The following is a 71,752-nucleotide window of genomic DNA, read 5'->3' as shown; positions in this document are numbered from 1 at the left end:
GAGACTCTCAAAGGAGAAATCTGGCAAAATGTGGGGTAGACAAGGGACGTATCAGGGTAGAAATATTAGCAGCAGACCCAGGAAACACCAGGAACCCTGAACCACTAGGGGCTGGTTACCTTCCCACAGGGAAATTCTGCTCTGGGGTCCTCAAAAGCACCCCATTCACAGCCGGCCCTCTCCTAAATGCCCGTCAGTGGTCCCAGGGGACCTGTGTGAAAGAGTGGCTAGTCCGTGTGAACTTCCAGTCTTGGGAGACAGAATAGAATTTTCTCTGTCCAGCAGCGTTAGAATGGGGGAATATATTCTGCACATCTCCTTTACTTCTGAAGGACTGCCAGATTTGCCTCTGTACTGTTTGGGGCAATTGAAGCACAGTCCGTGCACTGGAAAACTGGGACCACCAAGGGGCTTATCCCCCAGAGTGCCCTCTACAGCCATCCCACTTAGAAGCCAGGGAAGCGTGTGAAGCTTTGAATGCAGCTGATTGTCATCTCTGAGGAAGGAAGCCACCAATAAAGACCAGGCCCTAGCTGATGACATCATAATCGTACCTTCCCTGTGTATCATGCCTGGCAGTGTGCAAAGCTTTTATGTATACTGTCTCATCAGATGCTGATGACACCCCTGTGAAGTAAACACAACTGATACTATCACCCCTGTTTTAAAAATTAAAGCAGAAAACTTAAGCTCAAAGTGACCTAATGACACACTCAAGCTCCCACAGGTAGGGAGTGGCGGGCATGGACTTTGGTGTCTACATTAATGAAAGGTAGCACTTCAAAAGCGAACTAAAGGCGGCAGAACCAATCCTCTTTGCTTTACAGAATGTGCTTTCATTCACGCCACTGTCATGGAAGCTCTAGGGAGAGAACCTCGCATCATTCTTTTGTAAGCACCTGAATCCCTGGCAAATCATTAGGCTTTCTAGAGCCCGCTCCCCATGTGTACCATGCGCAGCTCCCCAGAATCATATTGAGTGGAAAAGTTAATAATAATCTCAGCTTTCCTGTGGCACCAATTAGTACTTAATAAATTGAACACCCACACAGGCCTCACCAAGCCCTGCAGGGCTTTACTGCCACAGAGAAAATGTTATCTTTTTGCTCAAGAAACTGACAATCGTAAGAGGAAATAGAAGATGATGCATATCAAGTTAACCAGGACATAAAATGCTTCACCAAATACCAGCATGTGAAGTCTAAATATAGGTGGGCTATGTCTCAAGGAAAACTCATTAGGATTTGGTCATACTCTATGTCTGAAGCCAATCACTGGAACAAGCATATTCACCTTGCCTACTGTCATTAGTAAATCAAAACACACTTGCATAGATTCAGACGCAAGCTTTAATTTCACAAGCCTTGCATATTCTACTACTACTACAACTAATATACTGCATAATTCCCTTTCACTTTTTAATTCCTTTATATGAACATACAAACTACAAACACTAATAATAATCATTTCCATTAATTAAATGTTTACTCTGTGTGTATGTAACGGCTTTATAACTGTGATCTCATTAAATTCCCTCTAAGACTCTATGAAGTAGCTTTTATTAACTCCACTCTTTGCATAGAGAAACTGAGGACTAGAGAGATTTTGAATAAATTTGCCCAAAGTCATATAGCATATAAATGGAAAAGGCAGAATTTAAACCAAGATCCTTCTAAATCCAAAGCTCTTAAGAAGTTTATTATTTCCTTAGTTTAACCTTATGATGTCTTCATGAAGTAAGTAGGGAAGGTTGTATCAATTCACTTTTTAAAGGGGCAACACCCAAAGGTGCCACTAACTCTGCAACTCAGTTCTACTTACAATCCATCCCATCATCTTTCTAAGGTAACAGCAACTACTTGCATTTAGAGGAAAATCAAGAGTGTCGTAATTAGCCTTGAGACTGAGTATAAACAGGAGTGCAATTTGTGCATTTTTAAATTGTTCTTTGCTTCATGGATAGCATCACATCCAAATGTTAAAAACTCTACCTTTTACCCAATGGAGAATGCAGATGGTTTGGAAGCTTCAAAGCCACACTGGAAATGACCTACATTTGAGAAAAGTCCTGCCCTAGCCTCTCCTCAAAGCTGCATAAAGCCAAAGGTGGAAGAATAATCAAGCAGACTCCCCTGAGCAATCATCCAATTTAAAATAGCAGTTAAGTCTGGATCCCTGATGACTCAGCAGAGTCCAAACTCCCCTGGAAATTCTCCCCATACATCCTGCCCACTCTCAGTTTGCCTCCACAGAGATTCACCTTCTCTGAAACTCTGCCATATTTGCTAATCACCATAGCAAGTTGGACAAAATGTGTATCTTGGCCATAGTACTCCCACTTGCATGAATCCCTATAAAAACTGTGGCCCTGCTATAATTCATCAGAAAGTCACATGTCACCATCAATAAAGTCACATCCTCAGGCTCCTCTTCAGTAAAATAATACTAATAGGACCTACCTTATTGCATTATGGAGATTGAGACAATGAGCAAAAAAGTGTATAGCATAGTACCTGGTACATTTTAAGCAGTTCATAAATATTAGCCAGTCAACATTATATTGTTATTATTATGGATGAGAAGGTTAAGTCTGCTAAATTTCACTAAGGAGAATATGACTAATCAGAATATATGATGGGATTTTTTTTTTTAAGTCTGAGTTGGATCCTTTCTCAGCCTGACAATGCTTCAACAAAGAAAAGACAAGATGTAGAATTATTCATATGGTCACTTTGGCTCATGTTATGGTTCATAATATTGCAATGGATCAAGGAAAGAATAAAAGGATGGGAACCACTTGCCTTTATTAGAGGGAGGGGAGCCTTGCATGAAGAAGTTGTATTTTTCATACTTTTGCTCCTTTGTGCACTATATCTTTACATGTTCAATTTTTCTATGTCATAAATTAAAAGCAATAAGGCTCAGAGAGAACATGCCTTCCTGAAAGTATGTGTATGAGTTACTAGTAGAAATGGAATTGAAGTAATTTCCATTTTACCACTGTATTACTTTTCTAAATCTGCTGTGATGAATTACCACTGACCTTCGTGGCTTAAAACAGAAACTTATTCTCTCAGAATTCTGGAGGCAAAAAGTCTAAAATCTGTTTCACTGGGCAGAAATTGAGGTATCAGTGGGACTCCACTTCCTCTGGAGGCTCAGGAGCAAATCCTTCCGTGCCTCTTCTGACTTCTGGCGGCTGCCAGCACTCCTTGGCTTGGGGCTGCATCCTCTGCCTCCACAGTTCTGTTGCCTGCTCCTCTTCTGTATGTGTCAAATCTCCCTCTGCCTTCCTCTCGTAAGGATACATGTGATCATATTTAAGGCCCACCCTGATGATCCAGGATAATCTCCATCTCAAAATGCTTAAGTTAATCATATCTGCAAAGTCCATTTTTGGCATATAAGACCACAGTCACAGGATATGGATATCTCTGGGGTCGGGTTGTAGGGGGTAGCATTTTCAGCCTACCACAACCACTTTTTCTGCTAACCTCTTTATTCAGCTTTGCTTATACCACTTTCACCAGATGAAAAAAAAAAAAAAGGATCTTAGAGATACTGCTGATTAGACTATACTCCTTAATTTTGAAGGGGTTTTTTCCCCAGACCTCCGCACGAAACTTCATCTACTAGAACAATCTGGATTCATTCAATCCATTTCAGGTCAGCAAATGTTAACTGAGCATGCATCTGTGTTTCAGGCACTGTGGGGATTTCAGAGATGAGTAAGATATATTCTCTGTCCCCCCACCCCCAGGAATGAACCAGGTGGAACTAGAAAAAACAGCAGTTTCACTTCCCTATATGAAAAATAACAGAGTAAACAAGAAATCAACAGCAATAAACACCTGGAAATCACAGTGGGACCTGGGCCTATAGTCTCAAAAGGATCTAGTGTCAGATGTTCTGGATGTATTCACAACTACCCCTAGAAAATAGTTGAGAACTGTAAAGGGGGTCCCCAGATGCTTTTAATATTGTCTTGACATTGACATTTTTGAAGAATACAAATCCAACTTTTAAAGATGAAATATAACTCATTTTGAATGTGTATGATGATTTCTTGCATTTACACTCAGGTTACACAGTTGCTGCCTGAATACTTCATAAGTGACATTGTGCCCTTCTCAGGAGACACACAATGGCCATCTGCCCCTTCAAGCTGAAGTCAATTTTAATTACCTGGTCAAGCTGTTATTCAATTTCTTGACTGTGTAAAGTGTTATCTGAGTTCCCTATTGTAGGGCTACTTTTTCCTTTACAATTAATAAGCAATCTGAGACAGATTAAGACCATGCAACTGGCCTGTTCCTCATTAAAATGTTCCTCTGTATTTAGCATCTATTGATGATCATGTCTAAATTCACGTTTACTATAATAGCTGCAAAATGATGATCTTTCAACTTCAGCACATCCTCCATATTCACCAGTCAGCTTCTTGCTTTGTAAAGTAAGCAAGAGTCTTCTCTTCTCATTCATTTACGTACAAATTTATCTGCCTATCTGTTTATCATCCATATGGACTCACAGAGTCCTGTTTTTTCCAGTGGCTTACAATTCAATACTGTGCTTAATTATTTTGGTGCTTAGATTATACCATATTTAGCCAGGAGGAAACTCAGGGGGCTCGTTTGTCCCTGTGAACGTCCCCATCACTTTTTTGTAGATATTTCTTTACTTTCTGGCATATCAAGATGTTCCAGGTTCATCTTGCACCTACCCTATCCCAGCTCTGGAATTGGACACTTATTTGAGGAGCTCTCCTTCCTCTTAGTATTAGAGACCAAGATTTGAGTGCTAGTTTTTCATTGCTATGGGGGAGTCTTTCTTTCTAAGTCCTTTTAAAATATACTCTTTTTTTTTTTTATGGAGACAGGGTTTCACCATGTTGACCAGGGTGGTCTCGATCTCCTGACCTTGTGATCTGCCCACCTCAGCCTCCCAAAGTGCTGGGATTACAGGCGTGAGCCACTGCACCTGGCCAAAATGTACTCATTTATTTACACATACATATACAAATATACATACACACATAGACAAATATATATATATATATATATGCATACGTGTTTATGCGTATATGCATGTATGTATATATGTATTTCATATATAAATATAAGAAATCATGACTTTATACTGATGCCTCTAATTCCTATTGAACCCATAGGTTCCTTCTTGCCTTCCTCCATTCCATGTGTTGATGTCCCTTTCCCATAATTAAAACTCGGCTTTCAACAGCATTTACTCATTTGCCCAATCTCATGATACATCCAAAATAGTTCCACAATTGTTTCACAGTCTACCACAAGATGAATAAGGTACATACACTAAAAATAGTTCAGCTGGCCAAGAATGAGTAATTAAATACAATCAATAATTTAAAAAGCCTAGCAATCACAAAAAGGACTGAATCACATCGATTCACAGCCAAATTTTACCAGACATACAAAGAAGAGCTGGTACCAATCCTACTGAGACCATTCCAAAATATCGAGGAGAGGGGAACTCCCCACTAGCTCATTCTACAAAATCAGTATCATCCTCATACCAATATCTAACAAAGACACACACACAAAAACTACAGACCAATATCCCTGATTAACACGGACATAAAAATCCTCAAAAAAAATATTAGCAAACTGAATCCAGCAGTACATCAAACAGTTAATTCATCACAACAAGTGGGCTTTATTCCTGGGATGCAAGGATGGCTCAATATATGCAAATCAACAATGTGATACACCACATAAACATACTTAAAAATAAAAAACATGATATGATCATGTAAATAGATGCAGAAAAAGCATTTGAAAAAATCCAACATCCCTTCATGATGAAAACCCTCAACAAACTAGGCATCAAAGGAATACACCTCAAAATGATAACAGCCATTTAAAACAAACCCACAGCCAACATAATATTGAATGAGAAACCACTAAGAATTGGAACAAGACAAGGATGTACACTCTTACCATTCGTATTCAGCATAATACTGGAAGTCCCAGCCAGAGCAATCAGGCAAGAGAAAGAAATAAAAAACATCCAACTAGGAAAATAAGTCATCAAACTATCTCTTTGCTGATAATATGAAATTATACCCAGAAAACCTTAAAGATTCCACCAAAAAACTCCTTTTTCTGGTAAATTTCTGCAAAGTCTTATGATATAAAATCAACACACAGGCCAGTCATGGTGGCTCACGCCTGTAATCCCAATACTTTGGGAGGCTGAGGTGGGTGGATCACTTGAGTTCAGAAGTTGAAGACCAGCTTTGCCAACACAGTGAAACCCTGTCTCTACTAACAATACAAAAATTAGCCAGGCATGGTGGTACATGCTTGTAATCCCAGCTACACATGGGAGGCAGAGGCAAGAAAATCATTTGAAACCAGGAGGCAGAGGTTGCAGTGAACCAAGATCATGCCACGGCAGTTCAACCTGGGCAACAGAGCAAGATTCTATCTCAAAAAAAAAAAAAAAAAAAAAAATCAACACACAAAAATTAGTATCATTTCCATACACCAATAACATTCAAGTTGAGAACTAAATCAAGAACATAATCCTATTTACAATAGCCATACATGGAAAAAAGACAAAAAAAAAAAAAACAGGAATACATACATCCAACAAAGGAAGTGAAAGATCCCTACAAGAATTATAGAACACTGCTAAAAGAAATTATAGACAACACAAACAAATGGGAAAGCATGCAGTGCTCATAGCTTGGAAGAATCAATATCATTAAAATGGTCATACTGCCTAAAGCAGTCTACAAATTCAACTCCCTATCAAACTACAACATTATTTTTTTCAGAATTAGAAAAAAACTGTTTTAAACTCCATATATAACCAAAAAGGGCCTAAACAGCCAAGACAATCCTAAGCAAAAGAATAAAGCCAGAGGCATCGTATTACCCAAATTCTAACTATACTATAAGGCTACAGTAACCAAAACAGCATGGTACCTGGTACAAAAAATAGACACATACGAATGGAACAGAATAGAGATGCTTGAAATAAAGCTGCATACCTACAACCAACTGATCTTCAGCAAAGTCAACAAAATTAAACAACAGGGAAAGGATAACCTATTTAATAAGTGGTGCTGGGAAAACTAGCTAGCTATATGCAGAATAAAACCAGACCCCTTTTTCTCACTATATACAAAAATTAACTCAAGATGTATTAAAGATTTAAACATAAGACTTCAAGCTATAAAAATCCTAGAAAACCTAGGAAGTACTCTTCTAGACATTGGTGTAGGTAAATAATTTATGGCTAAGTCCTCCAAAGCAAATGCCACAAAAACAAAAATTGACAATTGGGACCTAACTAATCTAAAGAGCTTCTGCACAGCAAAAGAAACTATCAATAGACTAAACAGACAACCTACAGAATGGGAGAAAATATTTTCAAACCATGCATCTGACAAACACCTAATATCCAGAATCTATAAGGAACTTAAACAAATCAACACCAAAAAAATAATAATAATCCCATTAAAAAATAGGCAAAAGGTATGAACAGACACTTCTCAAAAGAAGACACACAAGCCACCTACCAACATATCAAAAAATGCTCAAAATCACTAACAGAGAAATGCAAATCAAAACCACAGTGAGATACCGTCTCACACCAGTCAGAATGGCTATTATTAAAAAGTCAAAAAATAACAGTTGTTGACAAGGTTGTAGAGAATAGAGAACACGTATACACTTTTGGTAGGAATGCAAATTAGTTCAGCCCCTGTGGGAAGCAGTTTGGAAATTTCTCAAAGAACTGAAAATAAAGATACTATTCAACCTAGCAATCCCATTACTGGATATATACTCAAAGGAAAATAAATCATTCTATCAAAAAGACACCTGCACTCATATGTTTCTTGGGGTTTTGTTTTGTTTCGTTTTGTTTTTTTAAGAGAGTCTTGTTCTGACATCCAGGCTGGAATGTAGTGGCACGATCTTAGCTCACTGCAGCCTCGAACTCTTGGGCTCAAGCAATCCTCCCTCAGCCTCGCACATAGCTGGGATTACAGGCACGAGCCACCGCGCCCAGTTGATTTGAGGTGTTTGTTTATTCTTTTGCAGAGAGAGGGTCTCGCTTTTCTGCTCAGGCTGGTTTTGAACTCTTGTCTTCAAGCAATCCTCCTGCCTCAGCCTCCCAAAGTGCTAGAATTACAGGTGTAAGCCACCTCACCCAGCCTGTACTTGTATGTTTATCACAGCACTATTCACAATAGCAAACACATAGAATCAACCCAGGTGCCCATCAATGGTGGGTTAGATTTTTTAAATGTGGTGCATATACACCATGGAACACTCTTAATACACAGCCAGAAACAAGAAGGAAATTGTGTGCTTTGCAGCAACATGAATGCAGCTGGAGGCCAGTATTCTAAGCAAATTAATGCAGAAACAGAAAACCAAATACAACATATTCTCATTTATAACTAAGAACTAAACATTGGGTACACATGGACACAAAAATGGGTACAATAAACACTGGGGATTCTAAAGGCGGATAGGGAGGGACGGGAGCAAGTATTGAAAAACTATCAGAAGCCTTGTTCACTTACGTTCACTACTTGGGTGATGAGATCATTAGAAGCCCAAACTTCAGCATCGCACAATATACCCATGTAACAAACCTGCACATGTACCCAGTGTATCTAAAATAAAATAAAATTTTTAAAGTGATAAATAAATAAAAAGAGCTCAGGAGTTGTTTGCAATTCTCCCCCACTCAACTTCACCTAAGACTGACCAGTAGATAGTCAAGCATTGTATTCATGAGTGCCTTAGATTCGTTCTTTCTTTCGTTTTTTCCCCTTTCTGCGTGGTTATAGTAGCCGTTTGAAATACAACTGAGGTCACTTGTTTCCATTTACTTTCGGTTTTAGGCTTTTCTTTCCCTTCTCATCTTGCTATAGTTTTATTTTCAAACACGTAGATTAACATGCTTCCAAAAGTCAAAACTATACCAAAAAAATTTCTTAAAGAAGTGTCACTCTCTCCAGAATCATTTCCATTCCCCACCTCCAGTAAATAATCAGCTTCATTGTTTTCTGATCCTTCCTGAATTTCTTGTGGTAACAATAAGCAGATATATGTACATTTTGTATCACCCGTTTTCTTTCTTACACTAAAGATAGCATTCTATATACCTAATGTACTTAGCATTCCATGTAAGTTTATAGAAATCTCCCTTGTTTTGCTTTGTATTTCATAGCTGCACCATACCTCATTGTGTGTATGAACCATATTTAATTCCACCAATTTCCTATGCTTGGACATTTAGGTAGTTTCTATATTTTACAATTACAAATCTGTTGTAATGAGTATATTGTTGGAGGTGTATCTTCAGGGTAAATTCCTAGAAGTAGGATTTCTGGGTGAAGATATTGCCAAATTCACCAAAGGGGTACACCATTTGGGATTCCCCCAGCAATGAGTGACAGCATCTGTTCCCCACAACATCATCAACAGATTGCATTGTCAAACTTCATAATTTTGTCAGTCTAATGAATAAGAAGTGAAATTTCATTCTAGTTTTAATTTGCATTATGTTTATTATATGTAAAGTTGGACAACTTTTCATATATTTAGGGTCATTCGTATGTGTCTCTTTTTTTTTTTGTCCCTTGAGGCACTCTTGCTCTGTCAGTGTTGCCCAGGCTGGAGTTCAGTGGCAGGATCATGGCTCACTGCAGCTTCCTCTTCCCAGGTTTAAGCAATCCTCCCACCTCAGCTTCCCAAGTAGCTGAGACTACAAGCATGCACAACTATGCCCAGTTAATTTTTGTACTTTTTGTAGGGATAAGGTTTTACCATGTTGCCCAGGCTGGTCTCGAGCTCCTGGGCTCAAGTTATCCTCCTGCCTCGGCCTCCCAATGTTCTAGGATTATAGGTGTGAGTCACTACAACCGGTGCATTCATATGTCTCTTTTTGCGAATTGTCGTCCTTTCCTGAATTTTGCTCATTTTGCTACAGAGCTTTGGTCTTTTTTTTCCCTCCTTTTAATTAAAAAAAAAGTTTGTTTATTAGAGATGTTAGCCTTTTATCTTTGGTATATGTTACAAATATTTTCTCCCTGTTGTGACTTGTTTTTAGTTTTGTTTATGATGGAGATTTTTGCCATGCAGAAGTTTGGGGGTTTTTTAATGTAGTCAAATTTTTTAATCTTTCCTTATCAAGCATCTGGATTTTTAGTCGTAGGTAGAAAGCCTTTATTTACATCCAAGTTGTACAGAAATTTACCCATGCTTTCTTTTAGTACTTATGTAATTTCATTTCTAAAATTCAGATCTCTAGTCCATTTGGAGTTTATTCTTGTATATGATTTTTAAACAAATATAATTTACAGTTCTCTAAATGGCTATCTAGTTTATTCCAACAACATTTCTTAAAAAGATCATCTGTGCCCCAGTGATTATAAGCATCATCTTTGTCCTATTCTGGAAATCTATACATAGTTGTGTTTAACTCTATGGTCTGTTTACCTAGTCATGGGCCAATACCACATTGTTTTAATCACAGAGGCTTTGTAGTATGTTTTATTATCTATTAGGGCTGGCATCACCTCAGAGCTCTTCCTTTACAGGGTTTTCCTAGGTAGTCTTGTGCATTTTTTTCCCATATGAACTTTAATATCAACTTGTATTGGTCTTTAAAAATACTCATGGTTATTTGTATTAAACGTATAAGTTAACTTAGAACGGACATCTTAATCAAGTTAAGACGTGCCAAAAATAAGGCATGTTGTTCCATTTGGTCAAGCTATTGGGACGTTTGAGATTTGATATTCTCTCTTAGACATTTCCTTAGGTAGTTTTGGTCATTAAGTAAAATAATAAGTATTTCTTAAGCAGCTACTGTGCTCTTGGCACTATATTAGGCACGATAGAAGTAAAAAAGCAGATTCTGTCCTCAAGCAGCTTAGCATTTCACGAGATAAACAGACTAACACACCGAAAGCAAAGCAGCCATGCTGTGTGACTGCAGAGAAAAGCGGGAGTAAGGAGGGCTAGAGTCACGAGGTATTGAGACTGGAATCACGTGCCCTGGGGTTGTGAAGATTTAGGCGGGCAGCAGGGAGCAGGAAGGGATTCCAGTGAGGGGAACCCTGGCAAAAGCTCAGAGGAGGACTGAGTGTGTCATGTTTCACAGAGCAGAGGGCCCCATCCAGACTGTTAGCTGGAACTCTGGGTGAGGCCAACATTACACTCCCTTCCAGCCTCTGAGAGTTATGCCTCCATGTTAATAGTCCCCAAACACTAATTATGTATTCATTAAAATGATGTTAGTGAATGTTTACTGGGTTTCCAGATACCAGTCCTTTAGAAGGGTCATTTCTGTACATTGTTACCTGTTCAGGAAATGGCCACCTGTTCAGGAAATGGCCTTGAGTTGTGCCATCCAATACGGTAGCTACCGTGGCTGTGGAGGTCTTATGATATGGATAGTGCGACTGAGCAACTGAATTTCTAATTTTATGTAATTTGAATTCATTAAATTTTATTTATAAAATGAACGCAGTATAAAATATTTTTTATTAAACCCAACTTTATTGTTTGGGAAGGGCTACATTTTAAACATAGTGTTGTATAACATGATTGCTATATCACAGTATGTGTGTCCAATTTACTTTTTTCTTTTAATTAATAATTATTCCCAGTTTGTAAGTGGACAATTTACTTTTCTTTAATGTAGCTACTAGAAAATTTTAAATGACATATGCGGTCCACATTGCATTTTGCTTTGACAGCACTGGTCTAGAGTCTCAGAACTCAATGTGGTCTGGCTGTACTCATGTGAGAGCCCACTCAGACCTTCAAGACCTGCGCTTGACTAAGTTCCCCTGGTGAATCCTACACACAATAAGAGAGGCACTGATCTGGATGACTTCAGAAGACATCCAGCCATTGGCAGGTACCCAGCGTGACACCCCCTCAAATCCTTCTGGGGCCAGGGGAAGGAGGAAGCTGAGGGAGCACAAGGAGACCCCTGCCTGCCATTGTGACATCACAGAGTAAACCCCATGGGTCACCCGGCCCCGCCCTGGCTGGCATTCTGCCCTCAGGACATCCTCTTCAATCCACCACATACCACCTTACCCCTCTGCTGGCAAGAGGGGCCTGATTCATCCTCACGCGAAACATTCTTTCCAGCTGATTGAGACGGTACAGAAGAGAAACTGAAACTTCTCTGCCTTTGCACTGCCAAAGTGAATGAGCGATCCCTCTCAACTGACTCAAAATGTTTACCTCACCCAGGAGGTAGGTACATTGATTGTGAGATCTCATGTACATCTCATACACATACCTTTAATGCTGGATTTGTAATACAGGCTACACTAACTTAGCAATTTCATAGATATCTCATGGTCACAGAAAGGAGCTTGGAAGTGCACTATAGGGTTCTACAAAATGGAATGAAAATGTGTTACTCAGCCTAGTGTTCATAGATAAACCTGGTATGTCCATACCTTGGCCTGTTACCTTCTCATCTTCCTTCATTAAAACTTCCATTTCTTCTTCCCTTGCCTCATCGTCTTCCTTTTCCTCTCTGTTCCCCGGGCCCCCTATGCCTCTCCTTTTTTCTTTTCATCCGTATTATTCCTGTTGCCAAAATCTGGACTCTAGTAAAGGCCCAGTAGTGGTGGCAACGATAGAGCTGTGGGTCACCCTGGTGAGCTGAAAGAGCAGACATTAAGTTCTATGCCAGAGAACAGTGAGCCATCCCCAAGGTCCCGCTGGAAGCCAGCTCTAATCTGGAACTGGGAAGAACACAAGATCGAGCTCTTCCTAGTCTCAGAGAATCCAGGAGAGTCTTCAGGGGTCCTTCCAGACCAGGAAGACTCTCACACACTGCAGAGAAGTTGTGGCTTGTTTAGGATTGGACCTACATCCTGAAACGACCAGCCGCCCAACTTTCAACTCTAAGGGTTACTTAAAAAAACAAATGCTGTGCATTCTCAAATATTTTGCCTTTCTCAGGAGAGAAATATGAAGCTTGCAATTAGGCAGCAAACTAGCACATACACACACACACACACACACACACACACACACACACACTCCAACACAGGGAGCAATGTGGTATGTTGTTGACCAGCTGGAAGTTAGGATCTCAAAGGAAAGAACAGGATAATTTAAGGGGCACTTCTGTGACTGCAGAGCTGAGCTGGTGGTTCTGAAGAGCCATCAAAGTGTGGGCTCAGGCAGCCTCCCTAAATCGGAAGCAGCCCAAAGTGAATAGATGATAAAGAAGTGGATGTGAACATGACAGAAAAAGCCAGTCATGGCTCAGAATATATTTTATTATTGTTCTTTATCAGTGGTTTTCTAGGAGAGACACAGAGGGAATATGGGAGAGTCTGGTTGCCAATATGTACCTGAGGAGTATAAAGTACACTTAATCCATTGTCTCATTCTGCAGGAGGTCCCATAATCTGGCCTGAAATCTGTACATTTTGTTAAAGGTGACTGTGCCCTGGCTTGTACTGAGTGGCAGCCCTGTGATGAGTCAGGCAGCAGTCCTAGAAGGTTACCATTGTTGACTCTACTATTTACTTGTTTTGCGGCCTTGAGCAAGTCAAACCCTCCCAATCGGAACCCTCACTTGTAAACTGGAGATGCCACGTCTCTTTCAGGCTAGTTGCGAGGTTAAGGAAGAAGTCTGTGAAGAGTCTCGCAAAGTGTCTGCTAGTAGCACAGGTTCGCTTCCCCTTCGTTTCTGCTTAGAGGCACTCTTCCTCTACCTCTTTTATTTTCACAGAACTGAAGACAACTCACTGCCCTCATTTGCCCCTGAGGGTAAATTTAACCCTGTGGGAGTTTAAGTAACTTGGCCAAAATCCTCAGTGCAGTCGTTCCTAGAGTCGTAAACAGAACTCGGATCTGCTAAGGGGTCCGGGAGGCGGAGTCCCGCCCCTCGGGTCCTCCAAAAGAGGCGGACATCCCCTTCCCTTAGAACGGGAGCCTGGGACCCGCAGCTTTGGGAAGCAAGGGCAGGGATATGCCTGACTTTGGACTCCCAGCTGCCCGGCACATCCCGAGCTCTGGCCCACCGGCCTGGGTGTGAGGAATCCTTCCCACCGACGACCCTGTCTCTCCCGCCCTCCCAGCCTCACCAGGCCGGAGAGGGGCCGCGCCACCGCCTCGGGTGACCTAGCGCCCCGGCCCAGCTCCCGGGCACACATAGCCGCGTCCTCCGCTGTTCGCCGGGTCCCCCGGGCTGCCCTGGCCGTCCCTGCTCTCTGGGAGGGCCCCGGGGACACGGTTCTCAGCCGACGCAGGAAGACCCAGAGGAAGAAACAGCCCCGCTCCCCAGCCCCACCCGGTCAGGAAACCTGAGGTGTTAGCGGCCGCGGGGCGGGGCCTCGAAAACAATGCCAAACACGCCCCGCCCGTTGCCGTGGCAACGCGACCCGTTGCTAGGCGACCAGGCGCCGTAGTAAACGGGAGGGGATGCGTTACTCATCGGGGTTGGAGACGAGGGGGGAGCGCTCGGAAGTGGAGATGACGCGGCCCAGGCATCCCCTAGAGGCCCCACCCGTTACGTCCCGCCTCGCCCCGCGGTCCCCAAGAGCCCCCGGCCCCAGCCGACCCGCGGGCGCCGTCACCCGCGCGTGAGCGATTGCCCCACAGGATATGCAGATGTGGCTGCCCCTCTGATTCACCCCAGCTGCTTGGGGCCTGGAAGAAAGGCGGCTTCCTCTCCTGGAAATGACTGCATTAGCAAAAGTCCTCAAACAATTCCATTAAAAAGCGGAAAGGGAAAGACGAGAACTAGGCCCCGAGATGCTTTTCTAGGGTCCTTCCTACTGAATGGAAGTGGAAGTATTCCCAGAACTCGGGACCTATGTTAGGAAGAGTGGAGCCATTTGATTGTGCGAGCATTTGAGATGATGTGGCCCCTTACACGTGGTTACAATTGAGGATAAATACCGGAGCTAAGTGTCCTGCAGTGCTGTAGTCATTTTGGACACTAAGTACGGGCATTTTGGTGGCATTACTCTTCCCTTCCCGGCTAGGAAACAAATGTGAAAATGTCCTGTGTGAAGACCTTTGCCTTCATCAGTGAAGGAGTCGAAGGTCAAGCACTGATGTAAAACATTGCAGTTAGAGCAGCAAAAGCTCAAAAGGTTAGAGATACATCATCCAAAATGGCATCTAATCTGTAGGGGACCACCCAGCTTGGAAAAGGACATAACATTTCCAATCTGTCACTGGTTTTTGAGCAATGTGTTTGTCCCCTGATCTCTGTGCACTAAAGATAATACTCTTTCATGAGATCATCACCGTTTTCTGGGTTTTGCTCATTGAAAAGCAGGAGTGTTTCCACAGGTGAGAGGAAATGGATTGGCAGAGAATCTGTTTGATGAAACTCTGGGTGTATCTGTGTAGAAAGGCTTAGGGTGTGTCTGTGGACCCATGGGCTTCCTTTGTAGCTTCTCACTGCTCTTACATATGTGAATCGGGAAGCATCCTCTTTCCTTTAGCAACAGAAGGCTGTTTGGACACACTTCTTTATTCACATCTTCACTGAGGATTCCTAATTGTATCCATGAGCCTTGCTTGCATTACACACTTCATTCATTCATTCATTCATAGACGTTAAAACACTGCGAGGTTCTGAGGATCAACAATGAATAAAACATAGCTGCGACTACATCAAGCAACTTAAAGTCAAGTGAACATAACAGACAAGTAAGCCATGTGATGAGTTACACGAGAGAGGCACATGCTAGACAGGCAGGAGCAGAGAACAGGGGCATGGTCATCAGACCCGTGACAGCCGAGGCATTTACACCCCACTCCAGCCCTTTCTCTACTGAGTAACAGAAAGAAGCTAATCATGCGTGGGTTGGAAATCTGGCTCCTGGGAGGACAGAGATACTCCTACCAGTCAGGACAAACAAACCTTTCCTGGAAGATGCCAGGATGGATGACGTGAAGAAAAAATAAAACACTGGATCCCTTAGCCCCAGGCCTTGGCATTAGGGAAGTGGTGTGGTATATAACCTGCTCTCCAGCTGAGCATTCACACCTATCATTTTAATCACCTCTGACCTGCAGTGTACTCGCAAAACAATAAACTGCATTCCCATTTACAGAGTATGTGTGGGTGCCCCAAAACCACTGTTTTCCCTTGATGCACACCCTAATAAATGTGGTTTTGTCCAGTACAAGGAACAGTGACTGAGGACTTTAGCAAATATAGGTTAGTCCCCACCATTGGCCCTGTGGTGTCATAATGGTGAGGTGCATCCATATTCCTGCGGAGGTCATCTTGGAATGGTCACAGCCCAACATACCAGAGCTAAATACTGTTTTTAGATGTGGAAACTTCTTGTCTGTGCTGAGTCATGAGCTTCTGAGCCGAACCTAATTATATTTATGTCACATTGACTAGCAATTACTTCTTCTGTTCTAAGAGAGGAAAGGGAAGAAAAAAATATTAACATGCCCAAATTACAATGAAAGGAAGTGAGTGGGATGCTGGGCTCTGATGTTTGTGGCCAGGCAGAGAAACTCATGTTTTGTCAAAAAGAGGAAATTAGACGTTGTGGCCCAGGGTCCTTGGGGAAGGGGTGATCAAGACTGGTCACATCCAGCAGCCAGGCAGCAAAGCACACACACACAAAATGCACAGCTTCCTAAGGGGTGGATCCAGGTTTTGTGGAGGGCTAAAATAATATAATTTTGGAGGCCCTCTTTAAGAAAAAGAGTACACAGTTGCAAGTACAAATTAGGTAACAAGGTTTGAGAAGGGGTGGAGTGAGTAGGAGACATGGAAGCTGAAGTTTCATTAGCTTCGCTCTAAATCCATCCCTGGGCCTCCTCATATAACGCACTTAAGACTCTACCACTCCCATCCCCTTTTCCCTGGAGAAGAGAACTTGAGGCTATTAAGGCACAGGGGGTGCAGTTTATGAGCAGAGGCAATAAAAACTGAAGACATCAGGCAGTGCCAAACAGTGACTCAAGCGGGACATGAGAAGTGTCTGCAAGTATTTGAAGGGTGTAAGCACAGAGAAGGGAAAATAATTGTTCACTGTTCTGGGGTGGAAAGAGAATGAAGATACAATTCAGTAAAGAAAAATGTGCACAAAACTCATCAAGAAACATTGGCTGTGTTTTCTGATACCGTGGAGTTGTATTTCCCATGGGAAGTATTTGAGGATCTACTGAGTCACTGAAAGCTGGAACTGGCCACACCAAAAAAAAAAAAAAGTGCTACAGGAAACAATCCTACGAGACTCTTCTAGGGAGTGGCTAGATGTCCCCAAAGTTGAGCCAGAGCCCTGAATTCCATAAAGATGACATACGGCATTCTGTAGATTAGCAGGCAGGGAGGATGCCAAATGAATAAAAAGAGAAGGATCCTACAGGGAGGAGCTGCCACCTCCACCCACATTTTGCTGACTGGTAGGGGAAGCACGTGACGGAAGCGGAAATGATGAGGTTATAGCGCCACCCAGCGTTGTGATGAAACTACTAGCCAGGAAACCAACAGCCAAGGCAAAAGTAAAAAAAAAAAAAAAAAAAAGAACACAAAATTCCTGCTTCTCCTCCCAAAGGAGAGCGAGTTTTGTCACAATGAATAAAGGGTTGTTTGGGCAATGCAGAAAATATACCCGAACGTGGCACATGTTTATCAAATTTGCTTGTTAACATCAGTCCAAGGAGAGCAGACATTACGGGTGATAAAGAGCAGGATCCAAAGCAACTCGTTCAGCTTAAATGTGGTCTGATTCAAACACTGAAGTTCAGGAGAACCTGCCTTTGATTCCCTAAATGAACTGCACAAATACAGAACGGGAAAGACATGACCTCATGGTTAATCTGGAAGAGGGGGAGGAAGGGCTGGGCAGGATATAGAGGGTTTTATTAAATGTAAGCCCAAAATGAGTCGAACAGGTGCCATTTTTCATTAATTCCTTGGGTATATATTAAGAACTTTCTAAAATTACCAATTCCTGGGCCTCACCCAGAACTACTATGAAATCTCAGGGTGGGTCCAGGAATCTGCATATTTTCCAAACTTCCAAAGATTGTTCTGATACTCCATCAGAACTGAGAACGACTGCTCTAAAATGAAAGAGAGGTCTTTGAGGAAGTTACATTTAAGACAAATGCAGTAGTTATAATGGAATATAGAAAGTGTTGTGAGAAGGCTGGGTGCAGTGGCTCACACCTGTAATCCTAGCACTTTGGGAGGCCAAGATGGGAGGATTGCTTGAGCCCAGGGGTTCAAAACCAGCCTGGACAACATAGTAAGACCCTGTCTCTACTAAAATTGTTTTTAAATATTTTTTAAGTGTTGTGAGAGAGGTACAGTGTAACAAGGACCATGAGGAGGGAACTGTCTGTCTAGGGAGAAAACAAACATTTTCAAACAATGGATGACTTTTTAGACTAATTTCATTGAGAGGCAGACAATTCACCAGGTAAAAAGAGACTGAAGGCATTCCAGGAGAAGGAAGAGCATCAGCAAAGGCTCAGAGGATGAAAATCCATGCCAGGTTTAGGGAATCACAAGCAGCAGCAGAATCTCTCTCAACCTTGGCATCCCAATTAATTTGCACAATTTTTTTTTCTTTTTTTTTTTTGAGACAGAGTCTCGTTCCGTGGCCCAGGCCGGAGTGCAGTGGTGCGATCGTGGCTCACTGCAACCTCTGCCTCCTGGCTTCAAGTGTTTCTCCTGCCTCAGCCTCACAAGTAGATGGGATTACAGGCACCTGCCACAATGCCCGGCTAATTTTTTTGTATTTTTAAGTAGAGACAGGGTGTCACTATGTTGACCAGGCTTGTCTCAAACTCCTGACCTCAAGTGATCCAACTGCCTCGGCCTCCCAAAGTGCTGGGATTACAGGCATGAGCCACCACGTCCAGCTATTTGTACAATTTTGAGGAAAGAAAGAACAACTTGTATTTCTGGTTGACTAGTGGCAAGAAGATAGGTAAACAACCCCTTACAGATTTATCAGATTACTTTTTCAATGTTTTAGAAATTCTTTTTTGAAATATAAAATATTTTCATTTCTTTGCCTGAAGGGTGGTAGAGGAATGGTAAATAGTCATGGCATTCCTGATCCTGGATTTCATTTCTCTCCAATCCTATTTTATCTGCATCCTCAGCCCATCCCCAACCAACACTCTCCCTCACTCAGCGTTCCATGTGTAGAGGGAGGTACTTAATAGTCCTTATTCGAATGTTCTAGCTGAAAGGTTGAGACCATCCATGGAACAAGGAAGCTAGTTCCTGTTCAGGTTCCATGAGGGCCTGACATTGCAAAGAACAGAGTTTCTTCAAAGAGATGGAAACCCGCCATAAAGGGAATGTAAACTTCTGCAGTAATGGTGACCCACCATATCTTCATGTCTGCCATATATTCAAGCCCAGTCCATTCACACCAGTTACCAAAGGAATAGCAGGCAGTGGAAACTAAACCATCATTTACTTTTTAAATTTTCCTCTGCAAATTGCAGATCCTTGCTTCTTTGTGCTTAATCCTAGATCCCCATTGGCAAGCTCTCTGGTGTAATCCCCCAGAACAGCTGGGCTCTGATTGCCTTGTCAATTATTAAATGCCCATGTTCCCTGTAAGGCAGCATTTAATCATGAGGCACTCCAAAGAATATGAGATAGAAGGGGAGGGTGGGAGGAGAGGGAGGAGGGTGGGAAGACAGTTTGCATTCTTGCAACAGTAAACCAAAGGGACTTGGAGTGCAGATGGCATCCTTAGGTTCTTCCAGACAAGCTGCAAGACGCTGACCATGGCCAAGGTAACCGGCTTCCCCTCTTATTGCTCAAGAGATGCAGTCTACAGCTATTTTGTACCTGGTTCTTTTAAGAAATGTGAGTGCCTCATCAATCTGTTGTCCTTCCTAGCCTATGCTAATTCTGGGTTACTCTGTGTTAATATATGTTGATGGAAGTGTTACTGATGATACATTGGTGCCTATGCACTTCCTAATGATCTAAGGCCCGTTAGAGAAACCACTCTGTCTCTTTTCTAGAGAGTAAAGAGTTACCTTGGCATGGGATCTGTCGCATACACAAAGATAGAGTTGTTGTTATGGCCATTACTTCTTCAGGATCACTTTATGGAAACCATTGCAAAATTAGATTTGTTCTTCCAATTCAAGAAGTATCTGGATCATAGCAGGAAAAGGCATGTTTGGGGAAAGGAGTAAAGTATGTGACAAAGGGCAAGGTACTGTAGGTGTTGCAGATAATTCTTGAAAGTCTCAAGTGAGATTATCATTCAATATCAAGAAGATGATTATTGAATGAGGTTCTTGTGTCTCTCCCTGGGGACACTCCTTCTGGAAGGAACCTCTTTAAGCTTCAGTCTAAGCTCTTTTTTATTCTCCAAATTGCCTCTTCCATAAATTGGTTGTCACCTTGGTGCCACAAAGTGGGTGTACCTTGGTATGGGGTTCATTATTCTTTCTTATTTCTGAATAACCCAGAGAATAACTTGCAAATATATATGACTTGAAGTGGATTGAATGTGGAGTTAAAATCTTGCAAGCATAACTTGAAATGGATTGAGTATGAAGTTAAAATCTGATGTGACAGTAGGCAAATTTCCAAATCAGACTGAAAATAGTTGTTGAAAAATGAACGCTGAGGTTACAAAAGTTAGAATGGCCTAAGTCTTTCAGTCGGTTTTTACACAGAATGATTAGTGAAGATGTTTTACCTGGAAATCCATTTCTCATTCAAGCAATGTAAGAATTATTAGAAAGGATGACTCACAGTAAGAGAACGATGACTGAAACCAACAGGATTTTCATAACTAAAACCAAGAAGAAAACATTTTAGGTAAGGGGAACTGGGCAATATAGGACTTCAGTATCTGGCCATAGAAAATCTTTCCTCCTTCCAGATGCTGCAGAATTTTTGTCCTTAGTCAAGGTCACCCAGAGTCTTGCAAGAACTGACAATTCTTGACAGTTAATTTGTTGAGTGCTTTTAAAAGTAAAATCACATTAGCAGATTGCTTTCCAGAAGTTGTCTTTATCATGTTTTGTATATTGGTGGTTATATATATATATGATCTTTGTGTATTTCTTATTACCATAAATAATATACACTTTGTCTGAAATATGTACTGTCATAGTCCTTGGAAACTCTGAAGAACTGTTATATTTCTAAGGTAAAGTTCTCTGTTAAACATAGAAACATTAAGCTGGGGGTGATAAGGGAGGGAAATTTATGGGTCTGTCCATTTAGCTATGGTTTTATTTCTGGCTCTTAAGCTAAGCAGATTTAAGTCTGATTAATTCTGATATGAAGGATCCCCTGGAAAGCTCAAGAAGGTTTACTTTAAGAAGCGTCTGTCAGCAACTAAGTATGGGCTTCGTTTCTGTTCAGTATGTGTTAATGTAACTGTATAAACTGCCCTAACACACAGTGAGAGACTTGCCAAATTAGTTTTCTAAGTCAAATTAAATCTGGCTCCAAGCCACCACTCAGCAAAGTTGGCAGTCTAATACTGGTCATATTTTAGCTTGCCCTCCTCTTCTCTTAGGAGGCTGAAAATGACACAGAGAGTAGGGGGTCCAGCCAGAGCCACCCGGGGCCTCAGTTCTTTCGGCAGCCTCCCCAATCCATGTCCCCACTGTGAGGCAGGCACTTATACACCAGGCTGGAAGACACGGCCCTCCAGGTTCCTCTCCACCAACCAAGGGCTTGGCTGCCAACGCCCTACCCATGGCTGTGTGGACACCATACCTGGTGTCCAGCCTACACGGGCACCACACAGCCACCTCACATTTGAAATCCTATTACCTCTGTGGCAGTGGTTGGAAGCTGGGCCGGATTGCTACCTCTCCCAGAACCATAAGCCCCATCTCCTCTCCAAGAGGTTCAATAGTCTCACATCCCAGTAGATTCACTGCCCTCTTTAATCCTCCAGGCCCCAAAGCATCCATCTGCTTCCCTCAGAGGTTTCCAGTTTAATATTCATTGCTATGACTCCTTTCAGAGGAATCTAGGAATGCAGGGATGAGAGGACACCAATAACTCACTTTGCTACAAAAGCAAATGCCTCAGCAAGTCAGTGCTGCCACCTGTCAGTGGAGACAAAGCCAAAAATCCAATTCTTTTTCTACACTTTTACAAAGTTTAGACTTCATGCAAAACTTTTCCAGAAGTTATCAACTGCCTTGTCAATTAATTAATTGTATTTATATATTTATATTTCTATATTAATTATATATTTTTATATAAAGTTAAAAGTTTATATAAACTACTGAGTTTATATAACCTCTGAGATTATTGCTATCTGATGCTTATTCAGAACATCCTCAATTTACCAAGCAATTTAGTACTGAGTGTCTAATGTGTAAAATACTGTGCTAGTTGCTATGGGAAAGATAAAAATCACAAAGACACATTTGCTACCTAATGGCGGCTTGAAATCTTGGAATGAAAGTAAGACATGACCAGAAATAAATGTGAAAAGGGTACCGTTAAGAAGGTATACACCAGAGTACTTGAAGCCCGTCCAAGCCTCCCTTCCCACAGAAGGTTCTGGTTAGGGGGCCTCCCTGAAGCAGCTGGGACTTGGGGTGAGCCTCAGAGGCACAGGCCTTCAGTAGACAGAGCCTGGCTGGCAGTAGTGTCAATATTTGCAGCAATCCGCCTTCACTGTCTCTTGCTCAATCCGCTGGTCCAAGAACTACAGGTAGTGGCTGCTGGCAGATCCATCACTGCTACCCAGAATGATCCTCCTGCACTTCTTTGTTGGTGGGGTCATTATGGTACTCACCATAAAGGTACACACACGCACATATATCCTCCCTAGGATTTGTCAGCTGGCGTCTATGTTGATTCCATTCTCACAATTTGAGGCAGAAATGAAAGATTTTAACATGTTCACATCCAATTCACTCTGACTTTTGCATCCCTCATTCTAATTTGTCCTCTCTGGTGGATCACCTTTATCCTACTTTGTGTATTGCTGCATATTCTTCCCAGCATCGAGCCCTGTCAATCTATGCAAATCACTACTTTTCTGTAACTATATCTGTGTAAGGTTCAACTTGAAGAAGTATCATCCCTGTGGTTGTAGAGACCAGGGGAAATCTTTCCCTTTGCCTCTGAAGTTTCACTGAAAATCACAATAGGCCGATTAATAGGAGAAAAAACATATAAGTTTATTTGATTGTAGTTTCACGTGACATGAGAGCCTTCAGGATGAAGACCCAAAGATGCAGGGGAATTGTCTGTTTTTATGCTTAGGTCCAACAAAGTATGGACAGTCACATAGAAATATGATTGGACATAAAGGGTATGATCCACTGTTTTTTTTAATTTATTTTTATTTATTTATTAGAGACAAGTAGGTCTGTTGCCCAGGCTGGAGTGCGGTGGCATGATCATGGTTCACTACAGCCTTAACCTCCTGGGCTCAGGTGATTCTTCCACCTGAGCCTCTAAAGTAGCTAGGACTACAGGCATGTACCACCATGCCTGGCTATTTTTTTTATTTTTCGTGGAGACAGGGTAGTCTCACTATGATACCCAGGCTAGTCATGAGCTCCTGAACTCAAGTGATCCTCCCACCTCCAGGAGGGATTACGGCGCTAGGATTACAGGTGTGAGCCACTGCATCTAATAACAGATCTAATTATTATTAGATCTAATAATGTTAACAGACTGAGTGAGGAAACCCAGCAAGGCCTGTCTGTCTAGATTCTTCTTGGCCTCTCTGAGCATGCAGGACCCTTTCTAGGATGGGAGTCTTTTGACCTACAGTTAAACAAGCGAGGTCAGATAACTTCTTTAGGGCCAGTTTATACTCAGAAAGGCAGGGGAAAGTTCAAGTAATATATTTAGGTTTTATGGCTGGCTCTGGGGAAAGGGGGTCTGGGTTCTATGACCCACCTTGAGGAAGAGAGATTCTTGTTTCTGTAGCTAGCCTCGAAAGAGTGGGACTGAGACAGGAGGACAGGAGAAGGTCAGAGACACCTGCTTCTGAGGCCCCCATTTTGGGGTTTGGTTTCCTGAGACTCTCCAGGTGTTTGCTCCAGACCACTCCTGAAGCCAGGCTTCCATGCAGCTCCTGGAGAAAACTGTCAGAGGCGGGTTGTGTCTATCTGCCTTGGAGGAGTATGGCTTCAGCCGAGGGAGTGCAGGGAAGCATGGCCACATCTCCGAGGTGGCTCTGAGTCAAGCTCCCTGCTCCTTTCCTTTCCTTTCCACTTGTGCTTATCTATTACAGATGGAGCTCGCGAAGGCCTTCTCTAGCCAGCGGACACGCCTATCTGCCATCCTCAGCATGCTATCACTCAGCTTCTCGACAATATCCCTGTTCAGCAACTACTGGTTTGTGGGAACACAGAAGGTGCCCAAGCCCCTGTGCGAGAAAGATCTGGCAGCCAAGTGCTTTGACATGCCAGTGTCCCTGGATGGAGACGTCGCCAACACATCCACCCAGGAGGTGGTACAATACAACTGGGAGACCGGGGATGACCGCTTCTCCTTCCGGAGCTTCCGGAGTGGCATGTGGCTATCCTGTGAGGAAATTGTGGAAGAACCAGGTAGCTTACATTCTGGGATGGAAGAGCAACGGGATCAGGGCAGGCAAGGGATCTAATGCAGGCATGGAAACCACATAGGCCCACTTGGAGCTGGGGCTGCCCTGGGAAGCGCAGCACTGCCATACCCTAGTGGGCCTCACCCTCCTCCCAGCACAGAACCTTCCACCTCTGTCTAGTGCCCTTTCATGAGGTTGAAAGTCCTCTGGCTTTTCACTTTCTCCCCCTCTAGTAGACTTGTTGGTTCAAAACAGCATGTTAAAAATAGAATTAACCGGCCAGGCGTGGTGGCTCACACCTGTAATCCCAGCACTTTGGGAGGCCGAGGTGGGCAGATCATGAGGTCAGGAGGTCGAGACCATCCTGGCTAACAGGGTGAAACCCCATCTCTACTAAAAATACAAAAAATTAGCCGGGTGTGGTGGCATGCACCTGTAATCCCAGCTACTCGGGAGGCTGAGGCAGGAGAATCGCTTGAACCCGAGAGGTGGAAGTTACAGTGAGCCGAGATTGCACCACTGCATTCCAGCCTGGGTGACAAAGCGAGACTCCATCTCAAAAAAAATAAAAATAGAATTAACCTATTTAGACTTCATTTAGACCTTTCCCATTATGAGACTTTCCAGTCTAGTAAGCTAGAATTGCTGTTTAAAAACAAAACAAAGGGACAGGAATATTGTGGGAAAGCCCTAGCTCTGCTCAACTGTGACCTCATACAAAGAGCTTCGTTTCCATAGGCCTTGATTTGCTCATTTATGCGATGAAAGCGTCGCAGTAGATCATCTTTACAGCCTCTTCCTGGCCCGAAAGTGTTACTGCTATCATTTAAAAGAAGGGGAAACGAAGCCAGTCAGGGTAGTAACTAGATCATTTAAGGGAGCCCTCGAGGAGCTGAAGGCAGATCTGCCAGGTCCCCTGCCCCTCAGGGCTCACTAGCAAAGCAGACAGGTGCTAGTCCAGGTGTGTTCCTCAGATTTGCAGGAATGAGCTGAAGATACTTCTTCCCTGCCCAGAATACTGAAAGGTGACTCTGTGGCCTGGGAAGAAAGCACCTGGTAGTGAAGTTTTTCCAATTCCCAGAATTATGAACAATTTGTTATCTGCCACTTCTCCCTATTTGAGCTAAAAGGGAGATGGAAGAGGAATTTTTAAAAAGTGTGTATTTACATTTGTATTTGTTATTGTACCACTTAGCACTGCTCCATCCCCAGTCCTGGAAATACTTTAGAGCCCTTCGGTCCAGTGGTACAGCAGCAGCAGAAGGTATTAAGCAGAAGTTACACTAAGATCATTAACTCTTCTGGACATGGGAAATGGGAACATTAACCTATGTAGATGCTCTCAGGGAAACATCTTCTGCATTATCAGAGATTGAAGAGAGAGAAATTAATCTCTCTGGGCTGACTCTTGGCTGTGCCATTCATTCACCCAGGCATTCTTTCCTGCTTTCCTGCTCTATGCGGGGCAGGTGCTGTCAGAGCAGAGGGAGCAGCGCCTGGTATGGGGTGGGGAAGACTTTTATCCCAACCATCCCAGGGAGCAGCTCCATGATGTTGTACCTCGTATGTTTCAGGGGAGAGGTGCCGAAGTTTCATTGAACTCACACCACCAACCGAGAGAGGTGAGAAAGGACTACTGGAATTTGCCACGTTGCAAGGCCCATGTCACCCCACTCTCCGATTTGGAGGGAAGCGGTTGATGGAGAAGGCTTCCCTCCCCTACCCTCCCTTGGGGCTTTGTGGCAAGTATGTGTCTGATAAGGAATTTACAGTAGTTACCGTAGACTTGGGCCTCTCTGGATCTAAACTGCACTGTGATCTTCCGCTTTTCTCTTCTGAGCCCCACAGGGTGACACAAATTCCTCTTTGAGCTGACTTTCATTCATATGCAGGGAGGCAAAAACGGAACAGCGGGGATAAATAAGATTCACAAATAGAAAGCCACCAACAGCGCTAACCTACTCTTGCTTCCAAGTAACCATGTAGGAAGGCTTAGGTTTTTCCTCCTTTTCCTCCGATGATGATGATGATTGTAAAATGAAAGGAAAGGAGTGAAGAAGGGAGGGAGGGAGGGAACCATCCCAAATTAAATGAGGAAAAAGAGAGACAAAATAACTAGAGTAATATTATATCCCTGCAGGATTTATGAAAATTTGATGATTTCTTCTCAAATCTCCCTAACAGTATTTACAGTCAGTCAAGCTTACTTGAGTATATATTGGTTATGGAGTACGAGCTGTGAGTGATGTCAAAGAACTGAAATGAAGTAATGTTCCTCACTGGTTTCCGCTGTGCCTCATTTTCCCCTTCTCAGATGCTGCTAGGATCTTAACTCCTACTAGACATCCTATGCTCATGACTTGTTCAGTTTTTTAACCGTCAGGATGAGCATTCCTCTTCCTCTGGTTTCTGGCAGAAATCCTTTGGTTATCCCTGGGAACGCAGATCACCTACATCGGACTTCAATTCATCAGCTTCCTCCTGCTACTAACGGACTTGCTACTCACTGGGAACCCTGCCTGTGGGCTCAAACTGAGCGCCTTTGCTGCTGTTTCCTCTGTCCTGTCAGGTGAGTTGCTCCTGGAGTGGGAGAAGGTGATTGGCCCTGGCCACCTCTGAAACCCTGGCTGGAGGGCATGAGTCTTTGCCCAGAAGGAGCCCAAAGGCAGTATAAAGAATGGAGATAGTAGGCATCTTCAATTTTTTTTTTTTTTTTTTTTTTTTTGAGATGGAGTTTCGCTCTTGTTGCCCAGGCTAGAGTACAATGGTGCAATCTCGGTTCACCACAACCTCCGCCTCCTGGGTTCAAGCGATTCTCCTGCCTCAGCCTCCCAAGTAGCTGGGATTACAGGCATGTGCCACCACACCCGGCTAATTTTTGTATTTTTAATAGAGATGGGGTTTCACCATGTTGGTCAGGCTGGTCGCAAACTTCTGACCTCGTGATCCGCCCGCCTCAGCCTCCCAAAGTGCTGGAATTACAGGCGGGAGCCACCAGGCCCAGCCCTGGCACCTTTAATTTTAAAGTGAAGTGACACATGAAATTGTATATTGGATCACCACGTGCTTTACAAAATGATTTACCTCTAGATTCCTTTATTTGCAAGCTTTCTCAATATGTACAATCTATTGTTTGGGTTACTTTTCAGTTGTGACATACACACAGCTTTTCAAGACCAGTCTTCATTGGATAAAGTGAAAGATTCATATATAAGATGAAGAATTAAGCCAACATTGGGGTTTGGGTAGGAAGGAGTAGGGGTGGGGTGCAGTGGCCTTGGGTGCAGCATTGACTCAAAGCCTTTTTCCACAGCTCTCAGCCTCCTATTACAAATATGTGCATTTAAGGAGAAGCCCCCATTGTGGATTAGTCTTCGGGAAATGTGGTGGCATAGGGTAATGGGCTACTGCAACCGAGGCTGCACCTGACCGCAAAAGGAGAAGGATGCTCCAAAATCATACTCCTGACAGATGGCATGAAAGCCTTTCTCTAAGGCCTCTACCTTCCTGTTTCCTCCTTAGGTCTCTTGGGAATGGTGGCCCACATGATGTATTCACAAGTCTTCCAGGCAACTGCCAACTTGGGTCCAGAAGACTGGAGACCACATGTTTGGAATTATGGCTGGGCCTTCTAGTAAGTGCTGTCATCTCCTGTAGCCCTTGGCCAGCCAGCCTTCAAGAGATTTTCTACCCTCAGTTAGATGCTTATTGGGTGTCGCCCTGCCTTCTCCTCATCCCGCATCCCAGGAGTCTGTCAGCCACACACAGGGCTGCATCATCAGGACACATCCATTCTTCCCTGCCTTCTGAGAGGGTACAGGGAGGATTCCTCGGGTTTGTCTTGGGAGGATGTTGTTTTGTCCAGTGTTCCTGCTCATCAGTTATGGCAGTTGCCTCTTCATCTGGTATATACATCACCCTGGGGAAGCAAGACTGATTTTGTAGGCCTTATGGAAATGTGCTGTATTTTTAAAATATAATTCAAGGTATTGGAGGACATTTGGAATTGGAGGAAATTGAAATTTGGATTGAACTGCATTCTCTGTCAATGGCTTACTCCTCTCCTCTTCACTTCCTCCTATATCTGTTATTCTACCGAACTGTGTTGGAAAGAAAACCTCACTACCACAGTCATTCTCCAACCCTTAAAGAACTAAGGGATCATTTTAGATTTCTCTTAAAAAGAGTGGCAGCAACCATCACGAAGCAACACATTCAAATTAAATATTATCTTTGAGAGCTCTTTACTTTCTCCCTTAAGGAGCACTCTTTATTCACGGCAAGTTGCCAACCTGTACTGATATTTACTGCCTGAGATAAGTGCTGAGTACTTTGAGCGCACTGAAGAGACAGTGATGGGCTCAAGTTTCCATTCAGAGAAGGAAGCCTGCACATCTGTTGTGAGGTCCTATCCACTTTCCTGTGGTACAATCTTGTGCTATTGATTTGGGAGTCTTGAGTCTACTCCACCAGCCAGGGCATCAGCTCAGCGCAGTTCCCAGATCCAGCATTTCTCACCTTTTGACTGTCTTCAGGCCGTTCTTGGCATTACAGCTGTAGAGCTCAGGCTAGGCAACACCCATCAATCAACTCCCAGAAGCATCCCAGACTGAACCTACTGCATTTGTCAGAGGCAGCAGTTATGAACACAGGGTGCTTGCATGCAGCCTGGCTTCAACCATCACTTGTCCTCATGAAAGCCCTCCCTAACCTCTCAAAAATTCCTGTTTCCTGAGCTTCCCAGAACCACAGGGAGATTTAGGGATCTGACTTTCCAAGTTTTCTGGAATGTGTTTAATATAGTTCTCTAGTGGCTGCTTTTACTTCCTTGAATCCATCCAGATTCTCTTAATCTCCAGCTCCTGTCCCATCCATTACGAACTCCCTTAAGCCAAAACCACAGTTTTCATATGAAGCAAATTCCACTAGTAAAACCTATAATACCTCCTAATTTGTAGTAAATGTTTTCCTGAATGACTCTCAGAGGCTCAACTTTGTGGACGCTGACCCTAAGACTGCCATGTTCAAAACAAAGGAATATGGAAGAGGGATGATTCCTCCCAGCATCCGAGGGGGGGGACAGCTTTGGCAGGGTGCGCGCGCACGTGTGTGTGTGTGTGTGTGTGTGTGTGTGTGTGCGCGCGTGTGTTTATGTGTTGGGATGGGAGAGGGAGGGCATACAGTAGGTTATATCCACTGCATACAGCATAGCTACAGGCCTGGGGAATCTTAGAGATTTTACAAGGGTCAGTGCAGCTTGGGAAATAGGAGTCCAAATACACACAGACACACACACACACAATAGGCACATCAGACAGAAAAGGGCGTGGCACCAACAACTCATCAATTCAATGAAAACAAATCATTAAGCTTCTTGTCTGATATTAGGACTACATGAGTCATCCTCTTTTTAGAAAGCAATAAGTTCTCTCCTCATAGTTCTTTATCTGAAACATGGTGGAAAGTCCCTAAATCCCTACAAGGCATTAGGCTAGTCCACTAGTAGGAAGAGGTCATGACATTTTTCTCTCAAGAGAGTCCTATTCTTACTTTGTGCTGTTTGTCCCTAGCATGGCCTGGCTTTCCTTCACCTGCTGCATGGCGTCGGCTGTCACCACCTTCAACACGTACACCAGGATGGTGCTGGAGTTCAAGAGCAAGCATAGTAAGAGCTTCAAGGAAAACCCGAACTGCCTACCGCATCACCACCAGTGTTTCCCTCAGCGGCTGTCATGTGCAGCCCCCACCATGGGTCCTTTGACCGGCTACCACCAATATCATAATCAGCCCATCCACTCTGTCTCTGAAGGAGTCGACTTCTACTCGGAGCTGCGGAACAAGGGATTTCCACGAGGGGCCAGCCAGGAGCTGAAAGAAGCGGTTAGGTCATCTGTAGAGGAAGAGCAGTGTTAGGAGTTAAGTGGGTTTGCGAAGTAGGCTTGAGCCCCAGCTTACATGTCTACTGATTATCAACATGTGCTTAAGCCAATGTCCGTCTCTTGAGCATGGTTTTTAGAGGCTAGAAATAAGGGCTATCTTTAAGTCCTAAGGGATGCCTGGGTGCCACTGCTGTCTTTTCCTCTGCAGCTCGTTTCACCCACCCCACATCTCATGCATCCAGGAATTCTCTCCTCTCCTTTATTGATAGCTTTTGCACCAGGTTCTGGGCTAAACCATGGAGATAAAAAGAGGGGTAGAATATACTTCCTGACCTTAAAGGTTTGATAAATCTAGTTATCCCCCTGGAAATTGAAGAAATGGAGGTGACCAAGTTAACAGTAGCGTGACTGTGGCTCAGCTTTCCATGGTACACATGAATTGTTCTGGAAGTCACAGACAGGAAGACAGAAGCACCCCTGAGTGCTTTCCCATGTCGCACAGAGGTTTTCCACACTGCCTGGGGCAGTGTCCTGCATCCACACAGTAGGTACCCAGTAAAAGTGTTATTAAATATTGTCCCAGGACCCCTGAGGAGAGTGGTTTAACACAAGAAAGCACCAACAGCACACAGGGTCAAGGTCACTTCTAGAAACAGCCTACCAAGGCTATTCAGATGCGACTGTGGTTCCCTAGTGGACAGTCATACCAGGGACTTCCCAGTGAACAAGGGGGCACAGGCTCCTCTCTGGATCCCACCTTTTCATCCCTTCTGAGAAATGTACGTTATTATTTCCTCCATGAAGAACGCCACCCATCTACTTGCCCGTTCTCTTTTCCATACGGGGAAACAAATCATCCTTGATGGCTAAGAATGAGAATGGCACACAAGCATATTCCCGTAGAGTATGTATTTATTTACTCTGTAACAGTTCACATTTTAAATAGTGCTTCGTGACAATATACCAGCTGGCTCTTCCTTAATAAGGGCAATAAGGATAGCAATTCACATTCAGGGGGATTAGTTTCACCATACCACACATTTGGGGGAATGGCAAAAACGGGGTCTAAGGAAAAGGGAGGGTTTTTAAGGGAAGGAAGAGGGGAAGACCCTGGCATTTGCAGAAGTCATTACTATTTCTCAGTAGTGGTCATATTGGCTTTGCCGGCCACCGCATGGTAAGATTAGAGAAAAAAGGAGCATTTCCTATTTTAGACACCTGGGTAGGTGGCTGCCTGCAAGGAGAAGAAGGTTTAGGGACACATTTCACAAGAAACCAGCACCCACATTGGTCAGATGCAGCTTCCTCAATTTTCAGCCACCACTTATACCTTTCTTTACCAGCTGCAAGAGGAAGAAGAAAACTAAGCTTATAATGTTGTTTGGCAAGGAGAGATTCAAACTTATTGTAGTCAAAAGAATCTATGTCAAGTTAGTTTGCAAATACACCATGAAGAATTCAGGGACATTATGTTTTTCTAGCTTCCTCTCATCTCTTTCTGGTATTTACTCTGTAAAAACACAGTCCTCTGCCCACACAATCCCACCAGAACAGGTCCTCAGTAAACAACTTCATGTTTCACTCCTGCATAGAGTGGCTGGCTTCCCAGAAAGCCTTAACATGACAGAGAACCAGATTATGCCTGGGCAGCCCAGCCAGACCACAGGACCACCATCCAAGTTTTGGGTGTTCAGCTGCCTATAAATTAATCCTTAAAATTCTATACTAAACCACACTAGGTCCCAGGCCCTTACACTCAAGTGTATTCAAATCCTCGAAATTATCTGGAATCATTCCCATACTCTAGGGTATCTTCTTCATCCCCCAAAGTCAAGCCGGACCGACAGGATGACTTCCAAACTGTTAAAACCAAATTTGCCTTCAGGATCTTAAGGCAGAGGCACCCAGAAACCTATTAAGGCCAATCTGCAGCCCAGGCAACACGCCTGTTGGATCTATTGCTACCAACCTCCTGTTATGTCATAATGCCTGTCAGTGGGTAATTAACAGATATCCCTTTAAATCTGAACTTCATAATTTTCTAGAATCCCTTTTCTAACACAAGGTAAAAGATACAAGCCCGCCCAGGTGCAATGGCTCACGTCTGTAATACCAACATTTTGGGAGACCCAGGCCAGATAATCTGAGGTCAAGAGTTCGTGACCAGCCTGGCCAACATAATGAAACCCTGTCTCTACTAACAATACAAAAAAAAAATTAGCCGACCACAGTGGCAGATGCCTATAGTCCCAGCTACTCAGGAGGTTGAAGCTGGAGAATCACCTGAACCCAGAGGCGGAGGTTGCACTGGGCCGAGAACGCGCCATCGCACTCCAGTCTGGCAGACGGGAGCAAAACTCTGTGTCAAAAAAAAAAAAAAAAAAGATACAAGCCCAGGTAAAGAGAGAACCTGAGTTGCACTCAGGGATGACCTATCAGTTTATCTAAGAAGCAGTTTTCTGTCCATTAACATTGAATTTTCTGCTATATAAACATGACCTAAAAGTTTAGAGGAGAACTTAATTGAAGTAACAGATTTGTACAGAAGAAGGGAGAAGTAAGCACTGGAGATAATTCTAAATAACCATTTATAAAAGTTATAGTATTTACAGAAGAATTTTCCCAAAATACAATGCTTCAAAGGCTCTACAGGAAAGGAGAGATGCAGGACAAAACGGCTGTATCCTGGACTCAAGTGGCAGAAGCAAAAGTCCAGAAACATATCCCTGAATAGAAGAGAAAGCAGAGTGAGAGGAGCTATGGAGGATGCCCTATAGAAAAAGATGCAGAGAAGAGATACAGCAGGATAGGGACATCAGAGGCTCCTGACTTCCAGTTCTCCTCTAAGTTGAAGACAGCATGCACACATAAACTTCTGATGTAGCCACGGAAAAAAGATCGTGACTGGCAGAACCATCAGAACCACATATAACACAACATATGGACTTGGTCAGAGGTGGGTCACTGAGACTACATCCTCTTGCTCCCCTTGTGATAGGAATATGGTTATTCTTGTGGCCACTTAGTAGACACTGGATGGAAAAATCTAAGGAAACAGGATATTAAAAGAGAAGAAAATGCTGTGATGGATAACTCAGTCTTCCACTACAAATCTTTCTCACTCTGCCTACAGTGTGGAAGTAGCTAAGGTACAGGTGGGAAAGAATAAGGAGAGAAGTAAGTGGCCCTCAAAACAGAGGTAGGGCATCTAGAAGTCTCAAAGTGACCAAACAAACCAGATATATTTCAGAAGGACAAGAAACTGGATCCCTGAAGCTTAGGACATATCTGGAAAAGAACTTCACCGTAACACTAAAAAATATACACACACACGGCGTAACATACAACAAAATGTTTCCTAGTCATAGACTTCACTGGCTTTCCCAGCAAGAGTTCATAAATTAGACATACCAAAAAAATAAAAAGATTCACATTTCCAAATGGTCCACGCAGAGTTCCTAGAGGGGGTTAATGCAGGAACTGAAAAGGTAGGTAAGACGCCCCAGCCAAATAGATCATGCTGTTGTCAAAGTACTCCATCATGCCTTCCCAAGTGCTTTATGACCATCAGGGAGGTGATAAAATGAGGAAGAAGAAGTCCTCTCTCCACAGAACAGATTTTACAGTGACAGGAGAGTAGAAAGGATATCCACTCTGTTCACTTCTTCTGCAACTGAAGATTCCATCGAATTAGATCTACGGAAAAAGAGTTAGCAGTGACTTTATTGTTTTTCATGGTAGAGATGTTAAAAGAAAAGGAGGAAAACTAAAGGTCAGAATATTCCTCTATTTTCCTGCCCTTTTCTTTAGCCCCAATAGCCTGTAAACATCTCTTCCTTCCAGAAAGGCCCAGAAACATTGTCCTTTTCCATGATAAGCTTTGGAACTTTGAACTAGACTATAGTATTTCTTGGGAGTAAGGGTGGGGAGAGAACATTAGCATTTGAGCAAGATGATTCTTTGGAGCATGTAACTGCTGCAAGCCCTGCATGATGTCAGCATCACTAGCCCCAACCCAGAAAATACCAGTCTTATCCACCCCTGTCAGTCATTGGGACAATAAAAACCATGACCCCACATTGTTAAATGTCCCCTAAGGAAGATGCTATTATTTCCAGCTGAAAACAACTGAGAACCATTTCTTCATGGTCAGAAGGCATCCACAGGAAACAAGTGTTGGTCCAAAACAACTGTCTTGATACCCGTCTATTCAAGAAAGCTCCCCATTCTCCCTCCTTTGTAAAGGACAAAGCTGGAATTGGTAGTATTTGTCCTAAACTCTCAAGAGTAACAACATTTCAGCAGCCACTCACCTCGTAGGGAGCTTCAACAAACTTGATCCTAGAGAGAAATCTTCGCAGTTCCCCACGGCCAATTTTGGGGGTGGACTCCTGTAGCTGGGCCATCTGGCCCTCCATCAGTGCCCACCGTAGACTAAGCTTGCTGACCACCAGGGCTGCTGGATGGCCTTCGGAGCTTGGCCCTGTTGTCCTGGTAACATAAAAGGCATCTTTCCAGAGGTCGTTAATTCCAACTGAGGAAGGACAAAAACAAGAGCAGTTAACAAGGACACATACCGTCTACTAACAGGAGACGGGTTTGGCTCAACAATACATTTATTTACTCATTAGTTCACACAGGAAATGTACTGAGCACTGAATAAACAGAAGGCAGTGAGCCGGCCCACAGGTACAAAGAGGGGAAGAACTGGATGCCGGTAAAGCAGCATGCTCTTCCTGGTCTTTGCACCTTTACTCCTCTGAAGCTATTTCCAAAAAAGCCCACTTTGGGAACCGAGAGAATCTGCCCCTATGGTGAGAATTCAGGAGAAAAGTGAGCCCGAAACACTAGGGAGCCCGAGAATTCCCAAACTGCCAGTGCATGGTCACAGAAGCGATTTACCTTGCCAGTGTTTATTTTGCCTCATCTTTAAAATACAAGTTGTAATAAAAATGGTGTCCAGATTCTTAATTACAATTATTTAATGTCCATTGAATATTTTATGCTGCTGTCGGAAAAAAAACAGCTGACTCAGATCCAATTACAGGATTTTCCAAGCTCACTCATAGCTCCTACCCTCAACTCCCCAACCAGTGGACAGGTGTGCCTGCAAGTTCCAGGTAAGCTGTTATTCCCCATGTATCCCAATAACGCGAGAGCTACAAGCACCAGCTGCAGCCCAAGACCACTGAGTTTGTAAGTAGACAGCCAAGTCCATAATTAGCAAGAGAATGTGGAAAGAAAGGAGATGTGGTTGTCTGGTCTTCTCCCACTCCGGCACTCCCTGACCTGCCAACAGAAACAGCAGACTCCATGAGGCAAAAAACCGCTGAGAAGGAGATTACCAGACAACCTAGACTAGCAGGCAGCAGAGGCTGCGATCCCAATGCTTTGGTTTCCCGAGTTGAGGGTCTCCTATATAGGATCCCATTTTGTGTACAGTGTTATTTAGACAGATATGTGAAGTAGAAGAACACTTCCAAAATGTTAATAGTGGTTATGACCGGCCAGATTATGGCCAGTTTTCTTTCTTCCTTTGATTTTTCCCCTTTCTCCAATTTCTATGTAATGTTCATAGTTACTATTCAAAAAAAAGGTTTTCACTAAATCGATGCCCTGGCAAAACACACTCTATCTCCATCATGTCCTCCACAGTTAATTCCAAATCCTTATCTCCGAGAGGGTCAGGAAACTGGTCTTATTTGTAGTCCCGGCACCTGGCACAGTGCTTAGCATACAGCTGATGTTCAATTAATGTTTGCTCAAGGAGTAGCTGCATGAATCATCACCTTACCCTTTGGAATGGGACACACTTTCACCTCCACATTCAGAGCATATGGGTTCTCACCCCGCAAGCCTGGTGCTTCCACCCAGGAGGAGGATTCCAGCAAAGCACGAGGCACCAGGGGCACCAGGGAAAGTGCCCTGCTGTCATCTGAGAAGCACACATCCTTTCTTGGGTGGGGCAATGGTCTCTTCACATAGGGCCAGCACATACGTTCTCACCGTCTGCGTACACAGACTCCTGCTGGCACTGGGACTCACCCTCTGAAGCCGTCACTGTGCCGGTGGTGTTGGCCAAATCCAGAAGGATGGAGGGGAACGTGGGATGCAGTAGGTAAAGGTGGTGAAGGCTAGGTGGCTCAGTTCCTAGGATGATACCCTGACAATGAGCCGCAAAAAAGAAAGAGCAAAGGTAACTCTACATTCCCACACATGACAGTCCTCAGATGAAAAATCAGAGGAGAAAATGGTGATTACTCATCCCTCTCAGAGGGTAACACCTGATCCTAACTACAAGAATGTGTTCGAAAGAAACTCCCATATACAAGAGACATATTTCAAAGAGCTCAAAACACTAATCACTAACTCTTTCAAACCACTAGCTACAGCTGGAAAAAGCTTTCTCCCTTGTAAGAAAAGAAAGGCCAGGCGTAGTGGCTCACACCTGTAATCCCAGCACTTTGAGAGGCTGAGGTGGGCAGATCACCTGAGGTCAGGAATTCAAGGCCATTCTGGCCAACATGGTGAAACCCCATCTCTACTAAAACTACAGCAAAAAAATAGCTGGCCATGGTGGCGTATGCCTGTAGTCCCACCTACTCAGGAGACTGAGGAAGGAGAATTGCTTGAACCCAGAAAGCGGAGGTTGCAGTGTGCTGAGATCGCATCACTGCACTCCAGCCTGAGTGACAGAGCGAGACTCAGTTAAAAAAAAAAAAAAGAAAGAAGAAAGCAAAGCAAGAAAGAAAGAGAAAGAAAAGAAAGAAAGGAAAGGAAAGAAAGAAAAGAAAGAAAGGAAGGAAGGAGAAAAAGAAACATAATGTGTATGACCCAAGAGAGGAATCTGACATGGAGACTTCCTAGTCTTGTCCCCATGGAAATGCTGGAATACTGGTTCATCCCTTGCAGCAGATGGGGCTTTGTGGAGTTGTAATCTATTTATGAAAACAGAGTGAGCCAAAGACATTTCCTTTCACTGGGTGTCAAAGCCAAATGCAAGCATCAGGCTAAAAATTATAAAAATCTTATCTGTTCCTGAAATGAATGGGATGTTGACCAGACCAAGGCAAATCATCAATTATAAAACATAAGTTCCAAGGCCTGAGTGTCAGTCTTCAAACTCTCTACAGCAGAAGAAATGCACACTGGGACTCTTTGTCAGTATGACTTCTGTGCAGGGATAGGACTTGAGACTTGGCAGGTTCATGAGTGTGCAGCCATGCAGTTGTTAAAGCACAGAAGTACACCCATGGGTTAGCAAGTGGCTGCTCTCCAGAGCCTCCCAAGTGCCTCTCCTCCTCTGGGACTACCTTGGGCCTCCTGCAGTAGAGGAAATGGAAGCTCTGAGAGATGAATATTACCCCTGCTTCCATATCACAGCATGGGAAGAAGCCCCCAAGTAAGGAGAAGTGTGTGCAGGAAACTCACAACCTCACTCTCACCACATGCCCACAAAGCAGAAGAGGGCATTTTCCACACACCCTTAGGATCCCAGGTATGAAGGGACAGATCTCCAACCCAGCTAACATGACAAGAAAACAGCCAAACACCTTCCTCACTGCCTGCGGAATGAAGCACAAATCCCTTAGCATGAAAACCACAGTCTATACCATTTAACCAAAATATGCCTTTTCCAGATTGAGCTGCAATGACTTACCTGTCCACCCCATGCTACAGAAATGTCTGATCATTAACCTAAATCCACGCTTCACCTTACTCTGCCTAACCATTGTCAATCTTATTTGCCCCTTAGACTGTCTAACCACCCTCTCTACCCATCTCCACACATTAAAACACTTCTCGTCCTTAGGTGCCCACCTTGAATGTCCCCTCTTTGAGGAAAAGCTCTCTTATCACCCCAGGCAAAGTTAACATCTCCCTTCTTTTGTGCTTCCATGTAAACTTCTTACTTGCACCTATTTAATTCTATTAAAGCATTTGTAACATGGCTTTGCTTTGTAGTTATTTATAGAAGAGTACATTTGGGACTTATTTTGTCCAATACCCTCATTTTATCATACGAGGGGTCTTCAAAAAGTTCGTGGAAATGCAGATTATGAAAAAAACCATGCATGGACTTCAAAATTTTTTTGCACCTAAGTAAACTCATACTAACTTGTTATAACATCAGAAGGGTGAGGCATCAGTTTGAAAAGAGCACCTAACAAAGTAAGAAGAACTCTGCCAAAACACTGAAGCAAGAACATGCATCAAATTTATGATGAATGTTGGGTGGAAGAATGGTGAAATTGTTGATGCTTTATGAAAAATTTATGGTGATGATGCCCCAGAGAAATCAGCAGCTTAGAAGTGGATAGCTCATTGTAATGAGGGACAAAATGGTGTCGGAGATTAAACCCACAATGGCAGAGCATCCTCATCAATTTGTGAGAAAAAAATTAATCTTGTTCATGCCCTAACTGAAGAGGACCAGTGATTAACAGCACAAACAACAGCCACCACTGAAGAAACCTAAACTGGTTCAGCTTACATAATTATGGTTGAAAAATTAAAATTGAGCAAACTTTCCACTGGATGGGTAGCAAAACTGTAGGCCACTATTAGCTGCAGACAAGAGCAGGGCTTTCAATGGAAATTTTAAACAAGTGGGATCAAGACCCTGAAGCATTTCTTTGAAGATCTGTATCAGGAGATGAAACATGGCCTTACCAGTGTGCTCCTGAAGACAAAGCACAATCAAAGCAATGACTACCAAGAGGTGGTCATTTTGAAGTGGTCCAGTCAAAGAAAAAGTAGAATGGCCAAGAGCAAAAATCGTGGCAATATTTTTGGGGGATGCCCAAGGCATTTTGCTTATTGACTTTAGGGTTAAAGAATGATAACATCTCTGTAATCCCAGCACTTTGGGAGGCGGAGGGGGGCAGATCACCTGAGGTCGGGAGTTCGAGATCAGCCTGACCAACATGAAGAAGCTCCATCTCTACTAAAAATACAAAATTTGCCAGGCGTGGTGGTGCATGACTGGAATCCCAGCTACTCGGGAGGCTGTGGCGGGAGAATCGCTTGAACCCAGGATGCAGAGGTTGTGGTGAGCCGAGATCACACCATTGCACTCCAGCCTGGGCAGCAAGAACAAAGCTCCATCTCAAAAAAAAAAAAAGAATGATAACATCTGCCTAAAATGAAAGTACTTGAGAAAGCCAAAGCTTTAGCAGAAAAACACCAAGGAGCGCTTCACCAGAAAGTTCTCCTCCACCACAACAATGTTCCTACTCACTCCTCTTATCAAACAAGGGAATTTTGTGAGTTTCAATGGGAAATCATGAGGCATCCACCTTGCATTTCTGATTTAGCTCCTTGTGACTTTCTTTAGTTTCATAACCTGAAAAAAATCTTTGAAGGGCTCTCATGTTTCTTCAGTTTTTAATATAAAAAAAAACTGCATTGACATGGTTAAATTCTCAGAACCCTCCGTTCTTTAGGGATAGACTAAATGGCTGGTGTCAGTGGTTACAAAAGTGTCTTGAACTTGATGGAGCTTATGTTGAAAAATAAAGTTCATATTTTTTATTTTTATATTCTAATTCCGCTTTTCCATAAACTTTCTGAAGTCCCCTCATACTCAGAAGAGGAAGTTAAAATGTTAGATAAATTGCCCATGGTCACATGTTAAGACATATCAGAGTTAGAAATATGATCTAGATTTTAGGTAAATCTGATCCTCAAATGAGTGAATATATTAGCATCTTCATTAATGGATAAAGACAATGAGTCTCAGAAAAGTTGCGTGACTTGTGGCTGAGCTTGGTTGATGAATTCAGGATCCTGCCTCCATCAGGTTCCCCCCATTATCCGTGGACCATCTGTCTTATCTAGAGGGCCAAGATTATTTTCAGTTTATCCTTAGGTTCCTACAGAGATCACAGTGCTTGGCACACAGAAAGTGCTGAGTCAAGATGTATTTCACTGAACTAAGTCAGGGTGAGTCTTACTAAAAACTCCCAAGTACCTATTATAGGTGGCACCCTGCCTCATCAACCCCATGAAAATACCGCAGTGTAACATTTAAGACTTTCTAAAATCTGCTTTCTAGGTGTCAGACCTTCTGTCCCATAGCTCCCTAAATGACCTCTCAGTTTTATCTGGTCAATGTCCCTCTCCAGCTGCTGGCCACCCTCCCTCGTCCCCGTTCTTCAGTCTCAGGGCACGCACCTCAAAGCCCAGCCTTACCCCTCCATGAAATTCTCTCTGCCCACTCCAGACCAGTCAAAATGATTTATCCTCTTCAACAACTGCAGCATATATTAATTATCTGTAAATTTGGATCTAGTATCTTGAGAGGACTTATTCTTTATTCAGCCTCCTGCTATCAGTAGCCAGCAGTTAGGGGCTGTTGTCCGCATTCACGTTCTCTGCTAACAGGCAAAGGTGTGGTTCAGGAGGACACCGGGTTCCTGCTTTTCTCCAGCGAGTGCTGACTTGTTTCTACCCCAACCCCTTAGAAAGTGATGGGTCAAATAACATCTCCAGAATGCAGTCAGCCCTGCACAGCAGCCGCTGTCTGACAAAATGAAAAAGGGATCCTCTCAGGCTCACTCACGGAATTGGGAGATGCAGGTGACAGCCCTTCGGCCCAGAAGAGGAAGACAGACTTCTGGTCTGAAGTAACTGCTGAGGTGGCTGGCGTTTCTTTCATGTGACATGGAGCACTGTAACTCCAAATAACGGAGCCAGAGTCACCATCCACAATCATCATCTACAAAAGAGAAGACAGAGAGTAAACGTGGTCAGACCTCCAAAAAACAGCAGGCCCAGAAAATGTACAGGTATTCAAATAACACAAAGATTAACAGGTTAAGCTTTTAAGATGTAAGCAAACTGGGTGTTCAGAGAGCATGAATAATGGCTAAGGACCAGGACCTACGCTTCCACAGCCCTCGTTCCCATTTAATAGAGTTTCAAGAACTGCAAAGTTTTCAAGTGGGAAAGGAACACTGAAATCATGTAGTCCACCTCATTTTACAGGTGAGAAAAGGAGGCTCTGAGATACAGGAAGTGATGTGGAGACAGGGATTGTCCACGTTTAGGACATTCCTCAGACAGAGAGCGCAGCCCCTCTGCAGATGCCCACAGCAGCACCTATTCCTCACAACACAGCAGCCACTCAGGAAACAATGGCCCCGTCAGCACTGCCCTCGGGCACGATGTTCCCAGCTTTATGATCTGACTCTTGGTGTCGTGGCATGTGGAGCTAGGGAAGTCTCAAATTTAAAGCAGCACCATTTAAACAGGCAAATAATAACAATAATAATCCAAGAGGGAATTCATTGCCTAGTTGCATTTCTCAAAGGATAATGAAGAAGGGATTCAAATTCATAATCCTGGCAACACTTCTATCTGCTCTTCACCCTAAATACCTCACAAATCTAGAGCCTCTCATTTACCAAAATCTCCAAGAAGCTCCCCAGTTTCCTCCAGCCCAAGCATCCTTACTCCCTCCTGCTCAGCGTCTCCATGCTTCTGAAACTGGAGGACCTAACCTCTTTGGACAACCACTTGCCCTATTCTTCCAGGCTCCTGAACCCTACCTTTCTCTGCCTATGCTCAGACTCTGCATCACACAAGTTCCTGGAACCAGCCTGGCAGAGACAAAATCTTCTGAATGAGCAGAGAAAGAAAAACAGACAAGCAGTTTAATCTCAGCACTTTGGGAGGCCAAGGTGGGCAGATCACATGGTTAGGAGTTCAAGACCAGTCTAGCCAACATAGTGAAACCCCATCTCTACTAAAAATACAAAAAATTAGCCAGGTGTGGTGGTGTGCATCTGTAATCCCAGCTACTTGGGAGGCTAAGGCAGGAGAATCATGTGAACCCAGGAGGTGGAGGTTGCAGTGAGCCAAGATCACACCATCGCCCTCCAGCCCAGGTGACAATGCAAGACTCCATCTCCAAAAAAAAAAAAAAAAAAAAAAAAAAAAAAAAAAAATTCCCTTTGGCAGTCTTTGGGAAAAAGGAAGTCTAGAGACACTACACTAAAAACTTTTGTCTACTCAAACACATTGTTTCATTTAACTGTCTATGAATAACCCTATGAAGGCATGTAATACTACCCCTGTTTTATAAATGTAGAAACTACAGCTAGGCAAGATTAGGTAATATGCCCAAGGTCTCCAGTGAGTAGTGGTGCCAGGATTAAAACCCAGGGCTGAAACTCTCAGCATCTCCACCTTCAACCTACTATACCTACTACACACCTTTCTTCCGTTAGCCTCCCAGCACCAGTGAAATTCCAATCTGTATCAGAAATTCCTTTCAATTATACGCAGGCATTGGCTTTTCGTACATAACACTGCCGGAAGTCCCTCCCCAACATGATGCTTTTATCACTGTATCTGTCCTCTGCCCATTACCACATAGCCCTATGGCCTCCAACGCCTCCTTCAGATTCTACAGCTGTGCTTTAGGGGCCCTCGGTAAGCTGACCTCATTCTCATCTCTCTGTTGGGAGTGCACCTCAGCCCACACTTACCTATCTATTCAGCAAACCTTTGCTCTGCCCTTAAAATTCTCCACACACAGCCCCTGACCAACATGAGGCATCTCTTGCCTCCCTGGTCCTCCAGCTCACCGCACTCCATCTGCTCCCTGTGTCCCCGGTGGACCCCTGTGCAAACCTCCACAACAGCACTTTCTACCATGTGGTAGAGCTAGGTAGTGACTCTGTCTCCATTAATTTTGTGTCTCCAGCATTCAGCACGGAAGTTGGCACACATTAGAAGTGATGATAAAGTGTTTGTTGAATTCTTTTTCTCTCTCAGGGAACAATGTGCAATATATAGAGATAGACATATATTTCACAGTGAAAATAAATCAAAATGCAAGATCAATTATAATTCTGCTGTAATGTTAAAAGAAATGAAAGTCTCTATCCAATCACTATATTCTCACAATATGCAACTTCTTGTAATATCAAAAAGATCTATTCAGTGTCCTTAGAACACACTCTATCCTTTCTGTCTCTGGGTCTCTGGTCTTGGCATGTTTTCCTGTCCACATAAATACAATTCATGCCAGGTCAGGGGCAAATACAATTCATGCCAGGTCAGGGACATGTTTTCCTGTCCACATAAATACAATTCAGCTTTTAAAAGCCCTGCTTGGCCGGGTGCAGTGGCTCATGCCTATAATCCCAGCACTTTGGGATGCCAAGGCAGGCAGATCACCTGAGGTCAAATGTTTGAGACCAGCCTAACCAACATGGAGAAAACCCGTCTCTACTAAAAATACAAAATTAGCCAGGCATGGTGGCTCATGCCTGTAATCCTAGCTACTCAGGAAGCTGAGGCAGGAGAATCACTTGAACCTGGGAGGTAGAGGTTGCGGTGAGCCGAGATCTCGTCATTGCACTCCAACCTGGGCAACAAGAGCAAAACTCCTCCTCGAAAAAAAAAAAAAAAAGCCCTGCTTATATTTCCCTCCTTTATAAGGTCTTCCATAAAAACTCAGTCACCACAGGCTTCTCTGAAATCTTAGGTATAGCTGTAGGCTAAAGCGTTCACTTCTCTATACCTGCCTTTCCCCACCAAGAGATTTCAGAAGGCTCCCACTACCTAACTGTAAGCTAGGGATCCAGAACAAGAAACTCCTATATGGGAAGGGGATTATTCTAGAAAGACTACCAGTGCTACAAATTTTAGCACGGAATTGTGAGTTTTCATTTTATCCACTAAGTGAGGCTTTGAGTTCTCTGAAAGCAGAGATCATATTTTAGGTTCTTTTTATTCCCCGCTGTGCATAGCAGAAAGTTGGACACAAAGTATATACTTTACATATGCTTTGACTGATCTGAGGCCCAAAGTTTTACCTTTTTCATCCCAACTCCATCCTGTATCTGCAGAAGGAAGTCTAATGTCTGATCATCAGTGAAATATCCAGGAGTAGGCTGGCTGCAAATAAGGACAAAGTAAGAAATCAATAGTGAAAAAGAAAAACAGGAAAACTAAGAACTCTCCCTCCCTTCTCTTGCAGTGGCCCCAGATATAAGAATTGCAAGCAATTGTTCTAGACAACTTCTAAACATGGGAAAGTGGATAAATAGCAAACACGAGAAAAAGCACACTGCAAACCTGTGCAGGCCTTGAAGGCTCAATGTCCAGTAAGGTGTAAGATTTTGCCCCCGAAGCAGCACAAGGCCTTGTCTGGTTGTAATCAGAAGGTTGCTGCAGTTGGAATCTGGTGCCTTCACCATCTGGAGTAGCTCAACACCATCACTGGATTAAATAAGAGCCCTACAGTTAGTCTCTGGTTTGGACGAGATTTTTGAGCCATCTATTTTTGGCTTTTTACTGTCAGTATACGTACACCTGTATACACTCTTATATTCATGCCCCACCATTAACTCATCAAGTGGGACACAGTGTTTTTCAGTTGAATCTCTTAGAATCCAAGGACCCCAGAAAATTTCAGGCAAGTTCAAAAGGAACTCAAAGGAAAAGTGGTCCAGTGCAATATCTCTCACACGGGACACTCTGGGAAAGGCAACAGAGATAAGGATAATTATAGGGAAGGCAGACAGAGACCTGGACAGGAGGCCAGAGGTTGTCAATGAGCTTGGGCATCAGCCCATGACATATACTTCACTGAATTAGTTCTTACTTGGTGCCACTGGGACCTTTCTACTTAATACCTGTCAAATTTGCCAAAACATGATACTCCCTAATAAAATGCTACAAAATGATTTGGAACTTCTGGCAGAGAAGAACAAAACAATTATTAGCCAGGCTTGGGTTTAAATGGGTAAAATCCCCGGCATGTGACAAACTACATGCTTCTAGTTAATAAATAAATAAAAATAAAAAATAAGATTTCATGGATGCTATCCTTGCTTCTGTCAAAATGATGCTTCAACTAAGAGAAAAATACAGGAAAAGAGGAGGTCAGATCCTTCAGCACAGTTTCACAGTTAGATAAGTCTCTCTCCCTCACCACTCTGACTCACAGACCTAAGTATCCTTCCTTGCATCCTACATGAGAAATGATCACACATGGTCACCAACACATAGATATCAACACATGATGTTATCAAGATAAGAAAATTGCTAACTCATGTTAACCAGATGGTAAATTCAGATTAGCACTGTTTCCCCCAAACCTCTACCCACATATTCACCAGCCAAGCCCAATCAAACTTAGAAACTCAAAGACACGTGAGTTCACAGGAGACCTCACTGTGACCAGAGACAGACGTCTGCCCTACCTGTAAACGTCAATGAGCTCGGACAGGTTGATGGATCTTCGCTTCTCCCATTCTGGCTCTTCTATCTGCAGAGAAGGTGGTGAGCTGTCTCGATTTTGGGCCTGAACAAAAATGTCCCGCAGGGCGACAGCCTGTATATTTCCTAGCACCACAGGAAGAACCAACACTGAGAAGTTGAATTTAACAGAACTGTCCCGAGGTGAGGATCCGAGCAAGAGACACAGACCAGATGTGTCTAACAGAGCCCGCCCAGACTGGACAACACTGAACAAGTAAGGTGGTGATTAAGTGGGTGCTAGACAAGTGTCTTCCCTTTAGAAGAGGCAGCAAGCAGAGGCAGCAAGTAGAGTCAACAGCCTGTGATCAGTGGGGGAGAGTGAGAGGCCCCTGCATTAGAAGGCTATGGGAAGCCTGGTAACAGGAGTTCCTGAGCTTTCACTCTGTCTCACAAGGAAGGTCTCATCACATACGCCAGTGGGGAACAGTAGCAAAAACTAGCCTTGCTTCTTACCAAAGCCAAAGAGGATGTAGACGGCCCCATTTGTGGTGATGTAAACCTGAGGACCAATCAGATTCCCAACTCCCACGATGTTGTACTTCACAGGTCTGCCCAATGGACTTCCTGTCCGCCCAGACACCAGCAGAAAGCACAGATCTGGCTGGGGAAGTAAGAGAAGGGGTTGGAGTCAATAGAAACCCTATGGTTTCCTAATCAAATGGCTTCTCCAGACAGTCACTGCCTCCTCATAGGCCACGGGTTCAGAAACACTTCCCCAAGTTGGAAAGCACCAAGCCAAACCTGCTTCACTTTATTCGCCTGCAAGTAAGCAAGTGAGGCATATGATCCATTGTCTTACTAGAGCCAGGCCAAGGCCATCTTCAAAGCACCTCAGACAGTTTCTCTGAAGCACAATTGTTGCTTGCTGAACAGTCTCCTGAGGCACAGAATTGTAGCTTACAGCTAAAACATAGGATGGTTGGCCCCTGGGTCTTTACTTCCATACCTAGAAATCTCCAGTAATATTTGGTTCCAGGTAGAATCAATCCAGGCAGTGCTCTCCCATCAGAACATTAAATGTCTGGCCTGGACACCATCAACGTTATTCTCAAGGAGAGAACAGCAAACTTTTTCTGTGAAGGGCCAAATGGTGTATATTTTAGGTTTTGCCAGCTAAATGATCTCTGTAGAAACTACTCTGCTCTGCTGTTCCAGTGTGAAAGCAGTCATAAACAATATATAAATGAATGGGCGTGAGTGTGTTCCATTAAAAATCTATTTACAAAAACAAGCAGTGGACCAAATTTAACCTACAGGCCACAGTTGCCAACCACAGCTCTGGGGATTTTCTTTTGGGGATAGAGTCACCAGTTAAGAAATATGAGGATTTTATTGATATCTTGACTTCAATAAAGCTTTTGATAAAGTTTATCATCATGAACTCTACGGACAAGATAAAGAAATGTGGTTTGCAGTGTACCGTGAAAAGCTACTTATGGGATCAATATTAACCTAGAGGGCGGCTTTTAGAGGAATGTCATAGCACTCTGCTATTGCCCCATTCCTATTAAACATTCTTATCAAAGACTTGAAAGAATAGGATTCAAGTTTATCACAAAGCTGAGAGGGATAGCTAATATGGCATATGACAAACTCAAAATTCAAGAAAACCTTAGGCTGGAAGATCAGTCAAAATCTGCCAGGAAAAAAAAAAAACTGGCCTATTAATAAAGGTGCTTTAATTAGGCACCTATTGTTAGGTACTTTAACTGATTACAAACAAAAAGCAAATCTTAGGAATGCTATTAAGATCTTTGGCTGCAAAAACAAAAATACAGAGTCTACATCAAAATAAGTAACAATTCCCTTAGGTTGATATAATTGGTTATACTACAAATAAAATGCTGTTTTTAGATATAAGTACCACATTTTAAAAGCGATTTGGGCAAACCAGAATGCAAAGGGGATCAGGCGCAGTGGCTCATGCCTGTAATCCCAGCAATTTTGGAGGCAGAGGTGGGCAGATCACAAGGTCACTAGTTCAAGACCAGCCTCACCAACCTGGTGAAACTCGTCTCTACTAAAAATACGAAAATTAGCCAAACACGGTGGTGTGCACCTGTAATCCCAGCTACTCAGGAGGCTGAGGCAGGATAATTGCGTGAACTCAGAAGGCGAAGGTGGCAGTGAGCCAAGATTGCACCACTGTACTCCAGCCTGGGCGACAGAGCAAGACTCCATCTCAAAAAATAAACAAATAAAATAAAATAAAAAGAAATGGGGATATTTAGCCTTGAGTAGCAAGCTTAGAGGGACCAGGCTAATGGTTAAAGGGCTTTCCTATAGAAAGAGGATTAGACTCATTTATAGTAGCTCTATGGGAATGAAGCTGGAATAATAAGTGGAAGCTATGAGAAAGCAGATTTCTTTCTGCTTAGGACAGAACTTTCTGGAGCTGGCCCAAAAACGAAATGGACTGCCTCACAAATTAATGTTATTCTCATCAGCTTGGGTGCGCCAAGAGAGTAGGGGTGCCAATATGTCTGTAATGCTGAACCAGAGATAAAAACATGGTGCAAGAAGGTTACTCAGATGGTCTTCAAGGTCCCTTCCCACTAATGTTCTAGACCACATCAGTTCTTCTAATCCCAAATCAGGACCAGTTCTCCAAGCCCACTTCACTGTAAAAACCCAGATCAACAAATGCAATCACTCTAAGTCATAGGGATAGATTTCCTTCCTTGTGATGAAAGAGTCTTCCATCTCAGGAGCTTATACAAGTTCCTCGGGTATCTTGTTGCTAGTATAGAGGTCAAAAGAGATCAGTACAAAGACGAAGCTGCTGTGCTATATACCCAGTGCCTCTGCAAGGTTTTCCTAGAGCTGTCTATCACTTTTCAAGCAGAACAGAGACTATGCCCTAGCTGTACCCTATTGTGAAAACGAGTAAATTCTGTAAGGCAAGATGGGTGATACACTGAGTAGAGACCAACACAAAGGGCACAGAGTAACAGTGGACAAGAAGCCACTTCCTCCAGTGGAGACCTCCTTACTATGGAGGGTCCCCAAGGGCCTGAGCCACTATCCCACCAACCACCACCAGCTAATAAGCAGCCAGACGGGGTGGTTAGACCAGGATTTCTAAATTCAATCACAACATAAAAACTTGTTCAATGGCTGCTGTTCCTCGCCACATGTTCCTCTTCAGAGAACTGCTCCCTGATGGAAGTAATCATTCAAATTTTCCCTGGTCCCCAATCTCTTTATTCACAATGGCTGGGATCAAAAAGATTACATGAATAATTCCTGAATCCTTGGTTCAGGTCCACTTTGAGACCAACTAGCTAAAGAAAATGAACTTAAAAAGCTTAAAACTAAGTAGGCTTCAGAAATTTAGCTCATTCTAGATCTTTCCTTTATCTTGCAAATGTAAGGGAGAGTTTAATGTGCTAGAGCAGTGCTCCTAAAACTCATGGCTGATGGGGCATTCTGACTTTCGGGGAGTGTTGGCAGAAAGCCACAAAATCTTAACAAATTTCATTCCATTCCACATAATTTTACCTGCAGAATTTAACAACTCTACTCCATATATGCAATACAAAGATCACAACAGCAAACACAAGGTCTATTAAAATTAAAATATGTTACAAAATGAAGCAAAATTAGGCGTATTCACAATTTTCCACAAATATTCTCAGCCAATTGCTTGACTCTTTTGTGCACAAGCATTTCCCTGGCAGACACACTAGGAAGTCTGAGAAAAAATCTTAGAGAAACTTTGACAAAAGCTCTGAAAAACAGTTCTAGAATAAACACTTAAAATTGAGTCCATCCTGTTCATTAATTTATTCCTTCCTCTGATTTGGGGGAAAGACTACTCTTACTTCATCTGTGTACAGAGTAATTACTTCCAGCACACTGAAGTTCCTGCGAAGCGTAATTTAGGACCATAATTCAAAGGTCGCTGTCCTAAATCAAAGTCTGCCTTGTCACAGCCTAGATTACAACATACCTTTCTTTGGTCATTGTTGTTATTATTGCTTGACTTAGACTTTTTCCTGTAAATCTCTTATGGACTTTGTATCAGCCTGTTCTAATGTTTTATAACTGACATAAAATGTACATATATATATATATATATATATATAAAATATAGTAAAACTAAAAATACATATACACAGTAAAAAACAGGCACTATTCTAGGCACTTTAAACATGTTAGCTCTAATTTTCATAATAATTATACATGTAGATATAACATGCCCTTTTTACATATGAAGAAACCAGAAGTTGGACAGGCTCCATGACTTGCCCAAGGCCGCAGAGATATAAAGTGGTAGAGGTGGAATTTACACACAGACCTATCCGACTCTAAAGCTCCACTCCACTCCAGGGAAAATGGGTTCATAACGGTCATGTATTCACTTGACCTCACAAAGAGAATTTACTTAAACCTAAGCTCTCGTAAAAAGAACATTTCAAGCAGCATTTATAACAGCAACACGAGGAGGTGAGACAACTAAAATGGAAGCATTCCCCGTAAGAAACAAAAACCGCTTAACAGAGAGCATACCTGCAATTCCCCAATGGCCAGAACCACTAGGTCTCGAACGCCGTCTTCGTCTAAGTCTGGCAGCACCACGACTGGGGCAGCCAAGGTACCATTGGACAAGTAGTTTGGGTTTAAAGTCCAGATGGCTTTCCCTGCGGAAGGACACATAGTTTAAAGTCCAAATGGCTTTCCCTAGGGAAGGACACATAGGCTGGTCACTATGACAGCTTCCTGCCTCTGGAAAAGGCAGATGCCATGTTCCCAGACCAGAAAAGAGAAATACAATAGGCTGAATGACAGACAGCAACTCCTACCTACTTATTTTCTTTAGATTTTGTCTCACTGAGGAGGAGGGAGCAGGGAGTGTGATCTGAATCCTCAAGTATCTAGCTAACAAATCCATGCAGTAATTTCTCACCTAGATTTTTTTTAGATAAAATGGAGGTGCTAACTCCTTTCCAGCAAAGAAGGGCTCCCTGGCCTGGGCTGAGGGAAATGATCTGTTAGAGGTTATAACTATTAAGGAACCATCCAGGGGTAGCTGACCAGACCACTCACTCTCCTTGCTTCTCCCACATGGTCACATAAGTAAGCACCACAGCATCATCAAAAGTTTTCAAGGTGGATTCAGTTCTACAGTTAACTCAAATCCTAGTTTTTTCACTCAGAAGCACCCCATGATCAAACACCAACCTCTAAACCTAGGAAGGATGTTATTTATTCAGCTGTACGTTAGCACACAGCCCAGTGGTACCAAGCCTATGGGCTGTAAACTTAGGATTCTGTAGGAGCTTCAGGACATGGGATTCTTTTTCATTCCGTTTGTCCTGTATGTCTGAAGGCAATAAAAAGCTAAAAAGTCCAGTCGACAAGCCTCAACAAACCTTTATTTCTTCACTGACGTATTTTTTTAAGTAGTTAATGCCCAGGTTTACACGTGGATCCCAGGAATATCAAATATGAAGAGCCAAAGTTCAGTTGTCTTTTGTACAAAGAACAGAGTCGGGAGACTATTTACACACAAAAGGCCTCAGGGTAGTTTCTGTTTGGGTAATTTGGTTCAGCCCCATCCTATCACCAAACAGGTTGAACCATGGATCTGTTTACTCAATCTGCCCAAACCTTCTCTCTCATTTCCCTTAATAACCACCTTCCAGAGCAGGAAATCAGACTTTCCACCATGTGAGAGTCAAAAGGTCCCCTACGCAACAGATAATTCTAATCCAAAATTATGGCTCATAGATGTAAAGTGCTTTTGTGGTACATGGTCTTTACCTGACGTTGCATTGAATGCGCTGAGCATCTTGTGTGTCCCTGTCACAAGGCAGACGGTTTCAGCCAAGTTTCCTGGTATCAGCTTCAAACACGTGATATCTCGGACCTCCTCAGGGAGACGACTAGACCACAGTGTGCTGCCATTCATCCCCGAAAGGCACACAAGATTAGCAGCTGGCCTTGAGACACCTAAAAGCACAGAGATAGATTAAAAAAGGAAAGCAGGCAGGGAGATAAGAGGCAGAGATGAACAAGAGAACGGAAAACCGCAAGTGGATGGTGGTAAGGCAGCAACCACACTTGTGCATTCAGCTCGCTCCCGCACTTCTGACAGCAAGGTGTGAACACAGAGTGCCTGTCATCTCTGCTTAACACGGTTCTCATGTAAGACAAGAGCTGTGGCCTCCTCTACGCTGTCGAACGCATCTCCACTTCTGCACCTTTCCCAACACTTCTCTTTGCATGTCTGCCACCTCAGCCCCAACTAAATGGTGACAGCTTTAAGGAGAAAGACTGTCTCACTAATCTCTGCACCTCTACTATAGGTGCCCTGCATCTACAGCAACCAACTGTTTGCCAAGTAAGAGACAGGAGCAAAATCAAGAATACGAAAAAGTAGTTAGGAACAAAAAACCAGGAGGAAAAGATATGCTTGGAAACACGAGACTGATCTAGAATGTGTGCAGGGCAGGGAGCAAAATACCTGAATTCTAGTCATCACTAGCAAATGCTTCCTGAGAGCAGAAAAAAAAAATTTTTTTTTTGAAAAAAAAACTTGAAGATTACATATAGCAATAATGAGTGGGTCTTGCTAGTCTTGAATTCTATGGAATCAGCTGATTTGGTCCCAGTCAGGAAAGAATACTTGGGAAGATGTAATAACCAGGTCCAAGGACAGCTGGTAAGGGATTAGAGTAGCCATGTCTTCAGTAAATAGACCTTTATGTCACTTAATTACTAAATCACACTCATAACTTTCTGCCATGTCAGTTTTACATTCACTTTCAGGATAGGGACACTTGATTCAATTCATAGTTTCCACTTTCAGCAACAACTAATACAGATAAGTAAACAAAACTTTTAGAGCTTCCTTCTACCTATTCCTCAATGGGTAGAGTAATTAAATTCACAACCTAAAAACAAGTGATGAACTATGGCTGGCTGTTTCAGACCTTGTTGCCAGAAGATATATATGACAAACAGGGGTGGCATCCAGTAACTTCCAGGCTTCTCGAAGGTGCTAGGATCCCTATCCTGTGTGGTTCTTTCTCCTGGAGGACCCTACTCCATCCTACAATGCTCTGACTCATCTTTTCCTGGGCGGTGATGGGTTACCCCTTCCTGCTAGACCATGACTCCTCGAGGCCAAGGCCAGGCTCCTCTTGTTCGGCACTCTGTGTGTAACCAGCAGAACTCTAGAGAGGGTGCACAGCAGCTGCTGCACAGTCAGTATCAACACACAGTTGCCAAGTGAATGGAGGAACAAGTGAGTAGACAAATAAAAAACTCAATCCCTCTGTGTCCAGTAGCACAGAGCTTTGTGGGTTATGGGCGCAGCAGCATGAGGGGCAAGAACATGAACTCCAGAGCCAGACTCCCTGAACCCAAATCCCCAGCTCTACCATCTACCAGCAGCAGGACTTTGGGCAAGTTCTTTAATCTCACAATGTCTCACCTTCCTCATGTGCAAAAGGGGGATTAATAATGAGTCTGCCTCACAGGACTGTATGGAGGGATAAATTCCTTCATACGGTACGTGCTTACAATGGTGTATAACACACAGGAAGCACCATATGTTCGCTATATCCCCATTTGTACAATCTGTGGCCAAATCAGCCTGGTCCACATCGTGTCCAAACCCACGGCCTTGCCATTATGAGTCTTGATATGAAGCAAACTGCATAAGATACCAAATGACTAAAAACATTTCTAGATCTAAGTAAATGGGGGAGATTTTTACTTCAGAAGTCACAGGTAGGAAAAGTGTAATCAAGTTTTAATCACACAGAAATCTACTCCTAGGCTAGAGATGCTCTCTATAGCAGATCTCCAGGCAGACTGCTTCCATATCTCATGCAGGCCTCAGAAAGCCACTCCCACTAATTAAGAGACGTGGTTTAGAATTCTCTAAAATAGGCTGGGTATGGCAGCTTACGTCTGTAATCCCAACACTTTGGGAGGCCGAGGCGGGCGGATCACCTGAAGTTGGGAGTTTGAGACCAGCCTGACCAACATGGAGAAACCCCGTCTCTACTAAAAATACAAAAATTAGCCAGGTGTGGTGGCACATGCCTGTAATCCCAGCTACTCAGGAGGCTGAGGCAGGAGAATCACTTGAATCTGGGAGGTGTAGATCATGCCATTACACTCCAGCCTGGGCAACAAGAGCGAAACTCCATCTCAAAAAAAAAAAAAAAAAAAGAAGAAGAAAAGAACTCTCCAAAACACCCTAGAAGTGTATTCCAAGGCCTAGATGACTTAAAAGCAGTTACTAGGGCACCCTCAGCATCAAATAGGTTCCTGCATCAGCTCACAGACTACAGTTTGACTCCACCACAGTAGAGGCTGCAGGACCAGCCAAAAGCCTTGTGTACTTAGGCTGAAACTAGAACACATTATTTTCTTTTTCAACAGCTGACATGTGTAAAAGCTGGGATCCCAGAAACAGCACCCTAAATTAGGGTAAATTGTGGAAGGTTTCATAAGGAGACTATTCACAAAGATGTGGCCAGTGTGTAGAAACACCACAAGCAATAGTGCAGACCATCAGAACTGTTAGCCACCCCTCTACACACAAAGATACAAGGAGAGGATGCAATTACTGGAATCCAGAAAAGGAAAGTCCTATAGGAGGGCCACCTTCAAACGAGCTGTGACCCAGGGTCAAGGCTGTAGCAGCCATCCTGTGGTGACCCCGGCAGGGAGGAAGCCAGGGGAGTGAATACCTCTCCTCACACTCTTTCTCCCCTCCCATTCCTGAGCTGTGCTCCCCATTGAAAGGAGGCCAGCAGGCAAGGAAGCCTGTTGATACCATCCACACAGCTCAGTTTCCCAATGCAGAGGGCAGGATGGACAGCAGATCTGCAAGAGTAAACTGAAGGGGGAAAGGAAAACATCTGGCCAAGAGGTATGTGTGTAAAGATGTGAAAGTCCATGAACAAAAGTTTTCTGCCAGGGATAGGAGGGAGTAGCATAAAATCAATGTTCACTATAATCTAAGAGGCAATGGAAAACCAGGAGAAAACTCATGACACCCAAGGACTAACACTGTTCATTGCAAAGTGTGTGGGCAAGTCACTTCCTTTCTGCATCGCAGTTTCTTCGCTGGCCTGGTCACCACTAAAAATTCCTTCCAGCTATAACTCCCTCTGATTTCTTAGACTGAGCTTTATTTATATGTAGGAGCTTTCTGATCAGGGTTTTCACATATGACAGAACCATGGTAACTTTCTGTTTACTGCAGACCCTTCTGCAGTACCACGTGGGACAAAACTCTGGTGTTTTCTCCTAGCTGACAGTGACCCTGTAGCAGCCTTAAGAAGACATGTCTCTTACCTACTGCACTCCCGTTCCTTGACATCACAAAGGAGAGAAGCACATCACGTAGGCCATCTCCATTCACATCAGCCAGTTCCAATGGAGACAGGTCCCCACCTGATATATACAGAAAAAAACAAAAAGGTCTTGAGCAAGTTACCACAAACCAGCTCTCTGTTGCCAGCAGCTCCATAGACACCAGACAGACTCCAGTTCCTCAACTAGGTAGAGTAGACACACTTCTCTCTGCTCCTCCTGCTAAGTGCATCGAAAAGCCCTGGACATTATACATAAAACAAACATAAGACGACTCTGAAAGGCAGAGAGAAGGAAGTAGACCAGCTAGGGACTGTAAGACCCAAGGAATGACAAGGTGATGAGTCCCCTGGGTTTTCTTTTGGCCTCATATACCCCAGATAGGGTTCTGGAAAAGCCAGCAACCCAGAAACGCCATAGGTACAGACAAAAAAGCCCCCAAAAAGGCTGGCTTCCCTAGCCAATAGCCCAGGAAAGGTGCAGTCCAGCAGGCAAGAAAGCCTGGGCAGGAAAGTTTTAGATAACTGCTCTACTCCACTCAAACATCCCAGATAAAATTATGGGCCCAGCCCTACCCACCCATATAGCAAAGGCTGAATGTGGAGCCTGGCTCCCACCTTCTCCTGGATGTAACAAGGCACCCCACCACCACCACCACCACCACCATCAGGGTCATGTCAGAGGAAGCCAGGTGGGGGCTAGGACTGCCATCCTTACCCAGCAGGACCAAAGGAATTCCACCCCAAGTAGCATCAGTAAGTCACCCCTCTCCCTTCTCTCCACAGGGATGGTGTCAGCAAAGGCCTAGTGTGGAGTCTGGACTTCTAGCCCCCCACCCCCAACAGTATGAACTCAGATGATGCCCACCAAATTTAGAGAGAATTCACATTGTTAGTGGAAGTATAAATTGGTACAACCACGTTGGAAAATAATTTAACATAAACTACTAAGAATGAACATGCACACACTCTACAATATGATCTAGCAATTTTACTCTAAATTTATGCCTTAGAGAAATTCTTATATGCTGCATCAGGAAACATACACAAAAATGTTCTTAGCAGCATCATTTATTTATTTTTTTTAAAAAAAAGACTGGAAGCATGATTTAAAAGTTCATCAAGAGTAAAATGGATAAATCATGGGATATTCATGCCAGGGAAAATTAGACAGTAGTGAAAAATGAATAAACTTCAGATATAATGCATCAATATAGATGAATATCAATAAATTGTTTTTAAAAAATATGTTGAACAAAAAAGCAGGTCATAAGCTGGGCACAGTGGCTCACACCTATAATCCCAGCACTTTGGGAGGCCAAGGCGGCAGATCACCTGAGGTCAGGAGTTCAAGACCAGCCCGGCCAAAATGGCAAAACCTTGTCTCTACTGAAAATACAAAAATTAGCCAGGTGTGGTGGTGAGCTCCTGTAATCCCAGCTACATGGCAAACCCTGTCTCTACTGAAAATACAAAAATTAGCCAGGTGTGGTGGTGAGCTCCTGTAATCCCAGCTACATGGCAGGCTGAGCCACAAGAATCACTTGAATCCAGGAGGTGGAGATTGCAGTGAGCTGAGATCGCACCACTGCACTCCAGCCTAAGCGACAGAGCAAGACTCTGTTGCAAAAAAAAAAAAAAAAAAAAAAGCAGGTCACAGAAGACTGGATGATTAAATTTACATAAAATTTTAAAACCAGCAAACTTGATGAATATGTAGTTTAGGGGTACATATTGACATTGTAAAACTTTACAGAAAAAGGAATGATCAACACAAAATTCAGGATAGCAGAGGCCTTTGGTGGGCAGAGGAGGATGTGGTCAGGAGGGACACACAAGAGAGTGTGAAGGTCTCAATGATGTCCTATTTCCAAAGCTGGGTGGTAGACACACCAACAATTTGTTATCTTTAAACTGTATGTAAACATATGTAAATTAAACTTGCCTTAAGAGAAACTAAAGATGAGAACACAGACCTCCTCAGAAACTAATTCAACAGGGATCAGAGAAGTGGCAGAGATAAACATTTCTAGATCAAGTTGATGCCAAGAGTCTGAGGATAGTCCAATCCAGTTCATAAGTGAGGACTACGCAACACAGGTGAGATATAAACCCCATTCCAGATCAAAAGGTTTTATTCTGCTCCAAAAGGAGACAGAATGGCTGGAATTACTTGGGCAGCACCACCCTAACCATGAGGAGCAAGAAGGAAAAGACAGCAACTATCTTTTACAGGAAACAAAATTATTTTACAATTTTTTTTCAGACGGAGTCTCACTCTGTCACAAGGCTGGAGTGCAGTGGCATGATTGGGCTCACTGCAAACTCTGCCTCCTAGCTTCAAGTGAGTCTCCTGCCTCAGCCTCCCAAGTAGCTGGGACTATAGGCAGGGGCCACCACGCCCGGCTAATTTTTTGTATTTTTAGTAGAGATGGAGTTTCAACACGTTGGCCAGAATGGTCTCGATCTCTTGACCTCGTGATCCACCCCACCTCAGCTTCCCAAAGTGCTGGGATTACAGGTATGAGCCACCACGCCCAGCCTAATTATTTTATAATTTAAATTACGCCCAGCCTCTATCATCAACCAATGCCTGAGGGTTCTACAAGAATCCTCTCCCTGATGTAGCCAGGCCTTGAACCTTGCTTTTCTCTGTAAATAGCCCTTCCTACAGCTTTGCATTCCCGATACAGTGCTGGCTCCACAGCAGGAACCCAGCAAACCAATGCCTTGTCCTGTCTGCAACTAATAAAGACCAATGCTGACAAACACAATAGAGCAATGATTCCCAGGTTTTTGGAGGTGTTTGTTTTCTTTCAAATCTTAACCTCCCTGCTACCTCTACACAGCGGGAAGGGCAGGGTAGGGAATGCCGCATGACACATATTAACTTATAAGATTTGGAGGAAAATTTAAATGTAATCAGACATAGCATGAAGTTTTACAGGATTAGGGCTGAAGATTCTGAAGCTCACCTCCCTGGGAGCCCAAGTGGCGGCTCCAGGTGCTGTGTAGATCTCTGGGAGGACAGGGGATCAGGAAAGCACACAGGAGCACCAGGATCATTGAGATCCCCAAAGTCAGCAGAAAGACAGAGGTGCGCACATACGACACCAGGGAGGAGCTGGCCTTCTGTTCTAGACCCCCAAGGGGTTCCGAGGGGTAGCCCTCCGTGGTGACTTCTGAAAGATGTGGCTTTGCATCCTCTGCAACCTCGGCATCTGAGTCAGGCTCTGGTACTTCTCCCAAAGGACTCTTCCCATTTTTGACCCCTCCATTCTTCTGCAAGTTAATCACCAGATCGTCTTCGCTTTCATCACTGTCAGCCTGAGTGAGGGGATCATACTCCCCTAGGTCTGGGCTCTTCTTCCCTGAAGAGACAGAAAAACAGAGAGTCAAGAAAACTGAGGAAGAGACACCCTCACCAAATATATGGCAACTGTAAAGACCCAGGAGAACATAGAAAACTAAAACCAAAAAAATCCAGGTTTATACGAAGTTTGAACCTTGGTGGCTATCTGTAAAACAGATGCCAGCAAAGCAGGGAAAAGGAATGGAAGGAAAAAGAAAAGCACAGTGCTCCAGGATCACTGCCTGAATGAGTTTAAGACAATGGAAACAGAGGCAGAAGTTAGCAAACTTCAAATATCTTTAGTTTAAAAAGAAAGCTCTCTTAACGTGTTTGAAGCTCACTCGTGAAAAAGACCATGGCTCCTGCATCAACTCTCCATGTACCTAATACGCATATTGCCTCAGATTTTCTTAGATCTGTGACATCCTTATCTTTCCTGGTAAACTTTTAGAACAATTCTTCTCTGTATGCTGCTTCTCACGGCCCAGTATCTGTGGCTTCCCAACTGTTTCTATGGAAACAACTTAGAAAGTTGAACACTGAATGTTCATCTGAAGATGTATTGAAAAATCACTTCTGGCCAGGCACAGTGGCTCACACCTATAATCCCAGCACTTTGGGAGGCCGAGGCGGACGGATCACTTGAGGTGAGGAGTTGGAGACCAGCCTGACCAATATGGTGAAACCCCGTCTCTAAAAAAAAAAAAGAAAGAAAAAAAAAAACCTCACTTCTAAGAACCAACCATCCTGTGATTTGAATGCTTTCAGTACATCTTCCAGTAAACAGTGTTTACCTCAAAAACTGCTCTTCTGAGCAAGTATTCTGGAAGGGATGATGATCTGGCAGGAACACAAAGGTAGGGGACTTGTCTGAAGCTGCTTTGCATGGCAAGCACTTTGTTTTCACTTAGCCTGCAATGTTGATTTGAGACGAGACGGCTGAGAGAAATTACAAGAGGGTCTAGGCACACATCCTCCCAAGCCACCGGCCCCTTTGCCCTCACTGCCAATGACTGAATGATTTTATGCCTTTATTTCACATTACCACCAAGTAAAAAACAAGAAAATGTTTCTTTTGGGGAGATTTTATCTGGTAAGCTATCACTAATGTAAACGCTATCGTTAAATCTTTTGTTCAGAAGAAATAAAAAAAGACCACATAACCTAGCTAATTAAAAATGGGAAAAGAAGAATTATTAATGCTAGTGTCTACCTCTGGGTCACGATGGCCTTGGTGATGTCACTTCACACATTACATCTCAGTTTGTTCAATTAATGAAATGAAGGAATAAAACACTATATGGAGACCGGATGTTGGAAGTAAGACCTTAAGTGTTAAAGTTTAGTATTTGGTACATTTAAAAAATTAATAAATGTTAGATTTTTTTAAATAAACATTCCACAGAGCTAACATTAAGTACTTTCAAAAAATAAAAATAAAAATACTGAATAATCTGTCAGCCTAATAACTAGAAAATATTTCTATTTATTTTTATTTTCGAAGCTATACACCTTGCCCAAAAACTATTAGACTTGATTTGTGTGGCTGTGTGTGTGTGGGGGGGGGGGGGGCGGGGGGGGGGGGGGGAGGCGGTGTTTAGTAGACACGAGTTTTTACTATGTTGGTCAGGCTGGTCTCAAACTCCTGACCTTTCGATCCACCCACCTCAGCCTCCCAAAGTGGTTATGGGATTACAGACATGAGTCACCCACCACGCCCAGCCTAGATGTGATTTTTAAAGACACAAATTATAAGAAAATAAATCAATTATTAGAAACTTAATTCAAAATAGTACTTTCAGAATATGCCATGGAGTCAGTACAGGTTCCAGCTAATCTCCTATAATTTGTATTTCTACTCTGTAAACCAAATTATTTGGGTAATTAGGGCACACCCTTAAGCATCCCAGATAACTCTATATATAATAATTTGCACACAGAGCCGTAGGTTGTTAGAATAATATTAACTCTAATACTTTTCAAAGTGATTGTTTTTGTTTTGTTTTTTGGATAAAATACACCTGACATGATAAACAAAATGTGATATATACATACCACGGAATATTATTCAGCTCTAAAAAGGAAGGAATTTCTGACGCTTGCTATAGAATAGATGAACCTTGAGGGCATTATGCTAAATGAAATAAGCCACACACAAAAAGACAAATATTGTGTGATTCCACTTATATGAGTAATCTAGAGTAGTCACATTCACAAAAACGGAAAGTAGAATAGTTGTTGCCTAGGTCTGGAGGTAGAAGGAAAAGTTGTTACTTAGTACAGCGTTTCAGTTTTGCAAGAGGAAAAAGTACTGGATATTGGGTACCTATACAGTTAATACTGAACTGTATACTTAAAGTGGTTAAGATAGTAAATTTTATGGTGTATGTATTTTTTCACAATTTAAAATGTTTAAATATATACATGAAAACCAGGAAAGCACACACAGAGTTCCCAATTCTCAGAGTTACTTGAGAAAGCACAGCAAGAGGCCTTAAAGATCACATAATCCATCCGCACCCCCATTCCAAACTTAACTACTTACAAAGACCTACCAACCAGTCGCTTAGCAAACACTTGAATGTAACCAGTATTAGGGAATCCCCTGGCCTCCAATCTAGAAAACAATTCTTTACACTGACTCGAGAATTTTTTTTCTGGAAAGTTGTCAATTATCTGTCCTAGTTTTAATTTCTGGGATCCCTCTTCCACATGCAAGTCCTCCAAACACTCAAAGGTATCAATCATAAGAGACCTAAGACATGGTATTTAAGAACTCAAGTCTTCACAATCAAACATCAAGCCAAATCTTAGCTATATCTCTTATGAACTATGTGATCTCAAATTTCTTAACTTTATTGAGCCTCAATTTCCCTATTTATGAAATGAAATAATCTTTTTACTTCATATGATTGTGATAAGAATCAAATAAGATGATATATGTGTGGTTCTTAATGCCTGGCTTATAGTCACACAATAAATTTTGGCTTCTGTTATCATCATTGCCATCACTGGTGCTAGCGTTGTATCTCCCACTGCCCTCCCCCACTCTTCTCACCTCCAAGTTAAACACCTCCACCTCTTTCAACCCATGACTTGAAGAAGCATTTTTTTTTTTTTAAAGATGGGGTTTCACCACGTTGGTCAGGCTGGTCTTGAGCTCCTGACCTCAGGTGATCTGTCTGCCTCGGCCTCCCAGAGTGCTAGGATTACAGGTGTGAGCCACTGCGCTCGGCCTAAAGAAGCATTGTTTCAGGTGTCCTCAACATCCTGGTCATTCTCCTCTGGACATGATGTGATGTGTCTGTGGTTTTTAAAGTATAGTTCCTGGAAGTAGATACAATCCCAGGTACAGTCTGACCAGAGAAGGGAAGGGCAGAGCTGTGATCTAACTACTCCAGATAACAAACAACAATTCAATTTCTATAATTTAAGATCTTGATAGCTTTCTTGGCATTCAAATCACCTACTGATTCAGTCAAAACTCCCAAGCATTTTTAACACATACTCAAGCCACCCTATAATTGTGCAATTGGATTTTTAGCACCAAGTAAAAAATTTAGCTTCGACATCAAATTCAATCTTGCTAGTCAGTTTCCACCTTGCAGCAAACATATCAGACTAAAACAGCACCTTTGTCAAAGTGAAATCATTAATTAAAACACTGACCAGCAAAACAATTTAAAGGAAATTCATTTCTATCATGCTATATACTATCACAGGCAGGAAGAAAGAGAAGCATATGCCACAGGAACTTATAAAATCTGTAAGAAATCTATAAAAACAATTTGCAAGCATTCTTTGAGAAAAAAGCTGCTGTCAAATTGGTCTGCTTAGCAAGATTACATGCTTTTAGTTAATGATGGCAAAAGTGGGCATTTCTGTCACACTCTCTTCCCTAAAACCAGGAAAACAAATAAAGAGAAATAAAAATAGAACACAAAATAGGAAACAGCCGTATTCCCAAACCACAATTTATGAACTAAATGCACTGAAACTTGTACTCAGAAAGCTAAGAGCAGGCAAATATATCTTGCAGATATAATTTGCACATACACTGCAGATCTTCAGCAATGAGCAGAGTTCACAGAATTAATAATCATGACAATAATAAGATGATGACAATGACAACTGGAAATGCACTGAGTGCCTACTGTCCCAGGCACTGATCCAAGCATTTTACATGTGTTAATTCATTTAATCCTCACATCAACCTTATGTGGTATTAGTATTATTATCCCCCATTTTATCAACAAGAAAAATAAAATATAGAGAGCTAAGATGACTAAGATCACAGAACTAGCCAAAAGAAAAGCCAGGATTCAAACCCAGGCATCTCACCGTAGAGTCCACTTGTTGTTCTAACCAACAAGTTATGCTACCTCCCTTGTTCCACAAATGTCGCCAGACCAGTAATTGCTAGCTTGGAAAGACAAAGTCTGGGGTCACAGAAGCACCAGTGAGCCTCATTCAACACCACAGTCAAAGGGAAGTAAGACCGAATGAGGAAAAGTACAAGCAGACATCACAAAAAGCACACTGTCGGTATGGCAGGTTAGGAAAGTAACTGTGGGCATAAATCACTCTGACTGGGCCCAGTCAGGAGACAGAAGTCAAACAGTAGTTCAAAGAGGACAAGTTTAACATTTAAAAATTACTAAGCAATGATAGGAGAGTAAACAAAAAGATGGGAAGAGAACTCTAAAAGTTCCCCTAGGACTGAGGGACAATATCCAGCGCAGGATAAACTTGGTATTTAAAAGGGCTCAGACCCACTTTCACAGATCAGTCAACAAAGGTGAATTTGCAGTTCAGGGGCAGTAAGCTGATAAATGGCACAACAAAGTCAGTGAAGGAAATGTCAAACCCACAGTCCTGCGAAAAGCCAGCAGCCTCCTCCTAGCCAGGACAGAGACACACACACAGGAAGAGCACCAATGGGGAGCCAGCTGACTTAACAGGCCTGGATTACATTATGGCTTCCAACTGCCCTAGATCGCCCCTGCGACAATAGCCTTGCTGTCAAACAACTGCCCCATTTAAATATCAGTAATAATCAGAAAGGAACCATGTTTAGTATTCATTCCACAAGGCACCACAAAGCTCTACAAATATTCAAGAAATAAGTAACAATGAAACATAGCAAACAATTCGTTAAAGAACAAATGCTGAACAATTCACACCACAAGATGGAAGAAATAATGAACATATACTTCCCCATGGAGTCTGAGAAATTCAGGAAAATCATCTTCTCTGAAAAGAGCACGCAGGAAAACAATGGGAAAAATAACAAAACAAATTTAGAAAAGAAATCCTTATTGGAATCAGCTAAAGGAACACACATTGCTGCAAACAGAAACACAAAGAACAGATTCATGAAAATCAAGTAAAATGAAATGGAAATAACTACAGCTGGCAGTTCTGAACACTTATCCTACACTCTTCCAAGCCCTTTTAATGTCTTATCTCAGGCAGGGGGTTCTGGCTCACGCCTGTAATCCCAGCACTTTGACAGGAATTCAAGACCAGCCTGGCCAACATGGCAAGACTCCATTTCTACTAAAAATACAAAAATTAGCCAGGTGTGGTGGCATGTGCCTGCAATCCCAGCGACTCAGGAGGCTGAGGCATAAGAACTGCTTGAACCTGGGAGGCGGAGGTTACAGTGAGTCCAGATCTTGCCATTGCACTCCAGCCTGGGCGACAGAGCAGGACTCTGCCTCAAAAAAAAACTTTTATCTCAGTAAATCTTCTTAACAACTCTGTGAGGTAGACACATTACTGTCTTTACTTTCAAGATGAGGAAGCTAAGGCTTGGAAGCTTAAGGAATTAGCTGATATGGTTTGGCTCTGTGTCCCCACCCAAATCTCATCTTGAGTTGTACTCCCATAATTCCCATGTGTTGTGGGAGGGAGCTGGTGGGAAATCACTGAATCATGGGGGCAGTTTTTCCCATACTGTTCTAGTGGTAGTGAATAAGTCTCTGGAGATCTGAAGGTTTTATAAGGAGAACGCTGTTTCATTTGGTTCTCATTCTCTCTCTTGCTGCCACCATGTGAAGATGTGCCTTTTGCCTTCCACCATGATTGTGAGGCCTCCCTAGCCACATGGAACTCTAAAACCAGTAAACCTCTTTCTTGTGTAAATTGCCCAGTCTCCAGGATGTCTTTAATCAGCAGTGTGAAAACAAACTAATACACTGGCCCATAGTTAAACAGCAAGTGATAAGCAACAACTGAAAACCAGTCTGGCTTCAAAGTCTGTACTGGCTACATACGATCCCATGGAAAAAAATCAAGACTTTAAAAAAGACTAGAAACAATGGGATAGATATTGACAACAAAGGTTAGCCAATATAAGAAAAGAAAATGAAACCAAAAGCAATATTTTAGAGAGTTGCAAAAAAAAAGTTCCTATAATAAAGACCTAAAACTGCAGAATAGGTTGACGCCCTTTTCGGCCTCAGCCCACCCACACCCGGGTGAAAAACTAAAAAAAATTTTTTAAACTGCATAATAATGAGTACACAGAATCCCAAGAAAAACTGATTGAGAAGAATCAATACTGAAATATATCCTAGTAAAGACACAGGACTTCAAGGACAAAGAAGAAATCCTATGAGCAGCCAGGCCAAAACTAATGATGGGAACAAAAAACAGGCAAAGATTTCTCCATAGAAACATACACTACTAAAAGATAGTGGAGCAACATCTAAAAAGTCCTCAGAAAAAGAACATGCAATGTGAAGTCCAAGCATTCTGACTCAACCATGACATGGCTGAAATATAAAGGCAAGCACACAAGCGCTCCAAGCTATCATACTCCTATGCTTTCTTTACATCATAGAAGACTAGGGCCAGTTCTTGGCCAGCCTTCTGAGAGGAATAAATATTTACTTTTATACTAATTTATTTTTCAGATAGTATAGAAACAAACCTCTGCTTAAGTATTACAGACTGTAAATTTTGATCAGAGAAGTCTTAAATAATATTTTTGTCTATCTATTCACAGAAAGACAATAAGAGAGAGTGAAGTAAAAGAAGTCCACAAACTTGCCTTAAGTCCTACTCAGGAGTTAAGAATCGATACTGAAATATATCTTAGTAAAGGCACAGGACTTCAAGGACAAAGAAGGAATCCTATGAGTAGCCAGGCCAAAACTAATGATGGGAACAAAAAACAGGCAAAGATTTCTCCATAGAAACATACTGTACACTACTAAAAGATAGTGGAGCAACATCTAAAAAGTCCTCAGAAAAAGAACATGCAATGTGAAGTCCAAGCATTCTGACCCAGCCATGACAGGCTGAGGAGCTGGGCATCAAATCCAGCTTCCACGCTTAGGGCACTCAGCACTCACTTGCTTCCTTGCTACTTTCAACCACCACCCAGATTTTTAACAAATGAAACATTTTCAAAGAATAAGAGAGAGGGCACTGATTTCATAACATACCATTATAAATGAGCTTTCCACAACTATTGCTTTTCCTCTTCGAAAGACTGAAGATGTCGCTTAAATATAATAGGATTTCCAAAATGGTATAAAGGAAAACACAAATAAGAAAGTGATGCAATAATACCATACCCGGATGTTTTCAGGAAATATACTAAAACATACACTACTCTATAACATATACTATAGTATGCACTATACTGTACATATACTATACAATACACTCTGCTGCAACTAAAGGTAAATAATTCATATCATGGGTTAGTTTATCCAAGGGCATATAATGACTCTAAGTTACACAAATAAAACAAATCATTTTGCTCTGATATTCCCTCCATTGTTTGGCCTTCAAACTTTAAAATGACCCAAGAAAAAAAAACATAAACTTAGAAGATAAATTGTCCCGCAGGCTTTATGAATGTCACATTGGCCTTCTGCTACTAATTAACCTCATTTTATGCATGTGAGCCAAACATCTTTCCTTCCTGAGCTTGGTGAAACTGCTCTTTATAACAAAGCTGCTGAGATCTGTCAATAGTTCACTATTATGTCAAGCCTTCCTTCAGGTATCACATTCATAAATGAGCACGGTGCTGATAACAACAGCTAACACTGATTAACTATGTCACTAATTAACATATGTTAGAGATTACTAAAGTACATCCATCTCCTTTACTATTTCAAACAACCCTAGGAAGTAGATATGCAGTAGAACGTGTGGCATATAGTGAATGTTCCATAATAATGTTATTGTTACAGATGAGGAAACTAAAGCTTAAAGAGATTAAGTAACAAATTAGGTAAAGACTGGATTTGAACCTGAGCCTGTCTCATGCTCTCAGCCACCATTCCATCCTGCCTTCCTCACACATGAAAACAGTGGGGATGTTAACTGCGGGAATATAACACAGTAGCCCAAAAAGGACATCAGTCTCAGAACCACAATTACAGGGGAGCCAAAAAGAGCTATACAAAAACAACTTACACTTAATGTAAAAACTAAAAATAGTATTTTGGGTGGAGGGGAGAAAGGGCAAGAAGGACGCAAGGAAAAGTGCAAGTGAACATTTTTTAAAACCCACATAACATGGAAGAACATATGCCCATATCTGGACCTAAAAAAATATCAAGCATACCTCATGGCTCAGGGCCAAGCGGCCTTCCAAACAGGCCCATGGACTAGGCTATGGAAATTCCAATCAGCTCCTACAACTAATATACCAGGGAATAATAACCACAGCCTTGGGGCATAAGAACACAAAAGAGCTCAAGAGTTGCTAAAGCAAGATTTTCCTGCATTCTCATCCTCAGAGAAGAACAATGACCTACACTGAAATAAAACAAGGACTCTAAATGAAAAAACAAAAAGAAATAAAGCTAAATGTGTCTAACATCTTATTGCCCCTCTGGGAGGACATCATTCTACACTAAGGATATACAAGGCTACTCTCTTCAAAGTAAAAAAATTAATCCTGCAGGTAAGGGACAGACACGTAATTCCAATGTTACGCACACATTCCAAGACAGATACTATCAGTGTTCCTTCCAAAGTTCCGACGAGCCCATATTAAAAAAAAAAAAAAAAAAAAAAAAAAAAAAATATGTCTGAGGTCATGAAGTCTGAGGACAGAAATGCAAATTAATATCCAAACCAGTGTCATCCAAATGGCAAGGCCTGCTTCAGGGTAGCATACTGGAAGCTCCTTGAGAGCAAAGACCCTGTAATCCCCCTGCAACCTCAAGGTAGCTCTCCACCCAACACCGAAATAGCCCTCTCTAGAGATAACAGTGAAACCAACTGCTTTTCCCTCTCATACAAATTATCAGCAAACAAATGTTTATCGCTTAATACTTAAAACTTATCTAGGTAGAGCCATCAATTTTTCTAAACACTAATGTTTACAATTTATTTGGGTGGAATAAATATCCTTTGAGATTTAGGAGAAAAAAAAAAAGTGTGGGGGGGCGGGGAGCCTTAGAGCTGCTGCCCGAAGTACTGAATCCACTCTGGAAGTTGTCATCATCCCTAATGCTGCCTTAAAGAAGATTCCATACATTACCGGCAACTTACAGGCTCCAAATCATTTCCCATGCTTAGCCTCGACCGCCGGAGACTGACCAAGTAGAATCAAAAGCTCAGATTTAAAGTGAAAAGACCCCTGACGTTCAAGGCCAAGCTTTCCCAATACTTGTGAGACCTTGGACAATTCAATTAGCCAAATCACTCTCATTTTCTCTTCTGTAAACTAGGAAGGGACATAAACACCTGTCCCACCTGCATCACGGCTGCGTCGCTGCTGTCATTAGATGGAGGGGATGCTCCACAGGGGACCACTCGCCGTCCCGCCGCCCCCGCCCAGATCCAGCTAAGACAGAAGGCGCCGGAGTCCCCGCGGTGCCTGGTCTGAGGCGCTCGGAAAGGATGCTCCCTTCACCAGGCTCCCCTCAGGACAGCGGCGACCGGCGCCCTGACACTCCCCGCCGCGACACCTGCTCCGCGCCCTCTCCCCGCGCGTCTCCCGGTTTGCCACGCGCCGGCGACCCCTGCCCGGCTGGGCGCCCCTCTCGCCCTCTGGTGGCGCGGGACCCCAGCCCCCAGGGGCTGCACCCGCCTCGCCACCAGGCGCCTGCAGCTCTGTCTGGGTTGAAGCCAGGCCCCGACCGGCCTCGCCCCCAGAGCCTCGCTTCCCCTTATCCCAACACCGACGGGGACAGGGTGGTCGCAAGGCTGCGGCTCCTTACCCGGGAGCTTGAGCGCCCTGGACAGCACGGTCGCCATGGCGGAGGACCCGGTGCGCGTGCGCGCACCCGCGTTCTGCCGGGAAGTGTAGTTCAGGGCGGGCGATTCGCGGAGCTGGGACTGGGAAAGGTGGGACCCGCACGCCAGGAGACAGAGCCTGGGGGAGGTCCACGCCCGTGGGTGCGCTCCGCAGGCTTTTCTCCCACGCTTTCAGGGCAAGTCACCTCACCCCTCTGAGTCTCACTTGCCTCGTTAGTGAAGTGGGGTGAAAATACCCTATAGGCTTGCAGTGAAAATGATTCGAATAAGATATTTAAGGAGGTGTGGATTGTGTAATGTGCGTCAGCTTATGAAATCAGCCAGACTGGATTTGAATCTTGCCTGCATCACTTACTAGCTGGGCGATCTTGGGCAAGTCCCTTGGGGCGTCTAAGCTGCAGCTACTTTTTTTTAATTAAAGACATACTACCTACTTCACAAATTTGCAGTGAGAATTAAACGATACGACCAGTTTAAAACACAGCACGCAGTAGGCACCTAGCAAGAATGTTTCTATTATGCTTCTTAGGTAGAGGCTGAAGTTTCCTAGAGCTTGAACCCTCATTTCTTGCTCCCAGTTATTTATAAGTGTCTACTCAGCTCTCAATGCTGCAGCTTCTAGTTGAAGTGTGTAGAAGTAGAAACTGATTTGCTTCTTTTCCACACGCAAGAGATCAGCATTTTAGTGCAGGAATGTTAATACTATATTATCTTAGAACTGAAACAGATGCTAGAGGCCATATAGTCCCACTCTTCTTGTTTTATTCAAGAGAAAGGTGAGAAATAGAAAGGAAATGTAACTTCTGAGTGTCACAACAAGAGCTCTAAGATACATCTCACTTGGAGGCTGCCTAATTCTCATGAGAAACTGGAGACAGGACTATCCTGTGGGAGTAATCTGAGAGTCTCCAGCAATCAGTCTCACCTTTGTTCCCACAGGGGGAAAAAATGCCATTGTCTCTGATAGAGCACAGGCTCTGGAGCCAGGAGCCAGGCCTCCCGAGTTCAAATCCTGACTCCATCATTTCCTAGATGCCAGAGGGTTAGTTGCTTAATTTCTTCCCGTCTCAATTTTCTCATCTGCAAAATGGGGATAAAACGTTCCTAATTTATAGAGTTCTCCTGAGAATTAAATGTGTATATGGAAAGCAGTTACAACAGTGCCTGGTACTTAGTGTTTTCTAAGTGTTCACTCTTCTTTTTATCAATAATTTCTTAATGTTATAACAATTACAAATTTGTAACTTAATAACAAATAGTAATACATTTAATAGTAATTTGATGGTTTAATGATGTATTTATTAATTATTTTTTGTTTGTTTGTTTTAGAGACGGAGTCTCTCTCGGTAGCCCAGGCTGGAGTGCAGTGGCACGATCTTGGCTCATGGCAACCTCTGCCTCTCCATCCCGGTTCAATCAATCCTCCTGCCTCAGCTTTCTGAGTAGCTGGGATTACAGGCACATGCCACCATGCCCAGCTAATTTTTGTATTTTTAGAGAGACAGGTTTTCACCATGTTGGCCAGGCTGGTCTTGGACTCCTGAACTCGTGATCCGCTTGCCTCGGCCTCCCAAAGTGCTGGGATTACAGCCATGAGCATTCTACAACAACCCAAAATTTCTACTGCTTGCCTTATCTCTGGAGGCATGATTAAAAAAATATTTTACATCTATGTAGGATATTTTACATCATCTAAGAGGAGCAACACTACAAGTCACAATGAGCCAGTAGTAGCTTGGCTGATATCAGTTTAGCTAAATAGAACACATTCCTGAAATGTGAAGACTGAGAAAAATAACCTGGGAGTGTGACAGGGATGTAGAAAATGTCCATTTTAGCTGCAAAACAATAACTTGAGTATCTAGGAGGAAATTTGGGTGGAAAGGAATAGACAGATCACACAGGATAGGAAGAAAGAAGAAAAATCTGTCTCCTTTTCTTAGTAAAAAGGTATACTACAGGAGAGTAACTTCTTCTGTGATAGAAATAAAATAGAGATGTATAATTTAAAGTATTATTAAACGGTTTGCCTCACAACCAGACACAGCGGCTTGTGCCTGCAATCTCAGCGCTTTGAGAGGCTGAGGCGGGAGGGTTACTTGAGTTGAGGAGTTGGAAGCTGCAGTGAACTGTGATTGCACCACTGCACTCCAACTTGGGCAACAGTGTGAGACCCTGTCTCAAAAAAAAAAAAAAAAGGCCGGGCGTGGTGGCTCAAGCCTGTAATCCCAGCACTTTGGGAGGCCGAGGCGGGTGGATCACGAGGTCAAGAGATCAAGACCATCCTGGTCAACATGGTGAAACCCCGTCTCTACTAAAAATACAAAACATTAGCTGGGCATGGTGGCGCGTGCTTGTAATCCCAGCTACTCAGGAGGCTGAGGCAGGAGAATTGCCTGAACCCAGGAGGCGGAGGTTGCGGTGAGCCGAGATTGTGCCATTGCACTCCAGCCTGGGTAACAAGAGTGAAACTCCGTCTCAAAAAAAAAAAAAAACTTTGCTGTATAGTTACCCAAAGGGCCCATGTGCATGCACACACTTACCTGTATACCTATAAACATGTATCAGTGTGCACACATCCAATAGATGCAGCATTTCCAGCTCCTCAGATTTCAATGCTGGACCTTTATGGCATCTCCACTCTCCCCATAATCACCCCAGCTTTGCCCGAATAATTTTTGCAGAGAGGCCGATGCCCGGGAATCCCTCCTTCTTCGGCTCCCTGGGCTTTCCCCCACTTTGTCTTCCTTGTCCCTCTGGAAATCTCTTTCATCTCCACAGCTTTGTTTCCATTTTAACATAGGAACTGCAGCTTAGAATAGTATCTCTCAAATTTAATGTACTTTTTATTCAATTAAAGAAAAAAAATTCAGGAAGCTGCCAAATGAATCAGGATCCTTACCTTTCACATAGAGAATATCTGTGAGTTCCTCTCTAGTTACCGAGTGGAATGTGAATACCTTTGCTGCCTAAACACCCACTGAGGTCACTGTGGAAAATGTAAACACCCAGGTCCTTATGACTTCTGAACTTGGCTTGCCTCCCTGACAAGTACAAGAGTGGCAGGGGCGGGATGCCCATGAAAGGCCTAACCCGCCTGGCAGCTGTG

General features: G+C 43.1%; 2 protein-coding genes and 1 long non-coding RNA gene across 6 annotated transcripts; 2 read left to right on the top strand and 1 right to left on the bottom strand.

The window, feature by feature from the left end:
* Positions 1–12,035: 12,035 nt before the first annotated feature.
* Positions 12,036–13,032, top strand: LOC116533814. Its single transcript, XR_004261457.1, has 2 exons — positions 12,036–12,277; positions 12,577–13,032. It is a non-coding gene; the product is annotated as an uncharacterized LOC116533814 (long non-coding RNA).
* A 6,557-nt stretch (positions 13,033–19,589) lies between these two features.
* Positions 19,590–31,441, top strand: GSG1 (germ cell associated 1). Of its 4 annotated transcripts, XM_032253689.1 has the most exons (7): positions 19,663–19,796; positions 24,248–24,566; positions 25,686–25,826; positions 26,137–26,184; positions 26,979–27,131; positions 28,085–28,196; positions 30,133–31,441. In XM_032253689.1, exons 1-7 carry the CDS (start codon positions 19,788–19,790, stop codon positions 30,473–30,475), a joined length of 1,125 nt encoding a protein of 374 aa, XP_032109580.1. In that variant the 5' UTR covers positions 19,663–19,787; the 3' UTR covers positions 30,476–31,441. The 4 variants fall into 4 exon arrangements, with proteins under 4 accessions (XP_032109578.1, XP_032109581.1, XP_032109579.1 ...); XM_032253687.1 differs by lacking the exon at positions 25,686–25,826 and having other exon boundaries at positions 19,590–19,796; XM_032253690.1 differs by lacking the exon at positions 25,686–25,826 and having other exon boundaries at positions 19,590–19,796; positions 26,137–26,304.
* FAM234B (family with sequence similarity 234 member B) lies at positions 31,334–68,756 on the bottom strand. Its single transcript, XM_032253686.1, has 13 exons — positions 68,607–68,756; positions 58,034–58,429; positions 55,042–55,140; positions 51,487–51,675; positions 50,233–50,363; positions 46,174–46,321; positions 45,663–45,804; positions 44,533–44,676; positions 44,271–44,352; positions 41,006–41,161; positions 36,487–36,604; positions 34,755–34,975; positions 31,334–34,137 (listed from the first exon to the last, which is right to left on the bottom strand). Exons 1-13 carry the CDS (start codon positions 68,641–68,643, stop codon positions 34,132–34,134), a joined length of 1,869 nt encoding a protein of 622 aa, XP_032109577.1. The 5' UTR covers positions 68,644–68,756; the 3' UTR covers positions 31,334–34,131.
* Positions 68,757–71,752: the final 2,996 nt, after the last annotated feature.

The sequence above is a fragment of the Sapajus apella genome, unplaced genomic scaffold (genome assembly GCF_009761245.1).
Source record: "Sapajus apella isolate SASKATOON/1434 unplaced genomic scaffold, GSC_monkey_1.0 scaffold84, whole genome shotgun sequence".
Lineage (NCBI taxonomy): Eukaryota > Metazoa > Chordata > Mammalia > Primates > Cebidae > Sapajus > Sapajus apella.
This window is presented reverse-complemented; position numbering and strand designations above follow the sequence as displayed.

Bases quoted from the DNA above. Each gene is read 5' to 3' on its own strand.
- GSG1 (XM_032253689.1), top strand. The intron at 24,567-25,685 runs GTAGCTTACATT...TCCCTATTTGAG, and splicing joins GGAAATTGTGGAAGAACCAG to CTAAAAGGGAGATGGAAGAG. The intron at 26,185-26,978 runs GTGAGAAAGGAC...GGTTTCTGGCAG, and splicing joins CACACCACCAACCGAGAGAG to AAATCCTTTGGTTATCCCTG.
- FAM234B (XM_032253686.1), bottom strand. From the start codon at position 68,643: ATGGCGACCGTGCTGTCCAGGGCGCTCAAGCTCCCGG. The intron at 45,805-46,173 runs GTAAGAAGCAAG...CTGTGGTGCTAG, and splicing joins CTACATCCTCTTTGGCTTTG to GAAATATACAGGCTGTCGCC. The intron at 36,605-41,005 runs GTGAGTGAGCCT...GCTCATTGTCAG, and splicing joins CACCTGCATCTCCCAATTCC to GGTATCATCCTAGGAACTGA.